Source organism: Myzus persicae, unplaced genomic scaffold (assembly GCF_001856785.1).
Source record: "Myzus persicae strain clone G006 unplaced genomic scaffold, MPER_G0061.0, whole genome shotgun sequence".
NCBI lineage: Eukaryota > Metazoa > Arthropoda > Insecta > Hemiptera > Aphididae > Myzus > Myzus persicae.
In genome coordinates, this window is record NW_019101772.1 from 8,137 (window position 1) to 80,225 (window position 72,089).

General features: G+C 30.0%; 5 protein-coding genes across 10 annotated transcripts; 2 read left to right on the plus strand and 3 right to left on the minus strand.

The window, feature by feature from the left end:
- Window positions 1-2,080: 2,080 nt before the first annotated feature.
- LOC111030358 (serpin B6-like) lies at window positions 2,081-6,586 on the minus strand. 4 transcript variants are annotated; one of them, XM_022309795.1, is made up of 9 exons: window positions 6,457-6,586; window positions 6,265-6,355; window positions 5,589-5,668; window positions 5,346-5,525; window positions 4,856-5,066; window positions 3,739-3,947; window positions 3,480-3,668; window positions 3,289-3,427; window positions 2,081-2,321 (listed from the first exon to the last, which is right to left on the minus strand). In XM_022309795.1, exons 2-9 carry the CDS (start codon window positions 6,272-6,274, stop codon window positions 2,194-2,196), a joined length of 1,146 nt encoding a protein of 381 aa, XP_022165487.1. In that variant the 5' UTR covers window positions 6,275-6,355; window positions 6,457-6,586; the 3' UTR covers window positions 2,081-2,193. The 4 variants fall into 4 exon arrangements, with proteins under 4 accessions (XP_022165487.1, XP_022165488.1, XP_022165490.1 ...); XM_022309796.1 differs by having other exon boundaries at window positions 6,265-6,365; window positions 6,457-6,561; XM_022309798.1 differs by having other exon boundaries at window positions 6,265-6,365; window positions 6,447-6,557.
- Window positions 6,587-9,273: 2,687 nt separating this feature from the next.
- LOC111030356 lies at window positions 9,274-35,024 on the minus strand. The gene is made up of 6 exons (XM_022309793.1): window positions 34,659-35,024; window positions 14,567-14,716; window positions 12,322-12,929; window positions 11,183-11,503; window positions 10,925-11,072; window positions 9,274-10,020 (listed from the first exon to the last, which is right to left on the minus strand). The coding sequence occupies exons 1-6, from the start codon at window positions 34,693-34,695 to the stop codon at window positions 9,755-9,757; spliced, it is 1,530 nt and encodes a 509-aa protein (XP_022165485.1). The 5' UTR covers window positions 34,696-35,024; the 3' UTR covers window positions 9,274-9,754.
- A 7,726-nt stretch (window positions 35,025-42,750) lies between these two features.
- Window positions 42,751-46,796, plus strand: LOC111030357 (PCI domain-containing protein 2). The gene is made up of 10 exons (XM_022309794.1): window positions 42,751-42,889; window positions 43,344-43,460; window positions 43,545-43,586; window positions 43,649-43,773; window positions 44,586-44,712; window positions 44,785-44,930; window positions 45,004-45,221; window positions 45,847-45,947; window positions 46,026-46,225; window positions 46,478-46,796. Exons 2-10 carry the CDS (start codon window positions 43,434-43,436, stop codon window positions 46,728-46,730), a joined length of 1,239 nt encoding a protein of 412 aa, XP_022165486.1. The 5' UTR covers window positions 42,751-42,889; window positions 43,344-43,433; the 3' UTR covers window positions 46,731-46,796.
- A 1,297-nt stretch (window positions 46,797-48,093) lies between these two features.
- Window positions 48,094-49,497, minus strand: LOC111030352 (V-type proton ATPase 21 kDa proteolipid subunit). Its single transcript, XM_022309791.1, has one exon. It carries the CDS (start codon window positions 49,332-49,334, stop codon window positions 48,708-48,710), a length of 627 nt encoding a protein of 208 aa, XP_022165483.1. The 5' UTR covers window positions 49,335-49,497; the 3' UTR covers window positions 48,094-48,707.
- A 165-nt stretch (window positions 49,498-49,662) lies between these two features.
- LOC111030351 (annexin B9-like) lies at window positions 49,663-59,267 on the plus strand. Of its 3 annotated transcripts, none has more exons than XM_022309788.1 (10): window positions 49,663-50,046; window positions 52,012-52,575; window positions 53,383-53,559; window positions 53,668-53,872; window positions 53,957-54,036; window positions 54,098-54,170; window positions 54,242-54,415; window positions 54,485-54,666; window positions 57,816-57,827; window positions 58,097-59,267. In XM_022309788.1, the coding sequence occupies exons 1-10, from the start codon at window positions 50,014-50,016 to the stop codon at window positions 58,148-58,150; spliced, it is 1,554 nt and encodes a 517-aa protein (XP_022165480.1). In that variant the 5' UTR covers window positions 49,663-50,013; the 3' UTR covers window positions 58,151-59,267. The 3 variants fall into 3 exon arrangements, with proteins under 3 accessions (XP_022165480.1, XP_022165481.1, XP_022165482.1); XM_022309790.1 differs by lacking the exon at window positions 49,663-50,046 and adding an exon at window positions 51,077-51,095; XM_022309789.1 differs by lacking the exon at window positions 57,816-57,827 and having other exon boundaries at window positions 49,664-50,046.
- Window positions 59,268-72,089: the final 12,822 nt, after the last annotated feature.

A 72,089-nucleotide genomic window follows, 5' to 3' on the forward strand; every position in this document is an offset into this window, starting at 1 on the left:
GGTAATTTATTTGCAAATTCTTAAAACCAATTTGCAAAATGATAATATAACTCTCGAAAAAATTGGTCATGGGGGGTGGCCAACTTCACGCACATGGGAGGCCATACTACAGCATAGGTCTTACGTGATTGAGACAACAACAATTATTCGCCGCCCGGATGTGTTCTTAACTACCCTACGTTATTTGTCTAACGCCTAAACGTACGGGACACCTACTCAGAAGATTCCATGTGCATCAATTTGAGCATTTAAGCCATTTGTATTCAGCAGCGAATACTGCATTAAACATTGTTTAACCGATGAAATCCGTAGGATCTGGCCATTATTATTATTGCATATAGTTAACAAAATACATGTAAATATCATGCTATTGAATGCAAATACATTTTTCTGTTGTTGTAAAAAACTAAAATATTTGTATTGCATACTATGAATTATGCATAAATGCATAATAATATTATATGGTCCAGCATCAAATAAATAGTTAATTTATTTAACATATTAGCAATATACAATTTAACGTTACTCATTCAATTTAGAGTGTATTAATTATGAAATACAATATTATATCATAACACTGAGCATTACTGGTCATTTTAAAATATTGTAATTTATTTATTACTATGTATTTTTAAGTAAATGTCGTATTTAAATCAAACCACAGATCTGTGTTTAACTTGTTATATGTATATTATAATAGATATTTTATTTGAAAACAAATAGCAGGATACATCATTGACATTTGTTTGATCTATTTAATAATCTATTCATATGGCCGTCGATGAACTTTTCTGTAACTATTTCACATTACATAGTTGCAGAATTATTTATACTGCATGAAATCTAGACAAATTATGCTGATTTAAAATGTATGATATCTTAGTTATTTATTAACAAGATTATGAAATTAAAATGTACCAATATGTTATTGATATTGTAGAAAAAAAACAGAATTATTAATTTCTTTTCTTTTATTTATGTGAAGTGTGTTAATATGTATTTTAAAGTTTTGATTTATCGAGTATTGTAGGTTTAGGGGCAGGGGGTGTGGGTGACTCTACCCCCCACAACTCTGTGATGCATTCACAGATTTAGCACGCTGCGTTTTAGAAGTCTAGTTGCGCCATTGCATATAGATAACTTAGAAAACGATGGTTTCGTTGAAGAACCTATAGGGTCAGATACTGAACAAAATTTAGAAACAGTTGAACAAAAAATTATTGATCATCACTCTCACTCATCAGTCTTTTCTTTGACTCTTTAGTGTTTAAGATAAGGATAGTAAATAATAATATAACAGATACTATTATAATGTTCAACTAAGTATATACAATTATAAACATAAAATAACATTTTTGAATTTTAACCCTAAAAAATAAAACATTAATACCAAATAATATTTCTAATAAGTATAATACACATACTGTTATTTTTCAATCATTCTCCTATCTAATAGGTGTGCTATATATATTCTAATTGTACTAAGTAGTAATTGTTGAATTGTAATAGTTTAAAGTGAAAGTTCTAATGAAAAAAAAAAGTATAGTAGATAATAACTATTAGAATTTATGTTCTATGATATTAAAATAACTATAACTGAAAATCACTACTTGTATACTCCGGCATAGTATTTAGACTTTTAAACACTGAAACTAATTTACACTATACTCGTCTTTTTCACACCTTAACGGTTTTTTAGTTTATAGTATACTATTAATACAACCAAAAGTTGAATATAGTCTTTATTTCTTACCTATTGTTTCTATTCGTAATCCCTTGGAGACTTAAGACTCTAAACTATTTATTTATCATTTTTAATTTAATCAAAAATCGTGAAATGCTTGTTTTAAAAGTTTTAAGCATGTTAAAAACAGTTTTAATCATCACGATTAAGACAGTTGAATAAAAGCAGAATGGAGGAATGCACACTAAACACCTCAACACGCACTACCTGAACATGTCACCTAACGTTGCTGAAGTTAAAAAAAATCAAAACACATACACATTAATACATTATTTTAATCTAAAAATACACAGAATACGTTAAATTAGATTTTGAAAAAAAGTAGTTAATGGTTTTAAAAAGATTAATTAATGCACATAAATACTCATCCGTTACTTAACAAAATAAATAAATAAAAAATATAATATATGATAATGTTTAAAATGATTAATGTTGTAAACAATATAAAATTAATCGATTTTGGTGATTCGACCTGCAAACATAATGGTATTACATTTAGTAGAAATAAAAAACATAAACGGATGATCAACAATAACATATTTAGATAATCTTGCACAGTGTGGTTGACATTGGAAAGCTATAACATTAAAAATGATATAATTAGCTTATGCATTTGTATTTACTTAATCCAGGTTGAAATTTATATTATTTAATAATATTATCGTAGGTCAAATTCATCATAAATTGTGTATTAAAAATGATTATAAAAATAATTAGTAGGAGTGCAGCCCATCTCTAAAGTACCAACTAAATTCACATTACTACCAGAAAGATGCTGATGTAGAAAATGGGAGATTTTTCACCGTCTCTAAAGGTGATGGCGGACAGATAAAACAATCATCATAAAATTTATTTATTGCTCATAGAATGTTCAAAATGACACCAAAACCGGAAAATTATAAAAAAATTGCTCTTCAAACAGAAACCAGTACAAAACGAAACGGTATTGAACCCTGATAAAAATCTTTCATAATCAACATCATTTTTATAGAAAGCAATAAATAGAATAACATTATTAAAAGTAAGGATTTAAAGCTATTATAAAAAATTCAAAACATGGACACATTATTTCAAATTAAAAACAAACGGAATGCACTTGTAACTATAAATCATAATTTCACTCACAAATCTGTTAATAAAATATAAAACATTTACTGTAAATGGTTCACAGTAATTAATTTGTTAACAAGCTATAGTAAATATTTAAAAGAACTTTAATAAAATGTTGAGCCAATTAATCAATTTTGGTCTCACTCAGCCTACAAATATTATGTTGTTTTATTTAGATGAATAAAAAAACATAAATGGATGATCAAAAACAAAATCAATATCAGATGATATTGCACACAATGAAGAAGTTTGAAACCTAATTATATTTAACATTATTTAAAATATATTCATAATTAAATTAGCATTACAGCCTATACAGTATACATATACTTAAATATTAATGATTAAGTGGGTACTGATTTACATACTTATAAAAACTATAACAATCATTAAATTCATGATATCTAAAGTAAGGTAATGAACTTTATTATTACTTGTAACTGCTGCAGCCTCAGTTCCATATTCATCTACATCAATATATGCCTTATGTAAAACACTACTCACATGGAGATCACGATCATCAACAATGTTAGAAAAGTTTGCCTCTTGTGTAAACATTGTAGGACATCCAAGCTAAAATATTATTTAAATCAACAAATATACATTTTTTTTTTCATGTACTTACAATGGATAATATTTCATTCAATTGTAGTGACTGTTCTATTTTGAAACGAGGTAATTTGACTGTAAGGTAATTCAGGGCCATTTTTTTTGAAATATCAAGTAATTTAAATTTTGAAAAAAAATTATCCTCCAGATTACTCAATCCATCTTTAGCATCGGGCAGTAAAATCGTCATTTTAAAATCACAGTTCTGAAAGGAAAAATACAAAATAATACGTTTTTCAAAGTTATAAATTTACATTTATAAGCAGTATTATCACATTATAAGGTAATTCAAGTGCGGAGAATTTTAGAATACTATCATAATAGTATTGAAAATCACATTCGAGATTCATCATTTTCACTGGAACTTTGTTGCTTGGAGTCACATAGAAAAATTCATCATAAACATGTCTAAATGGATGTGCCCAAGAGCTTTTAAAATGCACAGCATTTACCAATACTAAAGTAGTATCACAATTGATAGAGTCTGCAAAAAAAAATTGGAACAAAAATGACTCACATTCATTTCTTGTGAAATATTGAGAAGGGCTCAAATATTTAATGACAAACAGACCCGTGGGGGCGTTGCCCAATCACCCTCAACAAACTAATTTTTACATTAAATCACTAAAAAAAAATTGTTCTCGTTGACTAGTTATCATAACAACTTAAATAATTACAAACATAAAAAAAAGAATAATTAATGAGATTTAAATTAAAATATTTCAAACATAATCGAACTAAATTATTTATTAAAAATCTAAATCACAATTTCAAAGGAAACGTATTCCCAAGGACATCAAACAGTAAGTAAAATATAATTTTGTATAAAATGGTCAATACGGTCACAGTAACGGTACAAATACGAGTGTACGATACCCATTACAATGCAGGAGCCAGGAATACTATTCATTCAATCACGATAAGCTTTAAGATAGGTTTAATACAGCTATAGCGATAGTCCTATAATAGCTATCGCTTATCGAGAATTAACAAAAATTAGAAAAGAAATAATATTGTTCCAATCTATAAATAGAACGGTATAAATGTATAATATGTTATTCAATATTGATGGCCAATTGGTACGATATATGTACAATATTAGGTACACAAACACAATAAAATATTATTGTGAATTGTGACTTAATTGTTCGGTATGTTACCGTAAATAATAAATTGGTACATATCATAATATCATGTATGTAAAGTATTAGGTACACTTATATAATTGTGAATATAAGAATATAAAATAATGAAAACAATTCTGTAAACTGTACAAAATTACGGTATTGTTTATTTAATATTTTTTTTTGGGGGGGGGGGCTAAGCCCCATCTCCGCCCATGCTTACATTATTAATTACAAACATAACACCCATTATATGAGTTAATTATACCTTCGAGAAATACATCTTTGATTTTGTTATTGGTTTCTTTTAAAGCCCAATCATTTAAATATTGGCGCTGTTGTTCTGGATCATTTTTGAAATTCAATTTCTCCATAGAAGATTTTAAATATTTCATAGAGTTTTCCACAAAACTTTCTTTGACATTGAATGACTTATCGACAAACATTCCGGTTGCCAATTTCAGATTATCATTTTCACTCTAAAATAGTATTTAAGTACTTTTTATTTTTATAAGGTCATATAGTTACATTTTAATATTTAACAAATTATTTCTATACTGTTTTAAAAATATTTTATTTACAACATTATGATAAAAAAAAATAAATTACCATGAAAATTATATACCATTGCAATAAATGTCATAATTGTAAAATAGGCAAACAGTAATAGGTACAATTTATATTTGTATAGCATAAAAATATTAATACATAAACATAATGAGATACAATAAATGCAACATGCTGTATAATGAACTCACTGTTATGTCTTCCAATAATTGCTTATACGCTTCTAGTGAATAAGTAGTTTTGTTTAGATGTAAGGTGGCTACTATTTCATCAAATGTTTTCGAAGCTGCTCCAGAACTAGCCATAAACATAATCAAGTGAATACTGAACGGAGAATAGAAAATATTTCCTCTTTCAGTTTTTGCAACTTCCTATAGAATTATTATTTATTAGGTAAAAAATTATATTTATAATAAGAAAAATTAATTCTATACCCTGTACAAAGAAAACGAAAAGTCTTGATTTGCGCAGCGTAATGCTTCTAAATTTGTAGAGAGTGCCATCTTTTTTAAATCTGAAATAGGTAAAAACAGTGTATTAATTCACATATAACACTAAGCATTAGGTACATGAGCTGTATTTTAGCTATTCTACATCTACAATATACATTTATTACCAAATAAAGTATTATGGTTTCAAGATAATAATTTTATTTAACATTTATCTAATATTCGATAAATCAATATAATATTTAGACTAGGTACATAAAACTGTTAACTGATCAGATAGTATAATTTGTATTTAGATCATATTATCAAAGTTATTCTACAAGGTAGTCAACATTAAACAGTAAACATCATAGGTACATACGTTCGTTCAAAACATTATGATGAAAATGTTTTTGAATTCTAAAATTAATTATGAAATATGAAATGAACAGTTGATTTTCGAAAGTGGGAATTATGATAGGTATCATTTTTGTTTTGGTTAAAAATTTTGAAAATTCAATACATTTTTCAAAAATTGATCATATCCCAATCACAGTTAGTAGTTCAAATTTTTATAAAATTCTGAACACCATCAAAATTTGAATGTTGTTAAATTATAGTTGAAAAAAAAATGAGTGTAATTTTATAATATAATATTATTACGGTCTTGGAAAGTACTTACCGTCGCTCATAACGTTGTTGTTGATATCTCACGATTTCTGCGTATTTGGAAATGAAACTGTGCCAAATTCAATGAGATGATCACTAGTATACTAAAAGTTACTAAAAATTATTATAAATATATTCCAAATGTATATTGAAATTGGAAAACATTTAATTACATAATTTTTAATAAAAAATTACCGTTTTATACCTGTAAGTCAAAAATGTACAGCAGGTCTATAGGTCAATATCGTTCAACGGTGGGTAATACAGTATCAACAAATATTTTGTTTTATTTGAGCCATTAAATTTAACAACTGCGCATTACCACTAAAAAGCAAGAACGAAGATATTGCACGTAGAGATGACGTAAGCAGATTGTAGACCTCATAATTAAAAACGTGAGGTATGTAAAAATTACATTTTATACCGCAGAAAAAGTTAACTTATACTTATAATGCAAATCAAACATCAAAAAAAATAATTTAAACGACGCAAAGATTTAGTAATCAGAAAAAGGTAAAAACAATATTTTTCAATTAAAATCAGGAAAACAAAATACTGTTAGGCCACATCAAAATTAAGATCGAAAAATCTCATATCGACTTCAAACCCTGGTTTTTATCGTGAGTAGTAAAACATAAAATATCTATTATTGTTTGATCTCTTTGACATATGCTACTACCGTTCTACCTCCAGTTCAGATCTATATTAAGTTTTACATAAGCAAGGCCTTAACTTTTGCGGAGTTTCCATAAAACCATTACAGGTAAGAAAATAAGACTGGGGGGTACTATTTGTACTGTTTTATTGGGGTTAAAATACTATTTTTTACAATGAATATTTAAGAAATTAGAATACCAAGGATCAACTAAAAGTGGGAAATAAGTACTTAGAGATACAACTTTAAAATGTGCGGTTTATCTATGATTACCACACTTTTTTTTTTAAGACATATCGATAACTTAAACTATTTTTTACAATTTTTAAGGACAAAAGCGACAATATTATATAAGTGATATTATATTGTATTTAGTAAGCAAAAAAAAAAATGCGCACATATCTATTTAATAAATAATAATACCTAACGGAAACTTTGTAAGTATTTTTGTGCTCAGTCGTGTCGTATTTTAGATTCCTATTGTTTAGTTGCCAGTTGCGCCTTGGGCATGTCCTCAATCAGGCTGCGAAAAAAGTAAACTATGCTCAATCAGGTTGCAGCCTTTCCTTGCACTTATCGATTATATTATTCACTACAACCTAATAGTTATTCATCATTCACTATTCATGATAAATGCAATTGATTTTTTACAGGTGTTTGATATTTTTTTCTTATTATTATTTTCCCTAAATTATTGCATAAAATAAATAGTTCTGACTTTTCGAGGTTTAGAAATATTTAAATAAAAAAAAACCATTATGTCCACGAAAAATGTTGTCCTTAAATAAAATTGTAATACAGTAAAACCTGTGTAATATGGAAACAGTTGGGACCGGATATTTTTTCCATTTTAGACAGGTTTCCATTTAATGCAGGTTGTAAAAAAAAAAATTCACGATAGATCTTTATTAAATATAATTTATTATTTATTATTAATTCATTTATTTCATATATTTTACATAATATTATTTACTATTGCATTTTACTCCATTATTCATCCAATGTTTTTTGTTTTGTTACTTGACTTGCCATTTTCTTTTCTACTAAATTTTTCAAGTTGAGAATTGATTCAAGAAGTTCATTTTTATTATTTTGATCTAATGCGAACATTTCTAATCGTTTTATTTCATGGAGGGCGTTCTTATACGTTTTAATACCATTGCCGTGCAATGGTACATTATCTGTTTCGTCTTCGGAACTGGATTGTTCAACGTCTATTGAAGTGCAATGTTTCACTGTAGTATTATTAATAATATCAGTATCATTAGTACATTAATTAGTACTTTAATATATTATACACTTGACTTTTTCCACATTTGAAAAGTTTACAAATTTGTTTTACTATTAATTTATCTTTTTCACTTGACTCAATTAGTTTAATTTTTTCATTTAGTGTTAAACATTTATTTTTGGACATCATATTGAATATACGTCTATACGCAGTCTACGTCAGAACATTACTACGACACTTATTGATAAAATAAACTTATTGCAACGAATAATCTATATAATTGATATAGATTATATATTCATTGACTGACAATTTTAAAATAGTACATGTACATATTTCCATGATATACAGGTACTTGACAAAATATTGTTTCCATTTCCACGTTAAACAGGTTCCATCTTATTCAGGGAACGATTTATTTAAAACTACATTAAGTTCGCCGGGACAGTAACATTTTTCCATAAAAGTCAGGTTTCCACGTTATTCAGGTTCCATATTACACAAGTTTTATTGTACATCAATAAGCTATAATATTTTCCTATTATACCGTACAATGCTTATATCTTGATAAGGCAACAAACAAACAAAAAAAAAAAAAATACAGAAAATACAATTTTAATTTTAATCATAATATTTCTATATTACAATATGTTACTGCATTTATTCAGTTTTAGTAAATAATTACATTCAATGCGGTTATTTTTTTTGCACTAATATTAATCATTATATATAGTGATACAATATGTACAAATTACAAAATATAAAGTCCATGGTTTATCTAACACCTAAGTCCTAAATAAGGTATATTAACAGTATTAGTTGACTAATAACACAATTGTAATCGGTAAAAAATCACGATATTATAGTGAACTGAAGAACATTGTTATGTATAAAGACAGACAAGAACGAGGCTGTGACATTTAAAGAGTAGGAGTATAATAATTCATACAATATAATGTATAATATTAGAGATCCAACAGTAATCTTTAACAGGATAATTCTGTACATGTTATTGTTTTTAGTTGACAACACGGAATGTATTTGTTTATTTGTATTAAAAAAAAAAAGTACAGTAAGTATAGTATGATAATAAATCAATGATATTCATCGGACAATTGTAATTTCTATCTAAATGCTATTATATAATAATAAAAAAAAATCAATTAACAAAATAAAAATTGTTTACAACCTACAGACTAGAAACATAAAAGTAGCTTTTCCTTTTTTTGGCGTTAAAAATGTTTATACAATGTGTTATATTTAGTGTTTAAACATGATCTCTACCGGTAAGCAGACTTGTCTTAATAGGAGAAACTATATTATAGCGTACATAAGATATCATGACAATATCAAAATTGTTTGCAATTTAAAAAATGTATTGAGCGACTTACTATAAAATAATAATTTAATGTAACACATTTCGTTATGACTGCGGCGTCGCGATATGTATAATATGTTCTTAAATATGCATGTATTAATATTACACAATCTTCAACCATCATAGCCTTTAAACCTTTAAAATAATTTAAGGGAAATTGATAAAATTTAACTACGACGTGACCGAGATTCCACACAATTGGTTAGCAAGGACATGGGATATCAAATCAATAAGCGCGTTCAACGAGATTTTCTAAACGATTGTGAACCGACAACTGTTGCTACGTTGTTGCCGGGTTGGGTGTTTTTTATCACTTTCATGGGCTCGTAAAACTCATCGGTAGTGTATATCGGCGTAGAGTTTCTCATCGGACAGTTGTTGTTCTTTGGTTGCGATTTACGCCTTAAAAAAGGTGATGACTTTTTGCTGTTTATCTCTTCGATTTTTTGGATTATCTGTTGTACGCCCAAAACCGGGTCCGCCACTGTCACCTCGCATTCGTCGTCTGAAACCAAAGTTCACGTAGGTACATTAGACACGTCATATGTCTACAACTTTACAAATGTGTTTATATTACAGCCTTGGCAACTTAAAGGGTAAACTGATTTTCGATTATTACTTATGTTATTTTTAACCTAGTATATGAGAATTAAAATAGAATTCAAAATATTATTTAAGCTTTGCTTTGTGGTCACCTGACACTCACTCGAGAAATGTACATGCATTATATTTGGTAAACTTATTTAAATGTATGAATTTTCAATGCAATCAGTGGGCAAGGGGGGGGGAGCTGATGGACTTTGTATACGGGGGCCCGGCTATTTTAAGGCCCCGTGGGCCCGTTGAAATTTATTTGTAATTTTTGAAATTTTAGTAGAAATACTTATTTTATAATAAATAATATTGTAAAATAACATTTTATGAAATTGGACATGGGGGCCTTGTATGCAATAGACTTTACTTAAATCTCAATAATATGCGAATCCAGTCGATCACTTATTGACAAGCAGCCTAAAGAAATGTTATTATTTACTTTTGTTATTTTTGTATTACAATAGATAATGTTATATACAACTGCTGGGATTTTCATATTCTTACTTTTGACACCCCCTTCCCCTACAATGTACCAACTTGATTCACTTTCCTAAAAAAATAGATGCTGAAATCGAAAATCGAATCATTTTTACTGGTGATGGCAGGCAGAAAAAAATGAGCATTGTAAAATCAATACATCCATCGCTCCGATCAGAATTTTAAGACTCTAAATAGTAGATACGATCGATTTTTGATATGATTATTTTGGAATTCTAAAACCCTTTCTTCGACATTCATGTAAGGTCCATTATATTTTTGTACTGAAATTCCTGTCTACCCCACTGGCGCCTAACAAAGGATTTGCTAAAACATACTCGTTATTATGTCGTAGCTAGTTTCCTTTTCGGCAAAATAATCATCGTATTCGTTGTTATTTCGATCTTCCTTCAATGGCACGGGCACTGGTATGTTGTTTGGGATATTGTAATACGACGTGTCGCCGTCCCAGAACTGTTTATCGATCTAAAAAAATAAACACACATTTTTGTCAGTACCGAGAAATCGATAACGATCGGTTAAAAGTATCAACAATACCAGTAACCAATAATAATAATAATAGTGATAATATAAACCTTCGGCAGCGTGTCCTTTTCTTGTTTGGACTCGTCGATAAAGTGGTAAATCGACTCAATCATATCCACATCGTCCGTCCCGTTTTCGTAGAGATTGACCGGTCTTATGATAGGATTCGGTTTATCATAATAGTAATCCTGCGCAGTGGAATCTTCGATAGCAGCGGGGGGTACGGGCAATTCGCGGTTAGGCAACAGCTCCTGTTTGAAGCATATGGGTGACGGCGGGAGCTGCTCCATTTCTGGGGTGGACGGCTTGCTGCACGAATTGTTGATGGCCTCGATCCAAGAGTGCAGGTCATTTTGGTTTTGAGCAATGAACTGGAAATCGAGAAAAACGTACAACGCTACGATTAGTACAAATATTAATATGTGTTTTTGTTATTGTTAAGCACCGCTTAAGTACTATATAGCACTGGCAATGGTTCAGATGTCCAGATTTTCAGACGTAAGTATACCTACCTAAATATATTTTGGGCAAACAAATCTAGTTAAGCTCCAAAGAGAAATATGATTCGATACACATTTGTTTCTTGATCTCTGAAGGATTTTAAATTCAAAAACTGTCATTACAGTTTTTGTTGAATATAATATTAAGTAGCTTGTACCTCGCCTATGTAAAAATATATTATTTATAAAAAAAATTCAAGATATCTTACAGTTTAACATTAAACTATTTACTGTTTTCTAAACTTTTCTCGACTTAACTAAAAGAGTGTTTGCTTTTTTCGAATTTTCACAAATTACTTGATTACATCTATATTATCGAAGATCTTACGGTCTTACATAGTTTTCGAATAAATGAACTGCAATCAAAATATTGGAATACTATAAAATATACTCTTTGGACAATGTATTAATGTTATTATAGACCTTTTCATCTATATTTTATTTGAATATGTATTTTGAAAACAAAATAAAAGTATTCTTTACAATGGACTGCCCACACAAATCACCAATTCATAGTGAAATCGCATAAGTTTCAACTTTTTTTATTCAATTTTTAAAAATTATTTTACCACGTCGTTCGTACACTGCAGTTCAATGCGCTATACAGCAATATAATATCCTCTACACAATATCATGGTAATAAAAATATACCATCAAACAGGTTGTATACAATATAATATAGGTAATACCTGGTAAGTCTTCTTGCCCGGGCACACGACTTCGAACATCCAGTCCTTGGTCCGGTTACCGCCGCCCGCCGCGTCCCTGGCCGTGTACCCTTCGAGGTGGACGACCAGGCAAGGTTTCAGCTCCTTTTCACCGTTGTACACGTACATGGTGGACGACAGCACAGCGGCCCAGTACTTCTTCGTGTGGTCGACGAACAGTATCTTCTCGCGTTTCGTCAGCGGTCCGTACTTGCTGGCCGAGTACTTGACTGCGTTCGCCGACACGTAGATCACCTCGCTCTTCGAGCTCTCGGACGAGTCGCTGTTCGACCGGCTGCTAAGGCTGCTGCTGCCGTTCAGCGCAGACTTGCTCAACGAGCCCGTCGACAGGTTGCTGTTGTCGGTGATGCCACCTCCGCCGCCGCCGCTGTTTGGCGCGCTGTGCCGCTTCGCGTTCAGGTGGTGTTTGGACGGCGGACCGTATCCGTTGCAACCGGTCACAAAAGTTTCATAATTCAGTATGTCGTCTTCGTACGGCACGTTGTTGTAGATCGGCTGGTTCGAGCACAGTTCTTCGTACGCCGCTTGCTGGTGTAAGCACGCGAAGCTGTTCGATTTCATTATCAGACCTGCAGCGAAACACAAAACGTCATTATACCCGTACGCTGGTACAATAAACTCAATCAATGCACACACAATATTATTATCATTATGATAAGGCCCTTGTAAAAGTGTAATTTTTAAGAGAACGCCAAAGGGCATTTTATTGTTGTTTCCGTCTTACAAACGTACAACGTGGCGAATTTACGTCCACAGTAATACGTTTTAACCTGTAATTTCTAAAATTAGAGTGAATTTACCTCTAATAATATTTAAAGACAAGAATATTGTCTAGGATGCGCCTCGGAGGATTTTATTAATATTATTATTTTTAAGTAAGTTATGATCATTTCGAAATGTGCAAAAATGCACAGTTCAAAAATGATCATAACTTACTTCCATCACCCACATGCACATGTCATTAAGTCATTCGATCAAAATATTCAAAACTAATTTATGGACGTGAAATAGCTATATACTCTTGACAAAATTTAAAAACTTCTAAAGATTAGATTTAAAAAATGTAAAAATGTTTGAATGCATAAACAAGATTACTTTGCACCGGTAAGCTAACTTTTTAAATTTTAGCTAATTCTAGACATTCCTATTAAGTCGTTTTGATGGACCATTTATAGGATTTGCAACGGCCTTCTAAAAAACAGCGATGCCATCCCTGTCCAGCCAAATACAATTTAAAGAAAATTTTTACCGGCTGAGACAATTTCAAAAAGTAATTTTTCATGGTACCTGCCATTTTAGAAGAATACAATTTGAACTATGTAGGTGCTCAAATCAAATATTTCAATATTGTTGTACACATTTTTAAAAATTATTATTTATATTTTTTTTAAGGTCAGGCGTTTTGTTAGAAATTAACAAAATAAGAGTAAAAAAAATCCAATATTAGGTATCAGCTATAATGGATGAAAACTTAATAATTATTGATCACCACTTAAAATCCCCACATGATTTTACTTTTAAAATATTAATTTACATCATAGATACATAAATTACATATTGTAGCTAACATTATATATTTTTATCTTTTGGTACTATTATAGTTGGATGTTTCTTACTATTTTTCTAGTAACATTTTTTATTCGTCGAAAAACGTGTGCACAAAAGAAATTGCATGAAATTATTAAAATTAAATTCAAAATAATTATATCAAGAGTTGACACGGTACGCTGCACGTATTTTTATATTATTATATTATTCTTGTAGTAGGTATTTTTGTAGGTATTTATCGGCCTACCATCACTATATACCTATACCTGTGGCGTCGCCGAGTCGGCATGGAAGCATTGTGCCGTGGGTTTTTGTCGTTTTTGATATCGTGTCAACATTTTACCTTGAAACCCATCGTGTCACGATTGAAATAGGCGACGAGACAACGCAACAATAATAAAAACTACCTCTTTATGAATTCATATCGTGCGCATATTATATATAAAAAGTTATTTGATGGTAGTACCGCATCTTCTTTTGCAAACTGTTTATGAGTAGGTATATTATATATGTATATTATGACCTACCGTTATTTACCAACCCGGCGAAAGCTATTAGTATACTGCGCATATTTTTTCTCGTCATCTCTGATTTTAGAATTACCGATAATCGGAAGTGAAAATTAAACATGATAAAAAATGTGCTAAAAAAAAATTACCCTTTGAACGTCCGTTCATATCCATGTAAGGAGTCCTAGCCGGTGACATTTCTCTGTTGGTGAGTTTTTCCAACAGCTGTTGGCGTTGTATTTCGGCTCGCTCTGAAAGAGATTCAGCGACCAACACCGTTTGTAAATATAGAGCCACATCTGTAAACAATAACAGATAAAAATATATTTAATAATAATAATTTCTTGACCCGTATAATACGTGTACTTCACTTATTATTAACTTTAAAATGATAGTTTTCAATAATTACGAACAAAACTTTCATATTTTACACATACTGGAAAATATCACTATGTATATTATATCAATTAGGTACATTAGTAATTAGTTAAATTAAATCACATAAAATATAATAATACAGATTGTGTTTTTATTGTCAACAACTGATAGTCTGTGTCCTGTATAGTGACATGGTGATAGGCTTCAGTTCTGAAATCAAGCATCAGCTAGTGTCACTAGTTCCCGGATGGGTGACCACCCGGGTTCTATAGTGACAAATCCTCGCCACATATACACACGTGTTCTAACCAACCATATCCTCCCCCACAGTAATAAACCTACTAAAAACCTATACACAACTATATGGCCATAGTTGCCGGGGTTAAGTTCAATACAAAAAAAAAAAATTGATAGTCTTAAACATTTAAAACTGATATTGAGGTACCTACTCAGGTACAATATGATATTATTTTCTATTAAATCGGAGTTCAATATTGCTCTGCATAATACTTGCGTCCAATATTACTATCTGTAATAGGTGAGCCTGTAATTATTATCTGCAGCAAGTGAGTTGCGTCCCCCCAAAAAAATGTTACAAAAGGTCAGTCCACAACTTGTGTTCAGGTTAGGTTAGTTAGCGATAGCAAAGCTATGGCCTGGATAGCCAATAGCGAATACATTTTGAACAACCTGCAGGTTACGTCCCAGTTTTTAATATTATAAATTATAGATTACACTGATTACAGGCATTATATTATATTACATCATCACACATTTAAATAAATACAAATTGCCTATGGACATTTCTTATATAATTAATGTAGATACTAATATATTATATTTTGTGATATATAACAAATTATACATTTATAATTAAGTTATATGATAAAACTAAATAATTAAAACTAAACTATTACAATACTACAATAGTAGGTATAGAAAGTATATTCAATTCAAGTAGAACTTGGAAATGTATTATGCAGAAACTAAAAATTCCATGTGTCGGAAAAAATCATAACTATTTGTTTAAATATCTGAGAAACTAAATATTTTATATTTTGTACAAGATAAACATATTACTGAATGAAATACCAATTTATCATACATTATTATTATATAATATATACAGTTAAATTGTTAGGTTCAACTGAAGTTAAAATTGTAACTTAACTATTTTAAAAATGTTCGTAAATAATAATATAATATCACTATCAAATCGTCAATAATTATTATCAACTTAAACTATAACCAACCACAAACATAAATTAAAATTTAAGGTTTTTTGTACTAAGACTATAAATTAAATTCATTTTTAACTTTAAATAAGAGACGTTAAGTAAAAAATATAGTTATGAGGACGTAACTCAGTTATGAGTCATAACTTATGACTATATTGGAGTAAGTAGAATAAAATAATATTGCCAAGCTGTTTCATTTCCAAGACGGGGCGCAGTAAATTATTGGTTGAATTTATTCCTAAATTAATGTCAAAATATAAATTTTTTTCGAACGCAAGTTGTATGCAAATCTGTATCGAAATTGTAGTAAATATTAACTAAATAACATAAAAAGTCGATAAATTGTATACACAAGTACACAACCTAAAAGAATAATGCATGTTTTTGTTCGGTCGTCAGAAACCACATCATTTGGGATAAATGTAATTATTATGAAGAGAATATTAATTAATATTTAAAACTATTTTAGTATCTATTTTAATGATCATTTGCCATAAAATAATACTATAAATAATATTAAAATCAATTTCCTAGTAAATGCTTCATGTTTGAAAGAAAAATATTATGCTAAACGATCGTTGACTGATCGTGATTTGGCAACGTTTAGCGATGCTTATTACCGTAGGTATCGTGAATGCTAATAAATTGCACCTCATCACATTGACCTTCAAAATGTATTTTTAAATACAAAAATAAACGATTGTTATGCCGTTCAATTGATTATAAAATAATTTCCGATACCAAAAAATGTTTGGTTATTTAAATCGGATGAAACCGGCATAATACCTATATTTATGTGCCTACAACAAACAGAGTTAATTCATCCGTGTAATGAGCTTGTTGTCAACGACTTTGAACTGTGACTGCGATATTATCATTCATCTCTTTAGGCTTAGGCTGTAAGAAAAATACTCGAATTTTATTAAATACATGGGTATTATACTAAATTAAACATTTTTTTTTAAAATTTAAATCGGGCTTTAATGTCTTTTTTGTGTTTTAACCATTACATTAAAATAGTCATCAAAAAATCTAGCGTGATTCACCGAAAATACTTTATTTTTAATGAAAAACTATACTATACTTTCATACGATAATATTTATATAGTTCAATGGTGAGCTGAAGAATCTACGAGAATGCGTAATTTTAGTATATAATAGCAAGAGTAAAAATGTGTTAACTTTCACGTAATATTTACTAATATATATATATATTATGTATGCATAAAAAAGTACCAACATATAATTAAAAAATTGTATTTTAAACGTAGGACGTAAGAATCAATAATACATAGAGCCCCATGTAGGTACCTATACATTATACTAGTTTATAGGCAAAATATTGCAGTATAAGTTTTTGCATACCCATTAAATACCTACAATAAAATTGTAGTACCTACCTAATTAAATATTTATAATCTCTTGATTTTTAACAATTACATTTTTCGTATTATATTTTCGATTTGAACAACGACAATAATCAAATTTAAAACTTAGCATTTATACCTATACTATTTATTCTTATATTTTATTTTATTTTATTTTATTTCATTAATTTCAATTTACGAAATAAACTTTATTAGGCAGTATAGAATTATGCAACATAAATATTTAAGAACTACATTTTAAATTTTTAAACACTAGACAGTTGTCATCATAAATTTTATGAAAGTACAGTTTTCTATTATTGGTCCATTCAAAAAATGCGAGGAAGTTTGAGTACCTACATGTTTTAGTGGGCAATTGTATTACTATTTCTCCTTCTTAAATCATAAATAATATAGTTGAATATGAATAAAACAAATTTCTACAGCATAATATAAAATAAAATAAACTGAAAGAACAATAATTTCTTTTTTTTTAAATTTATTAAGAGCTGCTGTCTAATAAAATTATTAATTTGACTATTAAGTTAGTCTTTAAAATTCACATTTTATAAAATAATTTGTTTACCAAGCTTTCAATAACGCGCCTATGCTAAATAAGTATACTTACGGAATTCGATTTAACGAAAACAGTAAAAAATAGAGTAGGGATTTACAATGCATTTATTAAATGATATGAAAACTATTCTAAAAACGGCCAAGATTTATAAATATTCAATGTTTATTTTTGTTAAGAGTTTTTGTCAGGCGATGATGCAAATGCATATTAAAGTGAATGACTTAAAACCAACAAAGGAAGTTTAACGCAAATATTCTTCTTGGATACATAATTCTTTTAATAGCCCTAAGGTAAATTTTTTACTAAATAGTACTGTGCACATAGTAGTGTTAATTTAAGTGCAGGTCATGAATAAACAACATAAATTATAAATTTTTATTCAAATGCGTTTTGTAATACCGTAACAAATAATACCTAAGTCATAGGCCGTAAAAACAAATATTACGCAGGCCTCATAATATATCTCTGGGCTTAAATAGTTCAATAGCCAGATTAGAAAATAAAATACTTTGAATACAGACAGCTCTTCTAAATAATGTTTTCAATTATTCGTACTATTACAATATCCTGTGTCATCGTTATTACTCGTATAGTATAATGTACCATTTATTTTTTAACTCAAAATAGATATTCATTTTCCAATTATAATTACATATACAAACAATTAAAAAATATCGATGTATAAATTTGTAATTTAAGTAGTTGTATCGAACAATTATAATTATACTTAAAATCTTTTTGAATGACTAAGGTTACAGACTTGTCGTCTGTAACAAAACGGTAAGTGTGTATAAATAGTGATGGTTTAAGAAAAACGAATACTACCGACGGTTAGTGGATATGGCCATATAGGTGCTCGTTAAGGAATGCTTTCCGAAACAATAATTATATAATACAATTCTTATAGTTGTTACTTTCTGAAGCTGTTCTATAATAAATGAATCACACAAATCAGGGCAGTGTAACACACCAAGCATACTGCAATTTTGAGTATTGGTGCAATTATTCCAAAGTGGTTAGCAACGTTATACCTTCATACTATTATAATTTATATTATTTCGTTGGATCCTGCGCATTTGTAACGGCTGCTCTCACTTTCTAATTTACTGTCGGTCGCATACACACGTGCGCGCATAACTATTGTAGTATTATAAGTTATCTCATTAGCATCGTAAACATCGTTAATTGTAATTTTTATTTAATGTTTTTTTTTTGTCCCGTGACAAACCTTTTTCTGGACAAAAATCTTCGTTGGCGTCTACAAGGCGCATACCGACCACTCACACACACACACACACACACACGCACTTTAGTAGTACTAACTACACGCACACAACAAAAGCGACTCATTGTCCGCGTAAATGTACGACTACTGCAGACGTACCATACACATCCGTCGATGGTACTGGTCGATTTATATTTTAGACACATGGGCCCTAAGAGGTATATAAAAATAAACATATATGGGTACTTCTATATATTACTATAAACGGTCTTCCAACAACAGGACTCGACACGAGTGGAGCACACGTGTACCTATATATATACGCATAAGCCACACATTTATAGTAATTCGTCGGTTCATCATGCGTGAAAGTATACGCACTTAACTTTTGACAATATTAATAATCCAGCCGAGCCGGCGACCCCGAGAGCCATTAGCGTTGATTTGAGGGGGAGGCCCCTAGCTAAAAAGCGTAGCATTCCCACGTTTGATGAATATTATAAGAACATCTTATTTTAATAAAGGTATTCAATACTCAATTTGAAATGCAACCACATTTTTGATTTTTTACCGTCATAGAAATATTATGTTTGATTATTATTCCAGGAAATAATGTATTGTATCATATAGGTGGTTATATCCACGTGTCTTGCGCAGTCGTGCACTTTAGTTCATTGCACAAGAGTTTAATATTAAACGATCAAGAGGAGCAAAACATTTAAAAGCTAGATAAGCCTATCGAGGGGATGTAATATTATGACGTGATTTCGACTGCCCATTTAAACGCAAGATCCCGTTCAAATCAACCATTTGGCCTATGCAGATCATCGGAGACCTTAACGTGCAAGCCACGCACCGGACACGCATACGCACGCACTAATAGCTACGATAATCATACAATACTCATACTAATCGGTTAAAATATTATTATTACAATTATTCGTCTTCCCGATTATAATACACGTCTCGCCGAGCTCAGTGTATTAACCCCGCGCGACGGATAATACATATTATATTATTATGAATTATTATAATGTCTCGAGCGATGGCGTTGATTAATACGAACGCACGTATTACATATATGCAATGTATAACATTGTATTTATATATATACAATATACACATACATATTATATATAGGTACGCCGTGTAAACCAAACCGAAGAGATCGCGGCATGTGGGAGCTCATAATAACAATAATAATAATAATAATAATAATAATAATGAAATAATTTTTATGCCGACGAAAAGAGCGCGGCCCGCGTAACAGGCGCAGTCTTCTCGTCCCAATTGAAAACAATGAATTCAAACATCGGGTTTAATTGATACCATTACGAATATAATATACACATACATATAGCATTCTACAAAACCACATTAGTGGTATTATATCATTATATTATATTTATATTTATTACATAGGTACGTAAGTACAACAGATGTAATTGAATACAGCAAGACGAAGTTAATTATCTTACCTAGGTACGTAAATATATTGCTTTTTTCCAATATGTCAAGCATAGGTATCGTACATAGATTAAAATGAAACGCACGTGTATATTATGTATCACGAAAAGTACTTTTAAAAGTTAAGTGCGGAAAGACGAAAGAAACTAATTTTACGCTAGCGTATATTTAAAAAAAAAGAATTTGATAGGTAACATAACAACATAAATGATATGTTAAAAACTACCAGTACTCGAGAACTATCTACTGATCATATTATATTTTACATAACCAACTCGTTAATATTCTAACATTTATTACGACCCGTCCGTCCGACTATTAATTATTATGATTTGTCCGGTACCTACGCCAATAACATACGATACGCGTGAAATAGAATGTGAAAATAATATTATATAGTGTATGAGCCTAAAACAACAATGTTATATTATATAACGGTGACGGTTTACCAAGATTATAATTTATGCTGTTTTTTGATAATATTCTTGAGCGCATCTGCGAAAGGAGTACCTACCGCGAGCGAATATTTTAATTTTTTATAATTTTATTAGGTAAAGCTGCTATGTGCCTTTACAACATTGTTATTCTATTTTACTTTTTATACAACAAACATTCTTAGCGGCGTCTAAGCCAAGCCAATAAAAATATTTAACAGTCCCTCAAAATGTCTCATTTCAAATGTTGATACAATTATATAGGTACATTTTTGTAATCGCTCATTAAGGCTTCAGCGACAAAGGTTTTTAGCCTGCATTAACTTAATGTATTAGAAAAGGGAATATAAGCTAATATACATTAAATATAAATATATAGTATAATATACAGTTGTTGACATGGTTTCGATAATTACAAGAATATACAAGATGTTACTCCTTAAATTGAAAGGATTTCTGCCTATGTCGTGTGTGCACGTAGTTCATTTTACAGTGTCAAAATGTTATGATATTATAGTCCTCCGATAATGCGTGTGTACATATTATTATAACAACCACACCCATAATATAATGCCATTATTTAGCTTATGTATGCGAGTTTTGCGAAGTTACTTAAAATGCGCTCCTATATCTCAGTTATTGCGTGAACAAACCGATAAATTATTTACGAGGTACTAATTTTCGAAATTGCTTCGAAAATGTATGTTGTATGCTCTTCGAAAAAAAATATAGCTTAAACTTTTTATATATTTATATGAAAATGAGATACTACAATATTTAAATACGAAAATATGTAGGCACAACCGCATAACTGAATTAAATTTATTTAAATCAGCAATTATCAAAAATAGAGATTTTATTATGTAAATTTGATTAAATATTTTTGAACATAGTCACACGATATGAATTGGAGTACTTATATAATATACTGCAGCACTAACATCAACAAATCCATAACCATAAAAAGGGCTGAAAGAAATATTGTTTAAATATATAAACATTATATAGGTATGTAACTATAAAGCATTGGCCGATAACTTAGAATGGTTCGGTTGTAGATTTGTTTGCTGCAGAATAAACAAAATCCAAATATGGTAACAATTGTTCAATTTGTGAATTACATTTTAATGCATATGCATGTTGTACATTGCAGCATAATTATATGAGCTACATTTTTTTTTTATTATTATTATTATGAATATTATTTTAATTTCTAACTATATGTAAAAATGAGATGAAAGACAAATTTTTACTTATTTTAATGGTCGTATACGATTTATGTTATAACATTTGTAAAATACGACAAGAGAATTTTAAGATATTTTTTAATTCGTAAGATTCTTACAATAAAAAGTTATAACTTGTACCTTATTAAGTACACCGCGGTATCTTATTATATACATTGTATAAGATCTCTCTAAACTAACATCGGCTACGTAATAATATTATCCTATACAAAGATGAATTTTTAAATTAAAATTTTTGTTAACGTTGTTTTACTATTTTAAACGTTAAAGAAATAAAGTGTGTATAATAATATATTATGCTTAGTTATTACTTATTAGAATATACGTGAAAGAAGCTTAAATTCTTGACCAAATTTATTTTTTCTTAAAGCTACACTATTTTTGTAACCTACTGTTAACTTGAACATATTATTATTTCAGATTTGTGAATTGTAATCAGTTTCCGGATATTAAGCATCAAGCATCAGCACAACAAATATACGTGTATATTTTTCATCGTTTATTTTAAGCGACGAGCCATAAATTATTTTTCAAACACAAATATGTTTAAAACCGAGTGAAAATAATGCACATAAAAAAGGTATTTTTTCAGATAACTTAAGTATTGTTTACGCAATTTTTTTCGCACATGTCATTGGACGTTTCACATCTTCACAAAAATAGGTTTAACGAGCAATAACAAGCAACAGTGTGCCTTAAATATTTTGAAAATCGTGTTTACTTTTCGGGCTAATTTCATGCTAGTAATAAACATCGGAATTCTTGAGCAATACCATGTATAACTTTTATTTCTGGGCCAATTTGAACCTAATAAATTTATAGTACGATATATACATCACATCATAATATATATAAATATATATAGCCATATGGGTAGGTGTACATATGAAGTTTATTGAATCTCTTTTCGGTCGGCCTTACGCAATACGGCCATTTCGAGTAACCATATAGTCAACATAACTTGACTCCTCGAAACATGTGTATTATATATAAATATAATATATATATATACATTTTTTACGGCTCACTATATAATTATAATACCGCGCTATACAGTGCAGCATGTGTATTATAATAATAATATTGTACCTATATAATATGCAGTATAGGTATAGTGTGGCTAGAAACTGCGCACATAGAGTGTTCATTACCGGTTATCTCGCACGACTATAACTTTTCTTGAGTATACTCGTATATGTAGGAAATATAATATAGTCAAGCGTGTTTTAAACGATGAATCGCGTTATATGATCGCCCGAGGGTTTACCGTTTCGTGGGTATCCCCAATTTCCCGCGGGATCGCATAATCATAATACATATATTATATTCTAATATCCGACTCTGTCTGGTGACTGGTGAGCCGTCCAAGATCGGCGGGCCGCCCGGTCTCCCGCTGACGCGTTATTAATTTGTACCGAATTTCAGATAATTCGACGAGTTCGGTTGATTTCACATTTGTGGAGTGAGTTAATCGCTCTCCGCGGTGTACTGTAGTGTTGTACCTATATACATAGGTATATTTGGTCGACCACTGACCGCGGTATACTTTATGTTATATTGAACGTGTACCAGATTCTTATATGCACGAAATCGCGATGTTTAACTATTCCGATTTGTATACTATAATTAGGACCATCGGCGGTCTTTTATTTTCTCACAGGTGTTTTTAGGGGTACGCACTATCTCACCTAATGACACACGCGTACGATAAGGCGAGCACTGCACCCACCGTATCCATTATATCACGTATCTATTGCGACAGAAAAAAATTATTACTTTTAAAATTGTTCCTATTTACACGCAACTTAACGAAAATTTCTACGATAATATTTTATTTTTATTTTATCCCATACCTATGACAATACATATTTTCGATTAGTACCTACCTATCAGCAGCTGGTGATTTTCTTTCCTCGTTCTTGAAATGCGAGTCGCAATTTACTCTGAGATGAGTAATAACTAATGGTAATAAGGACCCATGATGTACAAAATCATACGTTTACTCGTGTTGAAGCTCAGCAAGTTATTTGAGATTGATTTACGTCAGTGTGCCAATATTTACGGCAACTTGACGTCTATAATAATTTAGAATATTTATATGCGTATTGTGGAGGGCGTTATTGGATGCCAATCTAGTGTAGGTCACCTCAGTATAGGCCGGTTATGGGAATACGATTTTTTAACGTCCCAAGGTAAGAATATCGCCTTGTTCTTATATACTGCTCCACCGTCGGCGAGAAAACCAATTGCATACCTTTATAATTCTCAAGTGCTTATACAAATAGCCGATAACAATAATTTATATCAGCGGTGGAAGATGATGACGGGACGTTTAAAAACAATAATTATTAAACAAATGAGGACTTTTTACGGTTATATATTTGAACTGCGCCGTAAATCGTCTGAAATTCGTAGACGCATTCTATGTTATACATTGCAGACGATGATAACATTGTAATTCCGACGGTAATATAGTATGGGTTTGACGATTTTTAGAATACCATATTACTTATGTAGTTATTAGTGTCATAGCGTATGCGATTTCAGGGGAATTAACTCTTACCATAAACCTAGTATATAATATATTAATATTATAGTATTATATAGTCTTAGCAAAACCGGACGTCTCATAACCTGGTACTGGTGCAGTATACCACCCACGCCACTAATTATTATTATTATTGGACGTGCGTGCCAGAAGAATAAAAATAAACGTTATCTCACAATTGGTCTCACGCGGGAAGGTCAATATGTGAATATTAAAAAACCATGTGTCATAAGCCTACTAATATATATATATATATTATGTGTGTGTATATATAGGATATATAATAGCCCGAAACACTATATCATATACCATACTCTAAAGTCGGTGTTACGAATGTGTTTATTATTATTTTTAATTCTATTTATTTTTTATTTTTTTTTTCGTTCTAGTGTTTCCTATTAGAAACACGTCCTGTATTTATTGAATAGATACGGTACTTTGTCCCCCGGAGTCATTTCGTTCCATATAAACGTTCATATATTAAAAACATTTTTATGCGTTACCGTCATAACAGCAGAGAATTATATTAGATCACTTTCATTCGTATTATATATACTTTATAAATAATGTATTGTACCATAAGTAGGTATATACACAAATATGTATGCAATTCTGTATGATAACAAACCGATATTGTATAATATTATCTCACAGGAAAAGGAAACATTTGTCAAGCTTGATATTAACTAGTCCCGGGGTCCAATAATTACAGCACCACACTGCCCACTCATAAAAACGATATCGAATACTCAATTCGATATTTAAAATTTTAAACATTATAATTTAGTTAAATTATTATTGAAATACAATGAAAGTATTTTCATGGCACGCCATCGCACACGCGACAAGTCTTAAACTTGTCATAGGTACTAAATAATATTATTGTGTAAAATTATATTATACAGGGTGGATTCATACATGACACTGCCATGTTTTTCCATTTTCCTGAGTTGGTTGTACGCGGAAAACAGGGAATCTACGTCACTCCACCTTGTATAGTCAGTTTTTATTTTCATCATTGTTTACTTCAAAAATGCCACACACATAGTGTATGAATTACAAATAATAGCTACCTATTTAAACATGTGCTTATACTGTAAATTGACGGTATACCGATTAATTAAACATTTTAATTCTGCAGTGAAATGATACCCAACAGTTATAATCAAATGAAGGTACCTATAATATATACACGTATTGTACAGGTACCAGATGATATTTTATCATTTTCACAGTTTTTAAATCAACAAAACACACAGACACTTACAAATCTTGCAGCATGAAGACAAATAATTTGAATATTAATATTTGAAGGACCCGTGCAATGGTTAGATACAAAATTTTTTCAATTCGAGTTTAAATTAATTACGAAATATGGTATTTCATAATAATATTATTTTCACAAAAATAAGTTATTTATAAGTTTTAAAAAAAGAACAATACATAGTCAGAAACTTGAATACGTACTTAATTTTTAATGTGAACAAGCTGAAATAAACAAATATAAAATGTAGAATGATTAATGATAATTTAAAAATTCCAATCCTTAAATACTTTTTATTTGTTAATTATTTATGCCATTAAACTATAAATTTATATTGAAGACTTTCGTGTTATTGTTATGGCACATATATTTTAAATGTATACATCATTAAACCCATAAGTGTGATATTATACTTTGACATAAAAATAAATTATTGCTTTAGCCTTTATGCAACTGCCATGTGTAATTTTTTTTGCATTCTCCGGAACATAAAAATTTACCAACGATATGACAAATAAAATAAATAATGAAGTATTTTTATTTACTAAAAAGGTAAAAACTATAACCAAATTTTATAATCAAAATTATCTATCTATTTAAATAATTTATAGTTACCTATAGGTAACTATACTTGAATAATTAGTTAGATATTATTGAGAAAATTTTGAGAAATATTATAATAACTTGTTAATAACCCATTAAATATTACGGAGAACGATAAACAGTTGCTATTTTAATTTTTAAATAAACAACGATGACGTCAAAAAATATAGGTAGGTACTACTTACAGAAAGATATTTTGACTACACATGACATGTATACATTGAATAGAATTCCAATAGTAAAAAGCAAAATATATATAGGTGTAATACTAAAACATTAATAATATGTTTATTAATACAATTTCATTTTATAGTTATTCAATCATAATTGTTCACAAAAATATTAAAATTATAACAAATTAGTTACCTACTGAAAAATTACAGCAATAAATACATTCTAGATTATAATTCTCACTTGAAGATATATTTTGTACTTATTTTATATACTATCTAACATTAATACCGGCGATCATACAATTTATTAATATAAAACACTTGTTAAAAGTATCCAATATTATACGTTTACAATTTAAATGTGGTATACATAATTTTTATTATGCGTAGAAAGTTTCGTCCGTTCCAAGGCAATAACTCGAACAAGTTATGAAACGTATTCAAAAATCGTATCGAAAACCTGCAGCAAATATAGGTATACTATCGCAGTGATGATCTATATTATCAATACATATTATACACTAGGTAGCAAATTGTATCATGTATAATATTACTATTATTTTTTAATTCGTAAAGAATATTTCGATGATAACCTATTCGAATTCAGAAGCCGTATAAAAGAAATACTATTATATTGTAAAACATATTATACCGTTGGTCGAATTCGAGATAATAATATAATATTACATATTCGATTCGTGGCTTTGTGCGTTAGCGTCCCCCGAGGGCCTTTCGAGACCCGCAGACGTAACCCAATGCAATATAAATTATATGTGTACTATATACATCTAGTTTGCGACCAACCAGCAAACATATGACTGATCCGAGGGCTTTTTTTTTAATGATCTCTCTGGCGTATAACACTTATATTATATCGGTCACCGACGAATTAGACTACGTGGATAGAGGGGAGTTATATAAGTCAATTTTAGTATACAGAGCGATTATTTTTCCCGATACAAATTGGCTGATACCTTAGGAAATTTTCGTAATACATGAAAAACATGAATATACATCTGGTTTCTGCAAAATGTTTCTACATACCTACATGATTAATAAAATAACAAACAATTATGATTAAGTATGTATACAAATGTAAGGTTAAGGGGTTAATTTAAGAGTTAAGACGCTATAAAGGAATATGGAGAGGTGTAAATGTATGATTTTTGTTACTTAATGTATGCCGTTTGTATAATAGCAGGCGGTACACTTCACTCATGCCATTCAACGATCACAAATTCACATGAACAATTTAAGTAATTTTACTAATTTAATTAAAAATCATAGATTGCCATCTAAAAAAATATCATCTTCTTTTGTTTTTAAATGAATCTCCCTGTACATACATACCTATATAATTTAAAAGATGTACCTACCGAGTAACGGTTTTTTGAAAAACGTTTGTATTATTAAACAACAAATGAAAATAACAATACAACATACTATACTTAGGCAATGTGTACCTATAGGCGCACACCTATATTATTATTATTAAATACTATACGAATGCTATGCGCGTTCAGTACGACTGCGAATGCACCTAGCATGTTATAATGGCATGTCACGAGCTATGCAGTCGACGACGACGGCGGTCGACGGTTTACTAAAACAGGTGGAGGATAGGACGCAGGTTATTGTGCCGCCTCGGGGTCGGGAGGAAGCCGCGATTTCCTGCCGCCACAGACACTGCTGAATCTATCTCCGAGACTGCCAGACTGGTTTTTTCGTCGTTTAGAAAGGATAATGTTATTATGGTATTATTTTAATATGGTATTTTATTAAAATGGACAAAAATGAATCACCTAGTTGGTGGATAATATTGATGACTGAAAGAAGTTATAGATAAGCTCGGTACATTCGTCAAAATGTCCCATTCGGCCGAATAATTTCCATAAATAATGGAAGGAACTTTGCAATTTCGTTTGTTCTCCCCAAATTATCATTCTGTTTGGGTATAAAATGTGAATAAAAATCATCTTTAATAATGAGTCTATGATAGAGGCACACTACGCACAAAATACTAGAAACACGTAATTTGAAACTACAGGATCTCTATATTTTTATACACATTATTTACTATGGGTAAAATAAATTCATAATCAAATAAAATAATTGGGTACATTTAACGCGGTGTGCCGGAAATAACATAATAATATGACTAAGCTCCTCAGGTGATGCGTGTTCGCGTTGACAAACGAAAACCACCTGCTATCGCATACGTATGATAGGTAATAGATAATAATATTATTATGCGAGACGAAAGAGATCGATTAATATTATATAGCAGTATAGAGGTGTGTGGGGGGTACCTATACATATATTTTACGTTTATAATTTTATATATACCTAACAGCTATCGCCCGTGCAGCTGCGATAATGAAACGATACGGAAAGACCATGACAAAAACGAGTTTACGTCTTTACGAAAAAAAAGAAACAATCGACTTGTTGCACTATAATAATAATCCGACAATAATTAACGTTTTTGTTTACCTGGTTCGCGTGAAAGTCACATAATAGAATATATACAATTATATTATATCTATACATTGGATGTCCACGGGTCTGGCGATAACTCGCGCTCGAACGGTCTTCGATGAAGTGTCCGAGCACATAATATTGTTCTATACGGAAACGTAATATGCGACTTAAACGTATATCCGTTCTCAGAAGTACAGGACCAGATTAGATTTCGACTCGTGACATTTAAAATACATCGTATAATACATAGTACGTATAATATGAGTGTCTGTTGTACACGAAAGGAAGAAAGCGGTTGTTAATGTTCTTAGGACCTATAAGCGTTGCATAAGCTTGAACGAAACGATGACCTTCCGCTGATACGAGCGCGTTTGATTTATACCGTCGTCGTCGTTGGTTGTACGATTTTTTCAACGCGGAAAACGTCGTTCAACTTTTATCCCGAAGGTATAATTCGGCGCAAATACTCGTATATTACATACACACATAATAATATTATAAAATCAATCCGCCAAAAGAATAGTAGTAACGCAACTCGAAAATAAAAAATATATTCCTCGAGTATTATTATGCGGAATAATAATAATAATTGTATTATTTATATAGTGTATTTGAATATTTAATTTATCTGAATGTTTATAACACTGAAGGCAATATAATCAAAAATTCAAAAACAAAATCATATGCTTCCCCAAAGTATTATTTCATAAAATTATTTTTAAAAAAAAATTTGTTAAGACGATGTTAGCACATTATTTCTTTTCCGTCTCTAACTCGAACGCAACATAGCAAATTTACGTTTGGCAGAACCAGGCCCGCGTTGTTACTTTTAATATTAGACTGAATTCACATATCATCAAACTTTAAGTTAACAGTATTACCTGTGTCGTTATTTCGGATTTTTAAGATATTTTAGTTTCAATGCAACTTATAAGCATTTTTAAATTGTAATAATTGAAAAGCTTATAACTTACATACAAATTAAAATATAATAAAATAGCCAACACAGGTCATGTTGTTAACCAAAAGTTCGATAATTGGTCAATTCACTTTAATACTAAATGTAACAACATGGTGTTGGTTCTGCTAAAAGTGCATCCGCTATGTTGCTCGTGGGTCAGAGAGAGAAAAGAAATTATCTTAACCAGAGAAGTGATTTTGGTGTTGAAAAAAAAAACTACAGATATGTACGTCATACGAAGGGGGATACGTCATACGTGACAAGTGGCGCACGCACAAAGGCGAAATGAGACGAGAAGTCTGACATGCGAGTCGACACAATTATTACTATGGGAACGATTAAAAAATATTATAACATCATAATATGCATATACAATATTTATTATATAAGCCTATCGTCGGCGACGTTGTAGATTATCGTTGTGCGCAAATGGTGTTTTTTTCTTAAACATATTATAATTACACATACATAGATACTATTTTGCATTTTAATACGACCAGCACCCTCAACGGTATAATATATTTTTACAGTATAGCGATATTATATGGTAACACGTGGAAGTATTCGATTTCCGTAAAGTAGACGATATATAGGTTTCTCCGTGGTAGATCGACGACGACACGTATTAAGTGTCCTAACCAGCTGTATCGTATTTTATTTACGTTTTGTCGCTTCGATTCACGTTCAGAAGTCGTCGAAACTCGCAACCACAATATCAATAGGGTAAAACACAAACGTTTAATTGAGAGAAAAAAACCATTTAAGTTTGACTCGTATAGCCGGACTAGTATTCCAGTAACCTCTTTTCGCGTGACGGTTTTATTGGACGGCCTACGAGCCGCGCATCTGCGGTATCTGCTTTTTACATACGAATGTAGGTAGCCAGCGAATATGTCGCGGCTTACCGTAAGTGACAATTAGCGATTCCGGTTTTGCGATTTAACCATTTGTAATTTTTACGCTCATTTTACGCACACACAGCAGATCACGATTACACGACAACGTAATATAATGTTGTACTAGTATTGTACCTACTTATATATGAATGAGCACGTGTTAGGTACTCGTACTTTAAATATTATTCGTCTTGCACCTGTTTTGCCCCTAGGGGATCCCTGCTTAAAACGGCCGAGATTTGAACGGACCATAATATTGACCGTCTGTAATACGAAGGTATATAATATGCGACGCACAGAACTCATCAACATATACCCATATAAGATGTACCAATCTTTAGGTCATAAAAAATATATACATTACCGACGGCCAAGGTCCGCATATACCGCGTTAATATATTGTTATCCTCACGGTCGTTTAGTTACACGAATAGGTATAATTTCATAATGCTCGTTTAAGATTTATAATATTATATTTATACTAGACAGCTAGTAGCTCTGTAGATTAACTAAAAGACACTCTTATGCCTCTGCCGCTGTTAAATGTTCATTCATTTTTACCCTGTTCACCATCTATCATCGAAAACGTATTTCTGCGCCACTAATATATAAGTTGAATTGACATTATATTATGATACACCCAATTAAGTTTTCTAATGCTATAAACGTCCTGCGTCTATACATAAATAAAAGAAGCGTAATTTCTACGCTGTTAATATATTATTTTATTGTTGGCAAAAGTAGTTGTACATAATATAATGCTATATAATATTATTATCGTATTTTAAACTTGAACAATCTCCAGCAAACGTCTTCATTCGATGGCGCGGCTTTAAACTGCACAGTGAAAGTAGTCAACTACTATAACTTTCCGACAAACTGCAGCAGCCTACCGCGCGCGGTTAAGTCTCACACTATTTTATGATAATTCGTGAAATCGCATCACGATCGTGTTTTAAATGATTTAACATCGGTTATAGAAACACGTGTTTCCGTTGAAGTCTTCAATGCAGATTATTGTCAGATGCGCGTATTAGGTGTTTTGGCATAATACTACCTATAACCAATTATGTTCGACAGTGACATAACTATAGGTACGTAGCGCTATTGCTAAATTTAAATATAAAGAGGAATTCAATCTTCGTATACGGATTCTTGTCGTTACGAAAACAATTTAAACAACCGTACACCTCGATCGATATTAATCCATAAATTCGTAGGTAAATTATTATATTATGCCCCATGTAGTGTGTGTCTACTATATTTTAACACACCACATTGTATTTTAGGATATTAAGCTGTCATACATTTATAATACTATACAAAACAAATTTGTATGCATGTTCTATGGCTAATAAAGATATGAACTTATAAAGTTTTTAGTGTATACTTTTAACAATAAAGACGCAGGAACCTACACCTAGTGCATTTCTAGTTCATCTTTCTGACCCAAACCAAAGAATGTTCAGCCTGTTTTTCTAGACACATTTCGTTCGGTCGTTTTGTGCCGTACGTGCCACGAATCTTAATTGTTTTTCCTACATAACTTACGTACAATATTTAATATGCACTACCCAAAATAATATGTTCATCCTTGACTCATTACATTATTCCTAGAATATTCGTTAAGTTAATACGAATCAAAACCGCGTTTGAAACGTGTGATAAGAATAATTCGATCATGTTTAAAGACAAATTTACCATATTATATTGCAGTACGAATACCTGTACCTACTACCTATATCTATTGTTTATAAACCAACTAATAAAAATAACTCGCACGATGGTGAACATCAGTCGTCATCAAACGAACCACAATATAATCATTTAAGATTACCACTACAGTCAACAGCCAATAGCAAAAACAAAATGACAGAAATGAGACGAATTATTGCAAGTCACAACTCACGGTAAGTTAAAACTAATATAATATTACTGGCCGTTCAATGAAAAAATACTCGTAAAAAATAGTGAATACAGCAGTTGTGCAGTAAGTACGTATTATTATTTATTGGTAAACATGTTGTAAACAAAATATATAGTAATACCTACGTCATTTTTCAACTAAAATCTATCATTATAAAAATTAGCAGTACTTTTTTCTTATTAGGCATAATATCATAATAACGTAGAAAACATTAATAGTCGTTTCCTAAATAGGTTTTAGTAAAACAGAAAGTATTTCGATAGAAATGAATGCTGTCTGTCAGTCTAACTTATAATTATTATTGTTTGCAGAATAAAACAATTTTGTTTCCACAGACTACCACAGTATATTTTCAGATATTTAACACGTGATAGTTGGCATTACATTGTATACTTAGTTATGGTTTTAATTCGTTTAAGTGTAGTAGGTGCCTACACTAGTTAAATAGCAATTATAAAACAATATTATTCATTCTAAGTTAAATGAATAATAATTATGCTGGTTTAATAATTTAAGCTCCATCTCAATTCATTTGGTCCAAATAAAGAAAAAGTAAGAACTTGTACACTTGAAACAATCATTATAGAAGGTACCTATAGTTATATTAAAAATTAACATTTGAGTACCATAATCTATTAAAATCTCCGATCTATATCAAACATGTTGCTTGCTAATTATTATAATACGAGTATAAAGTTGTTTTTTAGATAATAATCGAAAACATTATAATATTTTAACAATTTCCTTATATTTATGTATGACGTGTTCATTACTTCATAATAACGTTAGATATAATTGATACAAATATACAAGATTTCATAAATTGAAACACATTAAGGAATCATAACGTTCTAAGCATATAGATTATAGGCTGTCGGCGGCACTGGGTATGCTTATTAAAGAAAAATAAATTGATATCTAATTGTTGTAAATTAAATAATCGTTTTCATTAGACTATTGATTGTTGCACGTATCAAAATAACACATATCATGAGTAAATTAATTGAAATACCTATCTAATACTCAACGATAAAATATTATTAAATAATAATATCCATCGGTTATCACGTTTAATCAATGCTCAATAATTATCGTTGGGTTCAGTTACTTATCTAAATTATTATTACAACCAACGATGGCTATTTTTCATTACGATTTCCGTTTTCAATACCTACTTACAATCTTTTTTTTGTTAAAAACAAATAGGATAGTGCTTCGTTAGTACTGGATTATAAAGCAGGATTCGTTTCCAGCACGATATTATGAATAGTTCAGCAAATAATTCTGTTTCATTTATCTATATCCCGCTGCAAATATTATAATTTATAACTCTTTGCCCACAGGCTACATTGATCCAATAGAGTATAGACTTGGATTGTTTCGGTGACAAAATATCTCATAGATAATGCATTTATACACAACAATATCAATATGTAAATAGTATTTAGCAATAACCTGTTAATATTTCGTTTCTTCCCAGATTGTAGGCCATGGCGAAGGGTCGTTGGAGATTTCGCTGTATAGAGCAAGTATATTATGTTGTAGGCAAACACGAAGCCTTTTCAGCCTTCCATCATCGGAGAGATCGGTAAAACGCACGTTTCTCGAGAGTTCGTTTAAATGAATTAGTGTGTTTCAAATGATTCGAGAACGGGCGTAATGAATTACCGAACGGTAATCAAAAAGGACAAGAAAAAAAAAACGGTTTCGCCAAGATAACGAGCGCGCACACACCACAACACACGCGGTCGGCGAGCAAACGTCGTTCACGATAGTCACTGCGATACTGTGTAATTGCCGTCTACAGTCTACACTACAGAAGCGCTGGGGCCGCGTGTTTCTTTTCGCCGGCTTTCAATTCGTTCAACCTCCCACCGATTGACGCGACAACACGACAGGTGGCGATGTCATGTTATAATAACAATAATATGTTTATACGAAGTCCCGGCGGTGGTAGCTGAGAGTGTCTGAGACGATATTGTGTGCACTACCTACCCTTGCGGTTCGCGTCATGTACACGGGGTGTGTAGGGTGAATGTAGCAGTTGTAACTTTACCAGGGATACCGGGATTACCAGTTCATAGGTATTCAACAGACATCAGCAGTTATACTTCGTAATGTGTGTGTATGTCCAAGCCTTTTGAACGTATGATAAAGTCTTGAAGTACCTTTGCTTTATTTTGTTTTAATTTTTAAATAATTGGTTTTTATTTACTATTTCAAACGACGATATTTTTCAAATGTCTTTGAAATGTTTACTCATGTAAAAGTTGCATTTTTTACTACCGAAATAAAGTCATGAATACAAAATAACAATATAAACAAACATTATTATACTAATCATATTATTATGCCACTAAACAATCATAATATCTATCGCATTGTGTGTACTTAAAAAAAACAATCCTACACTCTTCATATTATAATATATACGGATTTAATTTAAATTGTGATTTTCAAAGATTTTTTTATTAATTCAATTATACTTTTGATGTTATAATCTAAAGCAGAATATATTTTAATATAAATATTAAATGTTGATACAATAAGTCAAGCAATATATATTACCTACATTCTTATATCTATAAAATAGAGCATTTATAGAGTTTAAATAAGAAGAGTAAAGTGCCATAGCCTGAAAAGCAATAACAGTGTTGACAAGACTTCAAAAGGTGTAAGATACAAACAAATATTTTCAAAAAAAGTTCACTCACTTGCCGTAAACTTCATAATGCTACTTAACTCCTAATTCCTATTCGTGTTATAATTTGAAACTTGTATGTTCATCGTTAATAATAATAACCATAAATTATTATTTTTAATATTTATATACCATTATCCCAAATAGTAATCAAACAAATCTCAAGGAGTATTGACTCTCCTCCTTCTAAAAAGTACTACTACCTACTGAAACAAAATTCATGACATATTAATGATGTACTTGGTTCATCTATACAATTTATATAAAATATTGGAAATATTATATACTTAATAATTATTATTCAATGTTTACATAGACCAGCATTTTTTGGGAAAGTATTCTATTTAAGAATTTGAAATAAACAGTATACCTATACTTTCTAAATTTGCTTATGTAAAAACTTAAATCACAATTCAGACAAATTCTGAAAATTTGATTTTCATCAAAATGTATATTGTAAGTAGGTAGTAAGTACCTACTTCATTAACTTAGTAAAACATTTTAAATCTAATAACTTTCATGTCTTGTAATACTATAAAAATCCCTTCAACAAAGACGATATTATTGTGTATAAAAGTAAAATAATATTTTATGAAGGATTTCAGCTCTACTGCCCTCTGGTCACGGGTATTTAACTTACCGTCCACTCGTCCACACTGAGGACTCCACAAACGACAAAAGTGTATTTATTATTTTTACATATTGTATGATTGTTTATACCTACGTAGGTAGGTACTTAAGTTATTATACATACGTTAGGTATTAAAACTATTATACCTACATTAACTATTATATACATATTATAATATTATTTAATTCGGTGGGAAATTTTTAAGTTTGCATTTTCTGTTAAATCAATTATTCTGTTGAGGCCAGGGTTTAAAATTTTGTATACAAAAGATAATATTTAAATGCTTATGAAAAAAAACGGTAGTTAGGTAAGTATCTTCATCAATATTATTTTTGAACTATTATTAAAACTACTTATATATACTACTATATATTGTTAAAATAGAAGTTGAGAAATATTAAAAATACTTAAATACATAGGCACGATTTTCTTTTATACAAATTTAAATTTCAAATTTTGACAACATTTATCAAATTTATAATTTAAAAATTATTGTGTATTTAAATATTTATAAAATGTTCAACTTTTATAGCTAAGGAACTAAAATGTAAAACAAAGTTGCACATAAAAAGTTAATTCTGTAATCAAAAAATCTAAAAAATGTATTTAAATACAGTTTTTTTATAGTTATTTTATGTTTAAATTTGGACGAAATTACCTACATATTAAATAACTAAGAATAATAATTTAAGTTATTTTGTTATAATTTAAAAGTATTTTTCTTGGATACATGAAACTCTTAAAGAATACCTAACCTATTATATATTTTATACACACAATGGATTTTTAAGTGTAATTTTTTTAGCAAAAATGAATTTAACCTACTGTTTTACTAATGCTTAATTGTAAAATCAATTATACTTTAATCACAATAATATCATCAAATATGCTAAATTACTAATTCCAGTCTTCGCTCTAATCGTTTTTCGTATACAATGATTTTATACAATTGAATTTAAATTTAATACTATATACATTACAGTTTGCCACTTGTAACCTACTGTACAGGAGATCGGTTGGTCACTGGTTTTTTTTGTTTGTATTTAATTGAAATGGATTTAATTAATTAATTCATTTCAATAACAATATTAAAATAAAATAAAATTACCAATTAGTTATTACATGAATTAATAAAGATAAAATAATTTTATTAGAAACAATTTATAACTTATAGGTAATAAAATGTGTCTTATTATAGTCTCCGATTGGTCGTTCATTGAAAAATAAATAATAAAAAAAAATATAAAACAAATATTGGTTTTAATTTTTTATGTTATACTAACCATATGTTATATATATCACATAATATACTCATACCTATCAGTTATCGATATCATCGGATCATAAAAATATATGTTCAGAGTAACTTTCTACGTTACCTACCTAATTACCTAATGAATACACAACATATTTAAATACTACGGTCTACGATATGAATATTCTTAATACAATCTTGATAAGAATTAAAATTGAATATATGTGCATACCGCCTATAGGTAAGGTTAAATATTTGGTAACTGGTAGGTAAGTATTAGTGTATATACTGTATCACTGTTTTATTGGTACATTCAATTAAACACACTTTTCTATATAGTTCAGCTCTCTATATAATATTATAATACTTAAACATATATGATATATCTGAGTTTTCGGTGGTAGTGCAGATATAAGCATAAAATATTAATATGTAAATCTACCTAATCTCCATGTTACAGCAACCTTTATAGGTATAATGGTCTTCGATCACCTATAGTACTTACAAGTTACAACATAGATACTAAACATTATAGTATTAATGTATTATATACAGTCAATCGGTCGTTTTAAAACTACTAATATTTATTTAACGTTTTACATATATGCGCTTTTAATAAATTTATTTATTTTAAAGTTTGCATTCGATTTCATTTTATTGTTATTGTAAAATTTGTAACAAAAAATATCTTTGATTTGCCTATGTAGGTAGTTTAATGACGTAATATTTTTTATAATTTAACTTTTATGTACCTATGTTATTATACATATAATTAATACATTTTACTGTATTTGGATGACTATTTGGGCAGAGAAGTTATTATAACTGGCAATGGGTTTGTGGTATTGTGGTAATAGTATTACTATAAACTAGGAACCTACCCAAAATGACTTATATTGTAACAGTTGTACATAAGATACCAGCTTTAAATTGCATCATAAAATAAAAATTACATTAGATAAAAGTTAACCATAAACTTTATTGTAGCCAACAACCTACTATGATAACTAAACTATGAATTTCAATGTATGCGATAAATATAAATTGCAGTACTACGTACTTATTAGTTATTATGTGCAGTATAATCTTCAACGATCAATAATGTATATGCATTATGATTTATGTTATAGGTACATTAATTATTAACAAACGTCGAACGACGCTTGACGCAATTATTTGACTAAGATTTTACTTGGATTTCATAAATCTATACCTATAATTCACGATGAATGATGATACTTGTTATTTACCAGTGGTCGCGGTAAGGCACCTATTATTTATGAGTAAGTTTGTAAGTACCTATGTCCAATGCCATTTCCATTTAACTAATCTCTAAGTGAAAACAATATTATTACTTTCGAATCTCGATTCAAACGATAGGTTTTCATACCAAAACTTGCAACATTCAGATACGTAGGTACAGACAAGGGATGTTGCCGTAATGGTTGGCGCTTCATGTACTACACTCAGGTTTTTTAAATTTTATTTTAGACTTGCACCAGTGTATCAACATAATATTATGATTATTTATTTTTGTTTATTTACTTATTACACAATATTGCTAGCTATATAATACATAATTGATAATAAACATAATATTGTTATACCACACGTATGAATGTATGATAATGTGTGTTTACGTCGATATGTCGTCTACAATAACTGTAATATTTGTAAAAACTAGTCGACCATCAAGACGAGCTACATTACTGGCCACTGCGACATGTTTCCACGTTTCTTGGACAGATATTAATATTATTATCACAAATATATCAAAAGTTTAGAGATGGAAATATCTCTAGTGTCTTGGAGTATTTGACGCGCGTTACTCGGAATCAGCCCGAAATTGTTCCTGAAATAATGGTATGATGTAAATTCCTTGAATTATTTTCGTTTTTAAATAAGATAAAGAATTAAGAAAATTAAATAGGTATTCAATATTTCAATAACGTTAATGACTAAATACTAAAATACCTATTAAATTATAAGAAAAATGTTTATATGTAATAACAGTACAGCTATAAACATAAGCAATCGTCGCGGCTTCGTCGTCGCTATATCGACGATTTCCAGGGAGTCAATGAGCATTACTTTGCCAAAAATAAACAAAATCCAAATCCACCATTTAAAAGTAGAGATTTTACTGAATAACAGAGACTAAAAACAGAAACATTACTCAGATAACCATGTGAATTATAAACTCATAAATAATAGATGTCTGTTCTAATATTGTTGATCAAGGCATTCAACGTGTTAAAAGTATTGCGAAGAATATTCACAAATGAATACAAAACAATAGGGTGGTAAACCGCTGAAAGTGGTGCCAAAATAGAAACTTTCGAACCTAGATATCGGTTCCACTAATTTTCTAAGGACACAAAAGACACTTATCAATAGAAATATTATGAATTCATTATCTAGTATCTATATTTTTGGACAATTTTTCGATACAGCTTTCTAACTTGATTTTTAAAACTCCACCAATAATTAAAACGTTTTCATTGCCTTTTGTCAAGATATGAAGACCCCTGTGTCTATGCCTTTCAGGTATCAAAGCAACGGACGATCGTTATTTTTTACAGCTTAAAAGTTTAAAAATGCATATTATAAGAAACAACACAGGACAGTTGAGATTAAAATATATGGACTAGTATACTGATGTGGTACTGACGTGTACCTATGTGGCAATATACATGAATGACTCATGAATTTTTTTCGATGGTTCAGTTTTTGATATTTTATTTAAAATTGTTTTAAGTATATATTTACATTTATTAACACTGCATAAAATCTAATAAAAAAGTGTCGTTAAAGTATGGTAATTAAATTTTTTTTTTCAATTTGGTTTGGAGCATAATATTATGTTATAATAATGTTAGTTGTACACTTGACTAAATTACATCGAAAATTCCGTCGAAAATGATTACACCCAACAATGTAGTAACTAGTAGGTAGTGCTTGCAAAGTTGCAACCATGGCATATCCTAACGCCATGCCTATACATTTCGTTTCACTTTTCGATCGTAAAATTACAATCGCGCGGCTTCATAGATAGGCAATTAAATGTGCATCACTGATTGTTAATTTTTCCAGGCGAAACACAATAATTAAGTGTACGTGCAAAACTGCATAAAGCACGAAATTCAGTACCTTTCGTCAGGGGCGAAAGAGAACACACGACGACTATATGACGTGTACAGCAATACCACTGAGGTATGTAACAGCTTTGAGCTGGTACGGAATGAAAATAAACATATTGTGCAGCTCGGCATGAAATCAGAGCTCACACGCACCAAGGCGGTAAATATACATTTTAAAGCTGGCACCTGTATGCATCAGAAACTGATAAGATATTTCCTATAAATTTCAAAAGAAGCTAAATTTTAGATCCTATAAACACCCGTAACATAAATAGGTATCGGTATAAATATTATTGTATCGGTGCTAAAAGCACATTTTAAACGATATTGCTGCCAAAAGACGGGCGGTACGACACTACGTGGATCTCAGACCGTGGACGACAATACGATTGTTTTTCCTATTCTTACACTGTAATTAGATTTTTGTTTTATAGTCTTTTACAAAAAATAGAAATGTCCAAAAGAAGTTTACAAGAAATCTGTTCGGTGCAATCAATGCAGGCATGCGCAAATATGCGCTTGTCATACATTGTAGAGACCAGACAATCGTCGAGACGTCGATATAATATTATTTTAAGGTCTCCACACACTGCAGCGGTAGCGGTAAAATGAGTCAGGACACAATTTACCGCCACCGCCAAGACAAAAGAATTTTACCGCTACCGCTGCAGTGTGTGGGGACCTTTATGTGTGTATGTATCATAGATGGGAACAGTTTTTAACGTCTAAGATATTAGGATAATAGGATAGGACATGCCTGTGAAGCGAAATGTGCTGAGGTGACAAAAAAGAAGTACTAAATAACACTGCAACACACACGGGCAGGGAGTCGAGTAATTCGACGGAGACGTGAGTAGGTACAAAAACGATTGTACGTGAGAGAGCGACGACTGTATAGTACGGGTTGAGTGTTTTTTTCTAAAGTAATTGTTTTATGTTTTAATAAAAGTGTTTCCGACCAATAAAATTATGTATTTTGTTTTAGTCACACAATTCTACCGTACTCCTTAAATCTTATTTGTAACCGGTTAATTTATGGTCGTCGAGGATTTAAGGTTTAAAGTTTAAACGGGGAAGGTCGTAGTACTACGTTAATCGTAGTCTTTCAAATCTGATCTGTAACCGGTTAATTAATGGTCGTTGAGGATTTGAAAGTCTAAACAGTGGGTAGAGATATCGTTTTTCTCGAGATCCAAATTGTAACCTGTTGATTTATGGTCTTATGGTTGCTCGAGTGTCGATAGAGGTAAATGGTATATCACTGAAAGGTGCGTATACGACACGCTGCACGCCTGTTGTGGTAGGTACACGCCTACAACGCTTCAACAGATATTTAAGTTCGGAATGAATTTTTGATTTTGAGGCGACGATAAGTTATTAATTTTAATGTACTTTATCACATTTATTTAGCGAATTCAGAAGTTTTATAGGAACACATACATATAGTAAAGCGTAAATTAATTATGGTACTGTGGTAGTATACATAGGTACCTACTATAAATTCAAAATCTCAATTAATACGACCTTAATGTAGGTAATACTGTAATACAATGATACATTGATTCATTGATACACAATAATATGATATGCTACATGCATAAATTCGTAATGTTACCACTAATGGATCATGAATCATGATTTAAAGTTATTGAATATCTAAATCAAAAACCAATAATAATATTATTATTAATAAATACCTACTTATGTTTTGCATAGTTTACTCGCTGCGCAAACGACCGACGCGCTACCGGTGGCAGTTTAACCATGAGCTTTTTTACTAGACGTTTATCACACAGTTCTGTGGTCTTATCAACGCTAGTTTTAATGATAACATCGCGGAATAAACAAAATCTTTATTAGCAAGCTATGTGAGTATGTGACTATGAGCACAATATTAAATCTAACTTTATCCAAGTTTCAGCCTTCAAGTGACGGTTAAGATTTAAGAAGTTACTCGACGTAAGTATAAATTATTACACAATATTATTATTAAACTAAACAATGCATGTTTTCAGTAATTGTTATTAATGAACTTGAAAGTAGCCACTGTGTTCCTAATAACTTATAGGTATTTAAGTAATAAAGTACCTTTACACTATAGTCTATAGGTACCAGCGAATAGGAATCACCATTTTTAATATCTTGGATTTCTATCTTAGGAATTCAGGAAGTTTTTTAGGCAATCAAAATTTAATGTATATCCAAAAAAAGTAAAAACAAAATAAAAATAAAAACCTCGTTTAGTTAACTATCAAAAAACAAAAATTTTGTCGACCATTTAGTGATCTTCAATTTATACTGCATTTGAAATTATTTTAAGCCTTTTTAGTATCAAGCCAAATAATCATAATTTATAATTTACATGCTGAATGATTGTAAAAATGTTTTTTTTTATATTTACATTTTTTTTCAGAAATTATTTCATAGTAACATTCAAGTATTTTTAGTTGCATATAATATGGCTTTTGTATAATAAACATTTTGCAAGAACCAAGTAACTAATATGTATACAAAAGATTATGTTTTATCGGTATGTCAATAAAAATATTATTATATTTAAAAATGTTATTTAATTTTGATTTTCATATTTGCTTGGAACTATATTATGTTTTAGACCACAACATTCTACAATGAAGAAAATGGTTCTGAATTGGCGGTAATTATAATTTTTGCTCATTATTGTAATTTGATGTATAAAAATTGGTTTTATTTTCACAGAATTTCTTTTCGTTAAGAGATAATTCATCAAAAGAGTGGAACCTCAAAAATTCTATTGATTATCTTCAAAAAATTTCTGAAGATAATGAACTTGATTTTGAGAGTGAAATAATATTGCACCTAAGGTAATTTTTTTAATACAGGTTAGTATTCCATTGTAGTCTTTCAGTGGAAAATCAAAAATGCCGTCAATATTATCTTTTTACTAGAGTCCCAATTTTGGGTTGGAAGCATCTACGCAAGAATGTGTTTGTGTCCAGTGGCCTGCAGTCACTACATAATAGTATTCAAATGATATGTACTAAAATTTAATTTGCCATTAGAAAGAAAATAAATATTTAAATAATTTATAGATTTGTAATGCTAGGTAGGTATAGTTGAAATATCAAGTGCAAAAAAATATTATAAAAACATTTGGAAACATAAATTTTGAAATTTTAAAATAAAATAAAGGGCAGTGGTGGTTGTTAAGATTGCTAGGACTAGAATGTTAATAATAATTGTAGCAAAGTATTATTATTATTAGTGCAAAAAAATCTTGGTTTCTTTTTATAGTTTTTGAATATTATTGAAAAATGTACTTTACTTTCAATAAAAAAGTTCGTGGTTTCCATTCAAATTATTTTTAATTAATAATATTATACTTGGAAATATGTATAGTATCTGTGATCTTTGACTAATACTAAGTATTAGTTACTTATTATAAAATGAACGATTCATCTCATTTCTTTATTGTAGCCAACTATTGACATTAGGTAATCATTGTATATTAAATTGAAATATAATATTTATAATTACAAACTTGACTAATGAGTGGTCAATTTTCTTCCTACATTTTTGTATCTTTATGATTATTATACTGTTCATAAGCATTCACGTCTAAAATAAATAAATATTAAATGCTATGAATAACTGAAAGTGTTTAAAATTATTATAGTGTCCTGAAATCAATAGGAGAAAAAAAATATGATGAAGCTTTCAAAGGACAATTGGCAATTTTACAAAACATTGTCAAATATCTTCAGTCTGACAGTGAAAACTGGATGGTACCACTAGCTAACACAGTAATTATATAATGATTTTAAGAAAACAACTTATATTTTTAATTGTCATTATATAAACATTTTATGTTATAGGTTTGTGTAGATCTTCGATATCTATTAAATGCATATGATAAATATGAGTCAACAAATAAAAAATTGAAATTGGAAAAGTATAATGATTTTCAAAAAAAATATATTGATATAATGATGATGTATTTCCGTATTTGTTCTAATGACATGTAAGTCATATCTCTATCATTAAGTATTATACAATTCTTTCATAATTTTTAAACCATTTGTTTGTACAACTAGTCGAGCTCCAGCACGGCAATCCAAGCGTTGGACAATAATGTTTATTGTAAATCAGATGTTGAAAGTGTATCATAAAATCAAGAAATTTCATTTGACTACAGGTTTGACAAAAACCATTTTCATGTGCCCGGACAAGAACACATTTCCCATTGCACACGTTGTCACCTTTTATTATTATACTGGCTGCAAAGAAATATTTGAAGGAAAATTTAATGATGGTTAGAAAAATCAAATATTATTTATTTATTACTATAATTGCGCTTTGCATTACCACGTAAAAGGCTTTGACCAAAAATGGCACAAATTCATCAAATTTCATAAAAGTGTAAATTAAATATATTACAGTGTGAGTCAAATAGATTGGCACGGAAGCGACGGTCAAATAAGTAAAAGCAGAGGTTCTCCAACTTATCTATCTGAGGTTGACTGTCCACATATACAACTAATAGAGATTATACAAATAAATAATAGTAGAATAATATGTGCAAAAAGAATACATAGATATATAATTAAATCAAGTTTTTATTTTTATAATATGGACGTTGAAAGGTCATATTTCATACAATTAAACTTATTTGCTCATTTGCTTACACTCATTATTTTGAAAAAATTTGTAAAGGTATTTTGATGTCAGCAAAACAATTTTTTTTAATTTTTTTAGTTTATTATTGTAATAGTTTTTATATCAGTGAATAGTTCTCATGTTGTATGAAATAAATTGAGTGTAAACCAGTTCATATATGATTTTTTAGAAATTATTTTGTTCAAATGACATGCTGTAAAAGATATTTTGTATATTTAACATGTAATAAATATATTGTAAATTATTTATGATTTTTACAGCTAGAGAAAATTTGACAGTCGCATTTGAAGGATGTCATAGAAGCTCTATCAAAAACAAGACGTTGATTTTAAAGAAACTCATACCATTAAATATGTTGCATGTAAATAAAATAAAATAAATGTTAACTGCATTAACCTATTACAATATTTTACAAATGAATTTCTATTTTTTGTCTTAGGGAATAATGCCATCAAAAGATCTTCTCGATAAGTATAATTTGGATATATTCAAAGATCTGACTGAGTCTATAAAAATGGGCAATGTTCAAAAATTTAGAGAATGCATTGATGTTAATGAAGTGTATTACATGAAATGCGGAATATATTTGCTACTCCAAAAATTGATAAATCTCGTATACAGGAACTTGTTTAAGAAATTGTAAGAAATCTAATATTTTAACACTTTAAGTTATTAAAAATAGCATGAGTGTTATTATTATACGTTTTATTCTACTAACTATTGAGAACAAAATTTAGTTTTTCTGTAAAAAATGATACACTGTTTTATAAAAAATAATAAGTTACATTTTTTGTCAAGACACTAAAAAGAACTGTGAAAGATTTAAAATGACATAAGTGCTAAACAAATTGTATTCAAATTAATTAAAACTGTTCTTATTTCTTTTTACAGTTTCTTAATTGCTAACAATCATATTATACCAGTTGAAACTATTACAGCTGTATTGAAAAAGTTTGATGACCCTGATACAGATTATGACAAAGCACAGTCTCTATTAGTTAACATGATTTATAGAGGGACGCTGCGCGGATATTTATCACATGCTCACAAGAAAGTTGTATTGAGTAAAAAAGATCCATTCCCGACTGGTAAACAAGTTTTTGACAAAGCAACTAAGTCCATCAATGAAATTGGACATAATTAGTTTAAATTAAATGAATGAAACATGTATGTATTATTTTCATAATAAATAAAAAATTTTTACATATTATGACTTGTATTTCCAACAATCTCTTTACTTTTTATGAAATAAACAATAACTAGCTGTATGAACAGACTTCTTCTGGGTTAAAATTAACTCTTAATTTTTTTCCTTTTAGCTTCTGTTAAAATGTAAAATACTTACAATGATTAAATTTTTGATTTTTTACTACTTAATTCTGAAAATGTTTTTTATGTTAACAAAAAAAAAACTGGAGACAGTATGGAAACTAATGCTTAAAAGCCGATGTAAATCCAATATTGTTAAGAGGTACCTCTTTGATTATATAATGTTTTTTTTTTGGAAAAATATTTAAAAACATTTTTACTTATTATAATATTAATATATCTGTAACCCAGAGGTGGCCCTTGGGCAGAATATATTGGGAGTCCCCCATTAAATAAACATGATAATAATATTTTGATTATTTAATAATTCTTTCATTTTTAAGTAGAAGACGATAATACTATTTGCTAAACTACATTATGACATTGTGTACTTTTGACTTTGTAAGGTAATAAGATGTAAACATTAACTTGTGTTGTACTACATTCAATCATAACAATTGATTATTAACAAAAATTGTTGTATGTCATTATCTTGACATTTGACGTAAATTTCTCAACCCACATGTATTAATTTATAGAATTGCATTTAGTAACAATTTTACAATTAACCTTACAATTTTGGATGGCACAAAAACCTCTAGATTCTACAACGACTAGAACACAGCTCATTTATTTGAATACATACATTAATACTTTCAAAAATGTCTATTAATTTAATTTTAAATAGAAAAATTAGGTACCATATTATACATACTTTTTAATATTTGTAATTATAAATTAAATATGTTTTTTTGTATTTATCGGTAAATAATTACAAAACTGTGAATGGCCGTGGCACTAAGTCTCCTATACCTAAATCCAACCCTGCTGTGACTAATGGCAACCTTTTAAATAAACAAAAAATATTTAGTTTTCATGAACCAACATATAGGGGTCGAAAAAAATAAGTAAACACCCTTCAAGTCTCAAGAAATCTATTAACATAACTTTTATTAAAACTGTCCAGTAATTTTTAAGTCTAGAGGACGAACAAAGACATTCATTTTTATACATCATATTGATAAATATTACACAATCAGATTTTCCAAATAAATAATACATAGTTTTTACCTTTTATAGTTTTCAATTTTTTCTTTATATTTTAGTATGTCAAATGTACTATGAACAATAAGTATATTTATTACAACATAAATACAAAATGGTAAATATGATAGGTATTAAATAAATTCTGTAACAGATTTAATGTTTTAATTAACAAGTATTTATTTATGAACACGTGGAATGATGAAGTACATATTTTGGTATTAAAAATTAAAATAAAATGAACAATTTTTCTTCGTTTATTGTTTACTAGCTTAAAAGTAACATAATACTTAGAATATTACTCAAAGACAGTATGTGCTGCAAAAATTAAATGTATTAACCTATCCCTTATAATAAGTAGTCTACAAGTTAAAGGTTTTTCAAGGATTTAAATTTTGTAGGAATCATTTTCCATACACTATTATCAGTAGGCCAGATTTGATCACAATTACTACATTACGGATGGAAATAGGACTATGTGTTAACATAATTTATTACATAAAAACAATTATTTAATTTTGTATATATATAAATGTATAATGTATTTATATTATAATTTTCTATGCAAAATGTGTATGGTATTGGTACTTTACAAATAAATTGAATAATAGACCGAGTGAAATAATAATTAGTTAACTTATAGTAATAACACTAATACTACTTGGTAGATTTAAGAACCATCCAATGTATTACATTTTATTGGTGAATTCAAAATCAAAATAAAACTATTCAAAAATAAATATACACATGAATAACATAAAAAGTTAGATTACTTATCACCCATCTTCACTTTGGAAGTTATGTATATGCCAACAATTAGACCGAAAAGACCAATGGCACTACCAAAAATTTCAACAATCAAAATCTTAACAAATAGCGACGAATTGGCTGCATCCGCTAAAGCCGCACCTGAACCCACTACTCCAACAGCTATACCACAAAACAGGTTGACCAGACCTACACTTATACCAGCAGCAAATATTAAATAGCCGGCCATCCAATTTTGATCCCTGATTTGTTGAGCAGTGTCCGCATTGTCTGTGAACGATTCCAACTGGCCAGACATGACAATTGCAGTGATAAGTCCATAGATGGCCACCGCTTCGCAGAAGATGACGGATATAAGATTCTTGGTCTTGATGCGAGGCGCTTTCACGCCACCACCGACAATACTCACACCGGTCGTGTGTATTCCCAAGGCGGCTCCAACCACAGACAGGGCAACCGCTAGCGATATACCCAACACAGCCCACATGTAGGGCGATGTATTGGCCAAGAACCAGCCAATACTGATTTGCTCACCTTTACCGGCCAACAGGTAGAACAGTATGATGGCCGACATCAATGTGGAACCCGTTCCGAAGATCGAGTAACCCAATATCGCTCTCAGTCTCATTTTGGATGATTTATTATTTTATCGCCGATAAAAATGATGCACAAGTCAAACGCAAGCGAAACACATTTAAGTACAAATTACAAAATAATAAAATAAACGCTAATACTGAAAAGGACTCCGCCCCAAGCACGGCTTAGATAGTTGCACGGTGTAATCAATTCTTGACTCTAAACATATGTTATAATTTAATAATAATCAGTATACCGTGGTATGCTACATATTTTACAGATCCATGGTATCACAGATGGTATGCTGTGACACTCGACGTTTATTGGTTCCATGAAAACATGTTGCACAGGATGTGGTTTTGATAAAAGTGATATTATATTTATTTCCCACTCGCACGACGCACACTGCACAGTGCACAGTCGTAATGTCATATTAATATTATAATTAACTCAATACTCATTAGTGATTAGTCATTCGTCGACTCGTCGTTTTCACTCGTAACTCGTATTAGTCACTATAAAGGTGGTCGGTCGTCGGTGGTCACTCATATTATTATTATAGTCGTATTGAGTATTCTCTTCGTTACTCGTTAGTGGTTAGTTAGTAATCACAAGTTCACTTCTGTCGTTACTCACTCAGTATCCAACATAATTTAGTTCGTTTGCTTAGTGGTGTTCAATTACTTCCCGTCCGAATATAAAAAAATTTCTAATTCCAACAATCTATAAACATGAGCTATCCAGGATATCCTCCTAACAATCAGGTGAGTTTATTTTTTAAGACTAAAATTCATCCTGGTCTACAATAGGTATCTATTTACTTATAAGGCTGTACCTACCTAACTCTTTTATTCGAGCAAAATATCTAACGGCATGAAGTATGCATGCTAGGTAGTCAATTTCAAATGATTATGTTAATTGGTTGAGAGGTTACAACTTACAAGTTAACTAAAATTGTTTTAGAAGAAACAAAATAATAGACTGGTAAAAAATAACCTTTTCCAATTGGCATAATTCCACATTAATCACTAATAATTAATCCAAATGGTTCGAAAAAAAAATTCAATCAAATCTGTTGGTGTTATAAACCATTCAATTTGAGAATATCTACCAATTGTATATGCAATAACATGTGTGTTTTGTGTCCTTACTCATAAGTCTGTATCAGTCATAGTTGACAATTTTATTATTATTATGAATATACAATAATATGTTCGACTGATTTTCCATTGATAATATAGAATAAGTTGTAAACTATGTAAGTTTACTAGCATGTGTACACATAGATACCTTCATTGTAACTAATTATTATTTAGTTTTATCTCATTAATATAGCATTAAGATTATGAAGTAGGAACTAATAACTATTAACACTTCAAATCTTAATATTTAATCATATTTTATGGATATATTAATCCTTTGATGTATGTTAACAAGTTTTCATAAGTTTTATCAATGACTTTATTAGTACAATGGCACTAACAGCTGTATCATCTCTGATTTTTATTAGGTAACATTTCATTAGGTAGTCTTAGAAACTGGTTGATAATATATGTTTTTTTATAAGACAAATTGTTTGTAGATTATTAAATTAGTAAAAATAATATTCACATTAAAATATTATTATCAGTTAGGTAACTAGGTTCACTTTTATATTGATTGATACAATAGACAGCTAATAAGTCATTAGGTTATACATTGTAATACTAATAATACTAATAATACCTATTGGATATAAGCACTTTTATTGAGTATGTATGTAAACCATAAACATTGTTGGTATATTGATTGATAAATAACTTCTGTCTTACAGGTACCTACAATTAGTATTAGATCTAGCATAAAATTGTAGATATAAATGATAGTTATTACACTGATCTTAAATTAAACAATTCTCACATTGTTTTTTTTTTAAGTTTGTGTATCTTTGTGTATTTATGTATGTATAGTTAAGCATGCTGAAAACAACGAGGAAGGAAGAATTTGAAGGTTGAACTTAGTTTAAATATTATTGCTAATTTTAATTTATAGTATTTTCATATTTATCTGGCGTGTCCAATTAAAATCAAAAACATGCCCTACTTGTCAGTTGTTATGTAAAATTGGATCTCGTTATAAGATTGGATCTCGTTCTTCAGATAGGTATAACTTTAAAACTAAGTTCGACCCCCATATTCTGACTTAACCATTGTTTTCATCATGCTTAACTACTATAAAAAAATACACCTGCTTAATGTAAGATTAGAAATACATATGATTATTTTTATTTTTTATATAGGTAAGCATTACTATTGTGGTATGAGTGTATTTTTTATTCAACTATATATAGGTAGAAGTATATAACTAGGAATAACACATCATTTAGAAATTATAAGCATATTAATTATTATTTTTGTTATCGATATATTTTATTACATTAATTGTATTCTAGTAGGTACTCTACAAATATTGTTATACCAAGGTGAAGCATATTTTTTCTAAACATTGGTATTTCCAGTCAAATTGAAAATAATAAAATTACACCTATTTAAACTTGAACTCAAACCCGATTGTTTAAATTTATTGTATGGTGTATAATGTACATTCTTAATTAAATATTAATGTATTATGATAAAAAAAAAACCTGGTTTTATAATTGTCTTACAAACTTATAAATCACCGCTTTTGAAAAAATGTATTTAGTTTTTACTTTATTAAAATATTTTATAAACTATTTTGTTTTTTGGTAGGGATTCCCTGGCCAGCCTGGAGCTCAACAGCCTGGCTCCCAGTTACCCTATCCATCATACCCCGGAGGTAATGTAGGACAACAAGGGTATCCAATGCCAAGTGCTTATCCACCAGGCCAACCCAGCTACCCCCAACAGAGCCCATACCCTCAAATAGGTCAATATCCACCTCAACAACCTGGACAGTTCTTACCTCAATCTGGTCCATATGCTCCAAATCCATCAATGTATCCATCATCAGCTGTACCAGGCCAATACCCATCATCTTCTGTAGGCGGTCAATATCCACCCACTGTACCAGGCCAATATCCACCACAAGCTTCCCCATATCCAAATGCCCAACTGCCTTCTGGTTTCGCACCTCAGTCTGCTGCCTACCCAACTCAATCAGCCTATCCTACTCAATCAGCCTACCCACCCAATCAACCAGCAACTTCAGTTTATCCGAATATGACAGCTGGTGGTTACGACGGTGGTTCTCGAGTTCCACCACAAGCAGCATATCCACCTATTAGCACTCCTGCACATTATCAACCATTGAGCAGCTCACCTGCTCAGAAAAAGGTGAGATTTCATTAATTTCTTTTAAATATATTAATAATTTAATAATTACCTAATGAAATATTTATTATGATACCAATCAAGATGAAAGGTTCACTATAGCTGTTTTAAACTACCATCAATGAATTACAAATATTTATATTTTTGTTTATTTTAATAATAATTTAGCTTAAAATTACTGTTCAAATATAAAAATTACAAAACCCACCTTTACCCACCCCATGAAGTTTTCCATTTTTAAAAATCTGTATTGGAGTGTTCATAAAATAAATAACAAAATACTTAATTATTTATTTATTCTTGACCTTATATCTGATGGAAATAGATATATATGAAATTTTGCAAATTAAAAAACTATTTACGATCTGCAACTAATTATACATGATTAAATATTGTTAATTAGTGTTGATTCTACATGTCTATTATTAAGGGAATAACAGTAAGTTCTGAAGAATACCAATACATATTATATACCTCATTAATATCTCGCTTTCATAAACACTTTATTTTATCGCACTTATTTTAATTAACGTTATAGCCTATAATTAAGATAATGCAGATAACATGATGATTGGCTTTTATATTTTGCTATTGATATTATTCAATAACCGATGATGCATATGCCCCTGTTGTAATGCCCCCAATGTTAATTTTGATAACTAGTAACTAATAGTTATTTATTGCTAACTTGTTCATTAACTTTGCATTGTAATATTAGTTTAATAGTTTAAAAAAAGAATAATGGTACATATAAAAGTTTTGTACTATATTCATGTTAGGCATATTAAAAAACATTCTGTTTTGTTTTAGTCTAATCCAACACTTCGTCCAGCCAATCCATTTGATCCACGTCGTGATGCTGAAATATTGCGTAAAGCTATGAAAGGATTTGGAACTGACGAAAAATCGATAATACAGGTCTTGGCTCATAGAGTCAATTCTCAAAGACAGGAAATTGCAATTCAATTCAAGACTATGTTTGGTAAAGTAAGTAGTACACAATTTTCATTAGTCTTATGACATGCTTAATTACATAATTATTGATATTATAGTATTAATTTGTTTTATAAATAAAATATTATTTTGTTATTTTAGGATTTAATATCCGATTTGAAAAGTGAACTGAGTGGAAAGTTTGAAGATCTGGTTGTAGGACTCATGACACCTACTTATGATTTTCTTGCTAAAGAAATTCACAATGCTATTGATGGTATTGGAACTAATGAAGAAACGATAATTGAAATCATATGCACTGCTTCTAATTCTGAGATTAACAACATAAAAATGGCATACCATAAATGTATGTTAAATTTAGTTTATACTGAAATGTTTGGTATTAATAAATTATATTTGTTTAGTAGTTTAATTATCATGTTTTTTCTAGTATTTGGAAATGATTTAGAAAAAGAGCTTATGGGAGAAACATCAGGAAGTTTCCGCAGATTATTAGTGTCACTTTGTCAGGTTTGTTTTTTTTTTACTACTATTCTTTGATCTTAATGTAATTTTACTTTTATTTGCACAGGGACAACGCAATGAAAATACATTTGTTGATGTGGCATCTGCACAAGCTGATGCACAAAACTTATTACAAGCTGGTAAATTATTTCATTAATTGTGTAAAAAATGTAAATCAAAAGTGTATTTTTAAATTATTTTAACTCAATAGGTGAACTACAATTTGGAACTGATGAGTCTACATTCAACATGATCTTGTGTAGCCGTAGCTTTTGTCAATTACAACAAGTATTTTTGGAATACCATCGTCTAACTGGAAGAGACTTTGAAGATGTTATCAAAAGTGAATTCAGTGGAGATATTGAGAATGGGCTTAGAGCAGTTGGTAAGAATTTGAAATTTTCTAATTTAAACTATTTGTGTATAAATTATAAACTGATTTATTGTTTTATAGTAAAATCTGTTAGAGACAAAAGTGCATATTTTGCCAAACGTTTGCATGAAAGCATGGCTGGTTTCGGCACAAATGACCGAGCACTGATTCGTATTGTTGCAACTCGTTGTGAAATAGATATGGTTGAAATAAAAAATGCTTACATGTCAATGTATGGGAAATCATTGGAGGCTGATATTGCGGTAAGCATTATATTTTATCTCTTAAATAATATATTAGTCATATTATGAAGTAAAGGTGCGAAATTATTAAATTTCATGATAATTTTTTTTTAATTTGATAATATTTAATCCTATGAAAAACCTTAGCGAAACTAAGATTATATTCTTACTTACCTTTAAGTTTGATAATAGGTGAATTATTATTATTAGTTACTCTATTATTAAAAGTTGTTACACAAAATTGGAACTATTGAAACATTATATCAGCATAGGATAGTATATTGTATATTTGAAAAGAAGACATGATATTATGCATATTATGAAGCCTTACATGTTAAAGCCTCACTTACGCAATAATAGAAAAATGTGATGATTGCTGTCTTGAAAGAACTATCATGCGTACTGACACTGTACAAACTCTATGAAAGCAACTATTGTAATTTTCCATCATTGTGTAACGGTGGCTAAAAAATAAATAAATAAATTATAGTCCTTAAGTAAACATTTTTATTTTTTAACTTATAGCTTTTATAATATCTACTACATTTTACAATTTTATATTTATCTCTTGAAACAAGCACAAACCAAACATTTTATCATGGAGAAAAATGTATCTTAATTTTTGTTTTAAATGAGTTGTATTTTTATTTTTTAGTCATTTTTATTAATCTGGAGATTTTTTAAATAATATCACGTTTTGATTAAACATTAATTTGATAGTTTGACAAATATGAAAAACAATAAAATTCATTTTACTTTTGTAAGTCTTTCAAACAGGTACATAAGTCATAAATAAAATAAAGTAATATTATATTTCAACTTGACTGACTTATATATTTAAATACATTTTTAGTTCAAAATTGGTCTCATCAATTTCAATCACTTAGTTATTTATTATTATATTAAACTATTTTTTTTTTTAATACTAGATACTAAAATAAAATAATAAAAATGTTACCAATTATTTTATCATACAATTACATTTAGATATCACACCCACAAGTATTGTCTCTGTTTTACAAACTTACATCATACAAAATCTAAATTTAGTGGAATCTATTTTTTTGATGTTGGCATTAATATTCAGAGGATGCTACCCACGCCTTTGTTGTCTCCGTCTTACACACGCATGACATAGAACATTTTCATTCACTAGTTTCAATAGTGTGCTGTTAGTTTTGATATTAGAGTGAATTGACCTATTATCAAAGTTTTAGGTAAGAACATAATCTATGCTTAAGCGTGGGTGGATTTTTGGATATTTTCATTTTCAAGCGAGATATGAGCATTTTTGTTATTTCACATACTCGTATCTTGCTTGAAAATGAAAATATCCAAAAATCTGCCGACGCTTAAGCATAGATAGTGTTCTTATGTAAAACTTTGATAATAGGCCAATTCACTCTAATATCAAAAATAACAGCACACTATTGAAACTAGTGATCAAAAATGATGATAAATAACTTAACCTATGTTGTATGTGGGTAAGATGGAGACAACAAATGCATGGGTGGTGTCCTCTTTAAGTGAAATCATTGTATAAATATTAGAGTGATTCTTTATCGAATTTGAAGCTAAAAATATTATCGAGGGCATCTCAATGGTTTTTATCAATGTTTAAATTTTTGAGCAAAATGATTATTTTAAAAATTTAATATTTTACACAATTATAACCCAATTTAATAATTAAATTAAGATATGATATCAATAAAAGCCCAACAAAATGAACCACTTGAACATCAATTTGCTATATTGTAGGTTAGTAAATTTTTTAACAGCACTTGATTATACTGTTGAATTTCTAAAACAAAAGTGAATTGACCTGTTATATAATTTAAAAGTAAGATATATCTAGGGCATCTCTGAGGATTTAATTGATATTATTTTTTAGTAATTTATGATCATTTTAAAATATACAGTTAAAAAATGTTCATAACTTACTACATAACAAAAATAACAATAAAATCCCCAAATTATGCCCAGGTTATAATCTTATCTTTAAATTTTTATAACAGGTCAATTCACTGTAATTTTAGAAATAACAGAGTAAAATGTATCATTGTGAACATGAATTTGTTGTACGTTAGTAAAACTGAGACGTGTAAATGTGGCGTGCTCTTAATGGAGTTAGATTTGCAACTGTTGCTTATCATTTAATTTCACTATACATCAACCATTCATTAATTTTAACTTTTATATAGTTACACTTGTATTAATATAAATAAATAAATCAGTTATTACAAACTTATAGGTTATAATAAATCGTTATGATAAATTAATATAAATAAATATTAAATATCTAACACTTTTTAAAATTAATTCAAATAAAAGTATCCAAAAGATTAAAAAACAATTTTATGATCTGTATATTCTTTAGCAATTTTAAAATAATGTTAATAACTTTTAGCAACGTCAATGCAATCATTTACTGTTCATTATTTTAATTTGGATTTGATTCACTTGTAACACATAGTGCATAGTGACAGGAGGCAAGTCTACTCATATCTAGCCCTCAAACGCAACAATAGTGTGTCAAATCCAAATTAAAATAATTAGCGACAAATAACATTGACGTTGCTTTTCCATAGTGTAATATTTTAATCTATGCCAAAAGTTAGCTACCATTTTTTTTAAATTGTTATATATTTTAGAGGTAAATATTTCTTCATTGAATAAAACTAAAGAAGGTAACTTTTAGTACTCGGTACTATTATAATCGTTCTCAATCATCATCTTCAGCATCAGTATCATCAGAACATTGACCTAATAAAACAACTCATAATTTAAGTACATTTTAGTTAAATTAAAACAATTTATAAATTATCTTATACACTATTATAACACTCTTTTACTCTATATTATATAAAAAGAAAAAAATTGTAAAAACAAAGATTATGATGAAACAATAAAAATTTAATAAATAAAAAAAAAATAATCGTTCTTATTTAGAATGAACTTATAATAATCAACAAGTTTGTGACCCAGCTTCAAATGTTCATAATATGACCTATCTCATTAATTTAGGCTCTATTAATAAACAATTTTTTTAAATTAAAATATTCATAAATCCGTACCCGGATTTTTTGAAGCTTAAAATCTGATTGACTACATATATGATTCCTAATTTAAAATTTGTTTTGTTTTATTGTTTTATTTATGTCAATCAACAGTCTGATACTATGGTGAGTTGCTGCACGAGTAGTGAATGCAAAATACGTCGGCTGTAATGATTGATTGCTGAATTAATCAATAGTTAACTAATATTTAAAGCTATTAGTTTTTGCTTGAATTTATTTTAACCCAAGTCTGAAAAATTGTTGGTTTTGCACACATCCAATAGAAACCATTGTAGAAAATACTAACCTATTTCTTTCAAATATTTATTTACTTTGTTTGTATTTTTAGTTTCTACAGAAATCTAATTTGTTTATTGAACAATTTTGTGTTGCAGGACGATACATCGGGTGATTACAAAAAATGTCTGACGGCTCTAGTTGTTGGCTAAAAATAGTAATATACATTTGATATTTGTATACAGTATTCTATTTATATAATCATTAATACATTTTACACATTTCGCATTATTTAATCTAAAAACTTAAATTGATATTTACTATTTTCATTTTTTTGCATTTAATATTAATATTTTATACAAGTATATTTTACTAGTATGAATATTTTTACTCATTCTTAAAGCAAGATTTAAATTGTGATGATTAAATTTCATAATTTATTCTTTTTTTATCTATTGCGAATCATATAAATGTTGGTATTTGATTATTAAATACTTTGGGCTTGGGTATTTAAAAAAATAATAGTTATTTTTAGTCTTATTTAAATACATAATATATTACAAACATTTCTATTTTTTAACATTCAACGCACGGTAAACATTTAAACTCACTTTACTAAATTTACATGTATTCATTTTCATTATGTCAATTTTATTTTATTTTTTTGAAGATTTGTTAATTTTTTCTATATTTTTTTATATTCTAATTTAAATAAACCGAAATTAAAATCATTTGCCAAATCTACTCTATGGTTAATATTATATAAAATTAATTATTCAATTATATTATGTATTACAAATACTTTAGTTTATAAGCAGGGTAAATACGTGCCACTTATTGACAATTATTGTAAATCACTGAACGAATTTTATATACTCAAGGTTTATGGCTCAATGTTTATGGCTGTTAAAAGTCTAAAAATTGGTGCTTGATCATTTAATATTAATTTGTTATTATACTTTGAATATTAGACATATTATAATTGTCTCATTATTTATGCATTAATAAATGCAAACGGTGGCGTTGTCAACTTCTTATTATTAATTATTGATAGACTCTAATTAATTGTATTATAAAAATACTGTTGAAGTAAAATAATTTTAAATTTAATCATTTACCTTAACATTTCTAATTTCTTAAAATATTATCATATTATTATAATTATGTTATTCGTATGACAAATTACAATACTATGAGGTTAAAATTAACAATTCAATGTTTAACTCAGTAATATCTTTTGCAACGTCACTGGCTTATTAGTTATTTGTTATTGTGCTGTTATTCTTACTGTTAATATTCTACCATGTGTTTTATGTTTTACAATTTATTCGCTAAAGTTTTGTCTTTTGATGTTATCTAATTAAATTATATTTCAATTTTAAAACTGCTGTTGACAATTTTTTAGAACCAAATTTTAATGAATCTTAGTGTTTAGCAAAGACTCATCACACATGTGGCAGAAGGTGGTAAATTCTATTGTCATGGTTGGTGTTGGTGATAAGTTGTGCCCTGCTGCATATTACAGTTATAATTATTAATAGCACAATTTTTTTTACTAATTTATGTCCGCATTTAAAATTTATTTTATTATGTAACTAGAGAATGTTATTCCTATTTTAAAACTTATAAAAAGCTGGAGGAATTTCCGTTATACGTTAAAAAAATTCCATCATCTTTTTTTGTAATATTGGTTAATTATTTGTCGACTGTCGAGAGCGGAGAAATGAGTGTAATGTTTTTAGCCAGTCAGTCATAATATTTTATCTACCTATCTTAAATTTGGTTACAGAGTACAGACAGTGTATCACAATCGTTACAGTTGCTGTATTTAAATTACTTCTATTTTAGGTTTCTAAACATAATATATAAGTTTAGAACCCTTTATCCTATCCATAAGCAGAAATAAGAGGGGAGTATAGCCCCCTTCCCGCCAAAATAAACAGCTTTTTAGTCAAAGGAATCAAAGCCCCCCTCTTGGCGGCTGGCACATTGATGTTAAAAATATTAGACCCCTCCTCACTAAAATTTGTATGGATTTCCGCCTTGCTTACATCCCGTTGAGTCCATCCGTTGTACCAGTGATCCGTCCTTGTTAAAAATACTTTTCAAATGTATTCAGAATACGTATTTAAATAATTGGTGTCATTTATATTTGAAATACGTATTTGAATAATATGTACTGCCTCTCAAAATTATTCAGAATACTTCACACGTTGGTACCTACATTTTTTGCATATCTTTCGTTAAGAATTTGTAATCTTATCACAAGTACCTATGTTACAATTACTAATAAATACATTTTTCAATTGGCTTAGAAATTTCAGATGTCACATACCTAGTATATTTTAATCAGATTAAGTTAAACTTCAGCCAGATAGATGAACATTTTAATTTTTAGCAATATTGTGTTATCTGCGTGCGTGCAATTTTATGAAATATTATAAATTCTTAAAAGTGCATGCCCTAACATGCATCTTAAAAGATTATAAATTATTGTTCTAAATGGAATAGTACTCTGTAATAGTCGAGCTGTCATAGTTGTATACTAATAGCTAATAAAAAAAAAAAAAAAAAATGGAAAAGTTTTTATGTGATAAAAATGAAACAAAAATATTGGTCGTTGAAGTGCAAAAAAAAAAAGTATTTGAATACTTAACGAGACCGACAGTAGGAATATGGTTTCAATTGTTGCTGATAAGTCATTTATTTATTTTCCGTAGATACTATAATACTTACAACTTACAACTTACTGTACATAAAATTATAGTTAATTGCTTTTTATTAAAATTCGTTTAGAAACCGGAACTTAGAGCGATCTCAGGGTGAGCTTTCCTAACTGGGGTTTTATTTTAGTCTTTAAACGTCTTTGCCGTGCACGTTGTGTTGCCTACTGATTTATTTTGAACTAGGTAATACATTTATAACGAACAGAGATCAAAAAGGAAATATTTTTTCGAAGTATTAGAATGTTTGAAACTTATTTTAAAAAAGTATACATATTATACATAAGAATTATACGTAGTATATTGAAACTTAATGGCATCGTCTACGGTTTACCTCTAAATAATGTTTTTAGATTTCTATAATAATTAGTGGGTAAGGTACATTATAATATGCTTTATTATTATTAATATGTATTATTTTTATATTACATCTTAAACATATCAACTTATTTGTTGAAACAATTTAATTAGTACATTTAAAAAAATTGAAACATCGCATGTTGATAAATATATTATTTATGCAGTATTCTGTTGTTTTTCACGTTGTTAATTTTTTCATTACAGCGCGTCAGCATATTTATTTTGATATTTATTATCTACCTATATAGGTATATAGGTTAAATGTTATCTATAGCCTATAGGTACACACCTCTCAATCTTGTGTTTATAGTTTTTTTTTACAAGATGTTCTTAAACATATACTAATATAGTATAATAAAAAATTTTATTCTGTATAAATTAGTCACAGTAATTACACTTATATAATCTACTAACCTATGTACCTACCTATTTTGATTGTATATCCCCACAAGTTCGTATTTACGTTCTTCATTAACAACAGTCGTCAATCACAATAATAATTACGTTTTATATTATGCAATTTTAGCAGTCAACAGAATATCCTAAAAAATCAAAATAATTTTTTTATTTTGATTCAGAATTCTCGCTGTTGGCGTTCGAACCCGCCGCGGCCGGCATCGTTAAGGAAATTTGTCGTTTTTAAACGGATCGATTATATAGGGTCTACGATTTAGGATGCAGCGGGGGGTGGGGGAGAAGTATGGGGATGTCGGTAATAATTCATCCTTTACACAGGCACCCCAAGCCCTTTTGCCCCGTATACGGCTCACCCTACTTACCTATACATATAGTCGAAGTAGGCACGTATGTGTATTTTATGACTTACGCAATGAATATTCAAATAATATTTATATTATAGTATTGTGTGCATGCCTACATTTAGAATTATACATCGGATTGTATGTGTCCTAGTTGCTGTACAAAAATAAATTATAAAAGTAATATCGACCATGGACGCAAACTCGCTGTGGATCGCGGTGCATAACACACGAACATCATTTGACGGATAACCGTGTCGGAAAATAGCACTACCGTTGAAGGAATTCCGGACGTAAGACAAAAATAATTTACAATAGGCATAATATATATTTTCATTTTAGAAACGACTCCCGTGGTCCTACGACGCGTGTGCTACGTATAATAGTCTGTGCGGATCGGTGCAGGTCATCGTAATGTGTACTGTCTTCGCCGTCGCCGGAAAAGACGGCTGCTGCCGTGGTGCACATCACAGCTGCTGAACGTCGACGGGGCGAATATCATATAGAGAAATGGAAAAAAAACCATTAATCCCACCTCGACGATCCAAACAAATCGTGAAAAGCTCTTAATGGACTGAGAAATAATAACATTGGAAAAATCCTATTTTTGTAATAGGTATAGGTGATACAGCAGGTGACACGGTCGCGCGGCAGCAGTCGTCTATCATCATACTTCGTCGCCCTCACTCGTGACGGATAGATATTTTATATAATGTAATATACCTACCCGCGTGTGTGCCCACCGTACACCTATAGGAGAAGCGTGAACACGGGGCGAATGTCAAAACGTTATATTATATAGACAAACGGAGGCCCGAAAACGGAAAAACGATACATAAATCAGAGTGGATATTCCCCTCCCCTCCTCCCGAGATTTATGGGCGGAGAGAGACTATATAATATACGTGGGTACTTTTTTATATAACATTGCTGCAGTGATGGTTGAACAATATTATATGTACTGTATATTATATGGTATATTCGTCGGCATTATTCGCAGTAAACTACACACGCACACACACACACACACACCGGGACGGGAAATCAAATAAATATATCGTAAGCGCGAAACACTATCGATAGACCCACGCGAGTGAGACCGATGGCTGCGTACATATTATTATTATTATTGTTGTTGTTGTTGTTGCTGTTGTTGTTGTGGTTGTGTGTATATAGGTGTAGGCATACTTCACGTATATATAAAGTATAGTATACTACAGTGTACCTATATTATACGTGTGTGCGTGATGGCATCTTTACGACGATGTCCGCCCCTAAGTGCAAACCATAGTCGGAAGACTGGCGGGCCGTAAATAGAAGAAGGATACACAGAGGAGGAAGAAAGAGAAAAAAGACCTTCATATATATTATTATTATAATGCTGCAGCGCTGCTGCCGCCGCTGCATCAATATTTAGTGACGACAAGCCGTCATAAATTCAAAACGTATATCGACGGACGGGAAAAAGTGGTGTTTTTATTTTACATAATATATAATATAAATTATCTACAAAATACTCGCGTCTTACTATTTTATTTGTGTACGCATAAGATTATATACATATAATAATAATAATATGTACATCGTGCAAATGTGCTATCGAAACGTAACGCGGTGTAAAAAACGCGTCTCGCGTCCATTAATAACCGGTATGTATATGTATCGACACTCGATCCTACATATTATATGCGAACCAATAATATACAGGGTGATTCGCCGGTTCACTCACTTTTTTCCCTTCAATAACCCAGTAGCGGTACCTATACAGTTCGAAATATGATTTTTAGGAATTTTAAAATATGTAAACTTAATGAGACAATGATTATACTGCTATACAATTCCTGAGATTTTTTTGTACTACGCTCTGCGGAGATACAAACATCTGTTTTTCAAATGAGAATCTCCGTTTTCTTCTGTAATAATATTTATTTATTTTATTTTTGCAGATATACGTCTTCTATAATTATAACGTATCATCGGAATTCGAAATCAAAGTCTGAACAAGTAGTTTTTGAGTTATTTAACAAAAATAAGAACAATAGGATTTTCACGATAACGGGTTTGGAAAACCTAATACGAGGGGCATGGTGATTCTTAGCGATTTTAGTGATAATTATCCATCAACATTAATCGTTCGTAAAAAATAGTGTAAGTGTAATAAATTCTAGACCTGATTTTACATAGGTATTTTATTGTGCGTTTTTAAAAAGATCTCTGTAATGAAAAGTAGGAATAATTCCAAAAATCTGAATTCGAATGAATTAATCATCAAATATGAAAAAAATAGGGGTGAGCACTGAGCATGCTTGGTGTATCACCCTGTATATATACGTAAATGTAGTAGTCCTGGTGTGTGTCTGTGCGTATACCGTATATAGTGTATACAATGGCGAACGTAATAAATCGCCGTTTAAACGCGACGACGACGACGATGACTTTGAACTTCATTAGCGAATTTAACCACACGTGATTGTTTATATCTATACCTACCCGCCTATACCTTTAACACATATATATATATTATAAAGTAAATATACGACGAGTGTGCGGGTATGAGTGAGTGAGTGTGTGAGAGAGGAAGGCGAGTGTGTGCAATCGGGGACCCGCGCGACAACGAGCCGCCGCGGCCACCGAGATATCCGTTTGCGTGTCGGCGACGGTATAATAAATTACTATTATACAATGCCGCTTCTACCATATACCTATATAATATACATATATACTGTATTATACATATTTTTACGTACGTACAACGAAAATAAATGTAATGACTAATAATAATATTGTTTTCTCTGCGTTTAGCACATTTTTTTTCCTCTTATAAACCGTTTTTACACGGATTATTATACTTGCAGCACACACCGCTGTGTGTACATGTTTGATCGTACAATTCGACACGGCGCCGCCCATTGAGGTCACGTGTAAAATATTTTTAAATATTCATAAATACCTTTTGAAAATTGGTTAAAATTTAATACCGAATTTAGTGTATCGCCGTAGCAATTCTCCGTGGAACAATTTTTTTCTTTTTCCCATCAAGTATAATAGGTGTACCACTGTACCAGATGTCCACTGTCCAGCTAATATAACCTTTATAAAATATAGCGCGTAGGAATGTACGATCTTCTGCAGCAACACCAGCAGTCGTCGCTGCGTCTTAGTGACGACTGGCGACTTACTTTTTCTGAAAATACGTGTCATGTGCCGCGAACCAGATTTTCAACAATGTTTTCGAATATAATACGGAGATATGAGAATAAATTATTTCTCTAATTATTACGATGAAAATAATAAAACATTTTGCGGGCGAAGTTCGGAGATATGACACACGCAAATTACTTACGAATATCGCGGAAACACGAAAGAAGATCCCAAATGAGCGTGGAACAGAGACTATAAGCAAAATATAATCTATGATGCTTAGTATTTCTGCAAAAAGGTATTTATGTCAGTAAGAATACCAACCCATATTATGTATAATATAATATTATGATTTGAAAAATATCTCTCGACGCATAATTCCTATTGTTATGATATTTATTCTCGAAACATTTCGTTTTCTTTAAAATTTAAATTCAATGTTTTTTGTTTCACGTTTTTACGTACGGGTTACGAATTGTGATTATATTATTATGTTATTTTATTGTTCGTGGCTACATATTATTACTTTATATATACATTTTTACTCGTGAGCACCGAAGAATAGGAAGTGCTTATAGACTACATATGTAGTAGGCTGTAGGCATATCACAAGTATAAATGACATTGTATAATCTCTCAGCGCGTGTCTACATATATCATGTGGGTAATATTATTGAAATATCCTTTCACTTCCACGTCGCACAACAATACACAAAACTAATACTTTGTTTCACTTAGTCCATTATATTAATGTCTACTGATACGTTAAGGGTTTATACAGTGGCACTTTATCGGCAGGCTGCAGCAGCAGTAGTCTCGGTTGACCTACTACATAATAATGCGTTATATAGAACAAATAGATGGTAGGTACCTTTGTATGGCGCTTATAGTGTTACACACAGAGAGATTTCTGTAATAATTGTCGATTGCCAATCATCAACGGTAAACACGCTGTAACTACGAAATTACGGTTTGTAGGTATTCATATTATATAGGTATACAATAGTAGTTAACGAATACTAGTAATATAAATAATAATAGTAATAATAATAATATACTCATCTTAAAGAGTGAAAATAGTAAACTAAAATCGGATGTTGACCAGTTGCCTCGCCGACTGTTGTGTTGTTATTATCGTTGAAAATATTGCATTCATTCTTTTATTAAATGCATTTTAACATAGATTTGTTTTTGGGTTAGGTAAAACTTTCTTCTACCAGACAGCTAGTCCGATTTGATAAGTGAGAACGCTTGGTTTATCATCAGAAAAACGCAAATTAACAAAAAAAAATTATGGTAAATTAAATATTTAAATTCGAAACAAAATGTAGTATGCTAATAGATATTTTCCCACTGCACTACGCACTACTGGGAGATAAGTGACACAACTCAAAATTATTGATTTTTCAATTTTGATCGAATTTTAAAGAATAAAAATCCGGATATATTAATTTTTTTTTGTGACTTCTTGTTGCTGGTTATTTTTGTACAGTACCTAATATATTATACTGGCTTATTAATTTAGCGCTTGGTAGGATTTCCGAGCTAAGTTAAATTTAAAAAATTTAATTGGATTTTTAAGTTACACTCCTGCAAAATAAAATAGCAAATGTTGGTTTTAACTAAGAAAAGGGTGGACAGTATAATTGTGTTAACACATATAACGGTATAGAGGAAAAAATATCCAGTGGCATTTGTATAATATTATACGAACAACATTTTATTTTTTATTTTCATTATAGAACTCTAATAAGTGAATGACGTCGTGCTGTCACACATTTACCTCCCCTATTTTACGCCAGGTGTGGTATTGTGGTCGTCTCTCTGTAGAATATGTTGAGGGAAACTGGTACATTATGTCGAAGGTAACTGGTTAGGTTATATAGTTAGTTCGGTTAGATGTGAGGTATAATTAGTATTGATTTTTAATTAAAACGATTGGCACCAGGCAATTTTCAGGTTAACTGGACGGTATATTCTCATTAAATAATATCTCCTATAATATAAGTAGGTACCGCGTATGTAGGCGGGTGTGCGTATCTTTACACATTACCATAATAATATTATATTAGTATTTGTTCATTTAGTTTGGCTTTTTATTTAAACGATGCCGTCATCACTCATCATAATTAGGTTAGGTTACAAGTACTTACAACAATATTTTCAATATTGTGACAATTTTTAGGGTTAATTTAATGGCTGACAAAATTGACCAAAAAATCGTCTTGGAAATTAATACGTGTTACGGTTGTTATGAAAAACAAAAAAAATTTGATGCTGTGTGAAATGCACGTTTATTATTATGTCATTATTATAGTTACGTGAAACATATAATGTTGTAGTGCAGCTGTATTAATATATAATATAATGTATGCTAGTCCATTTCCGTACCTATTAAAAATGTAATGCTCGACCACTTTAATATTATAATATTATAGCGGTCACTATAACTACGACACTAGATAATATAATATGTAGCAATATTCTGGATCAGTCAAAATCTGGTTTCCGATCAATTATAATAGAACGTGACCTTTGAATAATTACTGCACGTGATTTCTACAGCATAATGTTACATTGATTAACAAACATCTAATCGTATCATAATATATTATTTATTATTGTTTACTGAGTTTTGACTAGTCAAGTTGTAACGACCAATCCATTTTTGGCACATATTAATATATTATATACTGATTTTCCTTTGCTTGAATCTACACACTCGGCTATTTTATAAATATTTTAATACGTATAATAATTAAATGATTAATAAAAAGTAAATGTTTGATTATCTACCCGAATTTAAGGTACCTGTATATACGAACAAGAACATAAGTATTCCCGAGGAGTCTTTGAGAAACCTGTAATTCAAAGTCCTGTAATCGTCACCGTGTATCGTGGAATTTGCCTGTTAACAATATATGCAAGTAATTATACTTGAAGAAGTATTTCTGTTAAAGCAGTAGAAAAAGAGTGATTTGACTGAAAGCGTTCCACGGTTCTGAATACTGTTCCAACGGAAATAACTAAAATGGCATACAAATAGGGCCTAGAAATAGATCAGCTTCAGACAAACATTCACGAGATTTGTAAAAACTCATTTTGTCGATCAACTGTGCTGTACATAGGTTCAAAGGTATTAAACTTTGTACATGTTTCTTGTCCTTCTTAATATAAACGTCAGTATATAGGCTTGGGAGTTTGAAAGTTTTATTTTGATTATTTAAGTAAGTTACAGGATTGAATACAAATGCTATTTGGGAATTTGGGAAACAAATATACAATAATAAGGAATTTAAATTCGAAATAGGGTATTTTGCATATTATCAAATTTTTAAAATGTTTACCTAAAATCTAGTTTTTAAGTTGGATTTTCATCAATTATTGTTTATGAAGTGTAATTTGATATCAAAATGCCTACCTACTTTTATCATTATATCTACATTGTGTCTGTGTGCATTTCTTAGCCATTAGCTTTGGCGTCTATTCACCGATGGCCCATGACATAATATGCGTTGTTGGATATACGATCTCACTTATAGTCTTTATAAATTAACTTATGATTTGATTTTATTAACATTGATGATGAAGTAATATAATTTAACTAAAAGAGAAAAATTAATTGCATAAAATAAAAATGTTGATTTTTATTTGGTGCACATCTGCAACTTATTTGTGTGGTTTTTAAGCCATAAGTCCCTACACCAGTAATACTACATACAAGTATTACAAGTCAGCGGTGCTCACAGGGGGAGGGTGTAAGGGGTTACAGCAGCCTCCACGAAATATCTTCCTTCATGAAAATGTATTTCTATAAAATCCTCTTCTCCTCTATAGGAGGTACCTATAAGTATAGTATGTAATTTCGGGAAAATTATTATTAGCCCCGTCCCCTCCGAAAAAATTCTATGTACATTTCTATTATATGGTGTATTATAATAATTAAGTAGTTTTACATAATATTATGTCGGTTACCTTTTGAATTATTTTCAACGACACGAATCTTATGTTTACCGAAAACTATGGTCATGCTGAAAATCAAAGTCATATTCATTTCAATCAACGTGAAACAATACTAAACACAAAATAATATATGCCTATTTTTAAAAGTATTACATAAAAATAATAATTATGTATACTTTGGACCGTTCTCAAAACCTGTATAAATTTAATAATATTTATATACGTCTCGTTCGTTATCACGGTGTAACGTTTTACGCTATAAACTGTGTAAACACCTCTTTGAGCATACACATAGTAAAAATATTATTATTCATAAATACCTATTATGTATTTTCTTATTTACTTGAAAAACTTTGAAAAATTACTGATTACTCTCGGGCCCAGTGCCAAGCTGTACTCGATCAAGTTCTGATAAGAATAATACGGTACTGTCGGCACTCTGTATATTTGACATATTTTATAGGCACCTAAGAAGGTAGTATAAATATAAAACACATTTCTAATCAGACGTTTTCACAGAATATCTTTCCTCTGAAAATACTTGAGTACAATGTATATAGCTTTTAAAGAGTATCGTCGAAACAATTCGATCCACGATGATTTATAATTGAAACAGATGACGGCGTGTACACAGAACGATTATGTGTACTGTATAAATGAAAAACTTCGAAGACGATTACTGCGCATAAAAAAAATTACTGAAAATTGTCCTACGAGCAATTCCTGTTGATAAAACGTATAAATATAGGTAATAAATTTCTTTACACACTAAAATCGCATATCTTTTGTTCGATTTTCTACAAGTGTCATTTTTTTATGAAATACGATGATGGTATATATGTTTAACATCACTATCTATACGCATAAATAATATAAGTATATACTACCTATACTCCATAGTATAATATTACAATCGCTGTACGCATTCGATTAAAATAATTACATTTGATTTATATACAACCATCATATTCTCGCGCGTTTAAAATGCAAACCTCGAGTAATGTCTTCAACGTTCAAAAACTCAGTTATGTACCGACATACATATATTATAATATACGATATAGGCATAAAAGGGATTTGATTTATCACGACCTTTGCAATTGTTATTTGTTTTGGGGTGGAGGGGGGGGGGGTTAGCCGTCTATATATAGCTAAAAGAACCAAACAGTTTTTTCATCTTTCCACCCTATACACACACACACACACACACACACACACACACACACACACACACATATCTATATCTATTATATTTTATGAATGTGTGTGATGGCTTTCTGTGGTGATAGCGTAGTGGAAACACCTGTGTGTTCACTAAAAGGGTAATGGAATAGGTATGTCAGTCCGGTGGTCACGCACAACGCCAAGCCGACGACCGCGCCCACCTGCTGTAACGCGTACGACATGCACAAGATCCTGAGTCCGGCCAAACGGCGAGCTTTCGATGGACAAATAAGGTTATTTATGAAAAAAATAGCACGGAAAACGATTTAGAGAAAAATACATGAAACAAAAGTTGTTATCAAATAAGTAGCATGCAATACTGTATATTTTCCTCTGCAAAGAAAATTGAGGAATTATTTATATGTTTTTGAGTAGGTATATGTAGTGCAGTGAAAAAATATCTAGTAGCAGCTATACATTTTGTTAGGAATTTAATTAATTTTTTTCTTATTGATTTGCGTTTTCAACAAACAAAGCGTTCCGAAAATCGGTTAGAAAATATAAAGTTGTACCCAGTCAAAATAAACATATCTATGTTAAAAGAAAAATAATAATATTATATATTATATTAAAGCACAACACATCGTATAATCATCGAGTAGGTATACTAATACCGTAATTATTATTATATTACCTTTATACCGTAGTTATATAAATAACAATATTTCATTGAAATGAGATGTAAGCAACCACTGTATTATAATATATTATAGTTTACCATAGTAGTAACAATATACGACTACGACGGGGGCCTTACTAAGATGTACGGTTACGGCCAAAACCTGGTAAAAAGGGATCTCATACAGTTGAACAATTTGGAGAGCGGATCATTGGACGCCGATGCCAAAGTCAATATATCTGAGTTTATCCAACCACTCCAACCATACACAGACTTAAATGATGCGACGGCGCTATACAGTACGTGCAGTCCACATTTCCGCCGGCCCATGAACTTCAGAGTGTAGAATAATAATAAAAATGATGTAAAAAGTTTAAGTATAAACTATTTTATAACGCAAACTATAATATGATATTATTGTATAAAGGTTTCATACGAATTGGGAGTTCAGTGAGATATCTGCAGCCGAAGGTGAACACTAATGTACAACATTATATACGAGATAAAGTATTATATACAATAAATGTATGATGTTTATCACACTATCCTTACGGTTTTTTTTTTTTAGTAAAATTAGACTTTCCCGTCAAAAGAGCAGGCTACGGGAATCACAAAAACTTGGTTAGGAATTTACTGGAATTAAGAACTAAATATTCAGGAGAAAAAATCCTTAGTACAAGCTTCACTTATCCGTATAGGAATAATTATTAGGTATTTTGATTTAAATAAAAGTAATGAATTGGATAATATTTTGTACGGCATCGCCATTATTTCCTATATACAGTTATACCTACTACACAAGACGATTTTATGCGAGTCAATAATCGAGCACAGATTTCCGTTTCACTATACACACAATAAGCGCTGTGTAGCATACAACAGTATGAGTATATTATATTATCATCAAATAAACACAATATTTCTCGAAAAAATGTATAGGTTAGGTCACAATATAGGTACACTGTAGTGCCATAATTCAGTGTGACGCTATCGTAACGTTTGAAAATACATACGACGATACCTCGGTTCTTCGGGCAACGCAATAAAAAAAAAAGAGGTTCTTTTCGGGTTATTAAGAGTGTCCGCCACATTTGTGCGTTGAAAATTGCTTGAATATAAATAAAACCTTATAATGCATGTATAATGTATTAGATATATATGTATATCATAGTGATACTATGTCATAATATGTAAATTATTCCTTTTTTTTTTAAATGTCTGTACGCAAAATAAAACACAATGTTTATCTGCAGCGCTCACGAAAATGTATAAATAATTTTAAATTTTAAATAGTCGATATAAGAACTTTATTAACAACGTTATTGATGATAAATCAAAACTTTATGATTATATTTGATTGGGG

What these genes read in the sequence shown, in the direction of transcription:
- LOC111030358 (XM_022309795.1), bottom strand. An exon ending in TTTCGTTTTCTTTGTACAGG is followed by an intron (nt 5,526 to 5,588) that starts GTATAGAATTAA and finishes ATAATTCTATAG; the next exon opens with GAAGTTGCAAAAACTGAAAG. An exon ending in CAAAGATGTATTTCTCGAAG is followed by an intron (nt 3,948 to 4,855) that starts GTATAATTAACT and finishes TTTTTTTTGCAG; the next exon opens with ACTCTATCAATTGTGATACT.
- LOC111030356 (XM_022309793.1), bottom strand. Translation starts at nt 34,695, where the DNA reads ATGGCCTACAATCTGGGAAGAAACGAAATATTAACAG. An exon ending in AAGAAACGAAATATTAACAG is followed by an intron (nt 14,717 to 34,658) that starts GTTATTGCTAAA and finishes TATTGTTTACAG; the next exon opens with ATGTGGCTCTATATTTACAA. An exon ending in TATGAACGGACGTTCAAAGG is followed by an intron (nt 12,930 to 14,566) that starts GTAATTTTTTTT and finishes GTTTCGCTGCAG; the next exon opens with GTCTGATAATGAAATCGAAC.
- LOC111030357 (XM_022309794.1), top strand. Translation starts at nt 43,434, where the DNA reads ATGTATACAAAAGATTATGTTTTATCG. An exon ending in AAAATGGTTCTGAATTGGCG is followed by an intron (nt 43,587 to 43,648) that starts GTAATTATAATT and finishes TTATTTTCACAG; the next exon opens with AATTTCTTTTCGTTAAGAGA. An exon ending in TGAAGGAAAATTTAATGATG is followed by an intron (nt 45,222 to 45,846) that starts GTTAGAAAAATC and finishes TGATTTTTACAG; the next exon opens with CTAGAGAAAATTTGACAGTC.
- LOC111030352 (XM_022309791.1), bottom strand. Translation starts at nt 49,334, where the DNA reads ATGAGACTGAGAGCGATATTGGGTTACTCGATCTTCGGAACGGGTTCC.
- LOC111030351 (XM_022309788.1), top strand. Translation starts at nt 50,014, where the DNA reads ATGAGCTATCCAGGATATCCTCCTAACAATCAG. An exon ending in TATTAGTGTCACTTTGTCAG is followed by an intron (nt 54,037 to 54,097) that starts GTTTGTTTTTTT and finishes TTATTTGCACAG; the next exon opens with GGACAACGCAATGAAAATAC. An exon ending in GAATGGGCTTAGAGCAGTTG is followed by an intron (nt 54,416 to 54,484) that starts GTAAGAATTTGA and finishes ATTGTTTTATAG; the next exon opens with TAAAATCTGTTAGAGACAAA.